This window comes from Oncorhynchus keta, chromosome 23, assembly GCF_023373465.1.
Source record: "Oncorhynchus keta strain PuntledgeMale-10-30-2019 chromosome 23, Oket_V2, whole genome shotgun sequence".
Taxonomy (NCBI): domain Eukaryota; kingdom Metazoa; phylum Chordata; class Actinopteri; order Salmoniformes; family Salmonidae; genus Oncorhynchus; species Oncorhynchus keta.
In genome coordinates, this window is record NC_068443.1 from 26,702,078 (window position 1) to 26,774,166 (window position 72,089).

The following is a 72,089-nucleotide window of genomic DNA, read 5'->3' on the forward strand; positions in this document are numbered from 1 at the left end:
CATAATCGTTATTCACTTGGCAGGGTTATTCAAAGGGCATTTAATTTTGGGCAACATTTCATGGTCATCTGAATGTACTCTGTAATCATTATTTTTTTTGCCACTGCAGACCTTTGACTATTTTACTCTGGGAGAGAAAACTTGGCACTGGCCAGGCAAGCAAAGTAGGCTGCCTCTCTAAGCAGGTTGCCTTTCAAATGGACGCCATGGTAACCTAACCTTCACATAGAGCTGCTTCTCTGTTTAGATTTAGAGAGAGAACAGAATGAAATGTTAAACTTTCAACTGTTTGTGAATGTTCAGTTTCCTGATAGATGGGTATTGAAACATTGTCTTTTTGCTTTTTGATCACAGTGGTAGTAAGGGTGAACTATTAGCGATCTGAAAAAAAATCATCCAAATGTTCCTCATCTTAGTGCTCTATTCACTCTGTATATCTGAAGTGTTACAGATTGCACGATAGAAATATAAAGGTAATTTCCCATTGAGCCAACATATGCAATGTTTACCGTGAATGCAGTCTATGCTAAAGCGGAAACATTGCCTTTAAATTTCAATCATGCTGTAACGCTGAAATTCTGCGATATGGATTGAATAGAGCCTACATACTCCAGTATCCCTGTGATGATAAGTTACAAAACACAGATTCTGTCATTCCAAGCCCAAAATGTTTTTGTTTGTGTGTTTATTCTGCAAAGAAATAGGCTATTAGATGTGAATTCCCCATTCAACCATTGGCAAAATCCCCACACAATGATCTCAAACTGTTTCTAATACAGAATTAAATTAAAAACAGACTACCCCTTGCTAATCAGGAAACTATTTGGTGTTTGGCCCTCCTAGAAAATATTAAAAACTATCGGCCTATTTCGAATCTTCCATTCCTCTCAAAATTTTTAGTAAAGGCTGTTGCGCAGCAACTCACTGCCTTCCTGAAGACAAACAATGTATACGAAATGCTTCAGTCTGGTTTTAGACCCCATCATAGCACTGAGACTGCACTTGTGAAGGTGGTAAATTACCTTTTAATGGCATCAGACCGAGGCTCTGCATCTGTCCTCGTGCTCCTAGACCTTAGTGCTGCTTTTGATACCATCGATCACCACATTCTCTTGGAGAGATTGGACATCCAACTTGGTCTACACGGACAAGTTCTGGCCTGGTTTAGATCTTATTTGTTGGAAAGATATCAGTTAGTCTCTGTGCATGGTTTGTCCTCTGACAAATCAACTGTAAATTCCGGTGTTCCTCAAGGTTCCGTTTTAGGACCACTATTCACTATTCACTATATATTTTACCTCTTGGGGATGTCATTCGAAAACATAATGTTAACTTTCACTGCTATGCGGATGACACACAGCTGTACATTTCAATGAAACATGGTGAAGCCCCAAAATTGCCCTCGCTAGAAGCATGTGTTTCAAACATAAGGAAGTGGATGGCTGCAAACGTTCTACTTTTAAACTCGGACAAAACAGAGATGCTTGTTCTCGGTCCCAAGGAACAAAGAGATCTTCTGTTGAATCTGACAATCAATCTTAATGGTTGTACAGTCGTCTCAAATAAAACTGTGAAGGACCTCGGCGTTACTCTGGACCCTGACTCTGGACATATCAAGACTGTTTCAAGGACAGCTTTTTTTCCATCTACGTAACATTGCAAAAATCAGAAACTTTCTGTCCAAAAATGATGCAGAAAAATTAATCCATGCTTTGGTCACTTCTAGGTTAGACTACTACAATGCTCTACTTTCCGGCTACCTGGATAAAGCACTAAATAAACTTCATTTAGTGCTAAATACGGCTGCTAGAATCCTGACTAGAACCAACTAATTTGATCATATTACTCCAGTGCTAGCCTCCCTACACTGGCTTCCTGTGAAGGCAAGGGCTGATTTCAAGGTTTTACTGCTAACCTACAAAGCATTACATGGGCTTGCTCCTACCTATCTCTCTGATTTGGCCCTGCCGCACATACCTACACGTACGCTACGGTCACAAGACGCAGACCTCCTAATTGTCCCTAGAATTTCTAAGCAAACAGCTGGAGGCAGGGCTTTGTCCTATAGAGCTCCATTTTTATGGAATGGTCTGCCTACCCATGTGAGAGACGCAAACTCGGTCTCAACCTTTAAGTCCTTACTGAAGACTCATCTCTTCAGTGGGTCATATGATTGAGTGTAGTCTGGCCCAGGAGTGTGAAGGTGAACGGAAAGGCGCTGGAGCAACGAACCGCCCTTGCTGTCTTTGCCTGGCCGGTTCCCCTCTTCCCACTGGGATTCTCTGCCTCTAACCCTATTACATGGGCTGAGTCACTGGCTTACTAGGGCTCTTTCATACCGTCCCTAGGAGGGGTGCGTCACTTGAGTGGGTTGAGTCACTGATGTGATCTTCCTGTCTGGGTTGGCGCCCCCCCTTGAGTTGTGCCGTGGCGGAAATCTTTGTGGGCTATACTCGGCCTTGTCTCAGGATGTTAAGTTGGTGGTTGAAGATATCCCTCTAGTGGTGTGGGGGCTGTGCTTTGGCAAAGTGGTGGGGTTATATCCTTCCTGTTTGGCCCTGTCCGGGGGTGTCATCGGATGGGGCCACAGTGGCTCCTGACCCCTCCTGTCTCAGCCTCCAGTATTTATGCTGCAGTAGTTTATGTGTCAGGGGGCTAGGGTCAGTTTGTTATATCTGGAGTACTTATCCTGTCCTATCCGGTGTCCTGTGTGAATTTAAGTATGCTCTCTCTAATTCTCTCTTTCTCTCTTTCTTTCTCGGAGGACCTGAGCCCTAGGACCATGCCTCAGTACTACCTGACATGATGACTCCTTGCTGTCCCCAGTCCACCTGGTCGTGCTGCTGCTCCAGTTTCAACTGCTCTGCCTGTGATTATTATTATTTTACCATGCTGGTCATTTATGAACATTTTAACATCTTGGCCATGTTCTGTTATAATCTCCACCCAGCACAGCCTGAAGAGGACTGGCCACCCCACATAGCCTGGTTCCTCTCACGGTTTCTTCCTAGGTTTTGGCCTTTCTAGGGAGTTTTTCCTAGCCACCGTGCTTCTACACCTGCATTGCTTGCTGTTTGGGGTTTTAGGCTGAGTTTCTGTATAGCACTTTGAGATATCAGCTGATGTACGAAGGGCTATATAAATACATTTGATTTGATTTTTGATTTGATTGGGTATGTTGTGGTCTACATTCATTCCAATTGTTTTACGGGAACCTGGTAAAAATTGTTTTGTAAGCCCCTGAATGGCTCTGAATTCACTGTCAGCATGCAGTCAAAGCTATAACCACTTTTGGAGCTAACTAACGCTCTCAAATCATATCCTGATGTCGACAGCAGATGAGAGTTGTATTCATAACATTGCCAACTCAATTAGCTAAAATACATTTTGATATATGTTATATTTGCTAAGCCGCTAGCTAACTAGCTAGCGTTAGCAGAGTTTTCATATTGATTTGAAATTCCTGTTCTTTTTCAAAGATTTCTCACAAAAACAAGCATATCTCTGTGAAATGTCGACGGAGCACTGAGCGTATTCACTGAAATGTTTATTTTCAAAGCCTTTTCCATTGAATTCCGTTTGTGTCATGAAACAACTTTGAAGACGACGACCACAAAATGTAAACTCCTCAAAAGTTTCTCATAACTCAAGTGCCAACAGAGGTTGGTGCTTATTATCGGATGTATTAGGTTATGAAATCCGACTTTTTGGATATGGACACCCTACACAGGGTGGACACCCTACACAGGGTGGACACCCTACACAGGGTGGACACCCTACACAGTAGCAGGTGCTCTGGGTGCACTGTTCAATTATTTAGCAGATTTAATTAAACATTTATTTTTTTAATAAAAAACATTTTTACCCTCACTGGCGTTCATGCTATTTAAACATAAGCTTTTCCGAGGTGTCAGACTCAACGTTGCTGTCCATTGTAGCGCTGCGATTGGTTGTCCAAAATTCTGGGGTGGGGCTTAGCAAAGGGTCAATTAGCCACTATGCTGAGGACGACCAGCTATATATATTGACAATATATATTGCATGATGCTTCCTTGACATTGCAAATTCTACATTGTTGCTTACCTTTTCAAACAGATTCCCTTTCAAACGGACAAAGGCCGAAGAAAGACGTAGCTCTTTATTAAATCATAAATCATACTTAATCTTCATTTTCAAATTGTTGACTGCACTTCCCTTCTCAACACACAAAAAAATGTAATTCTACAGTTCAAAGGGAAAAAAAATATCCTGTGGGGGATTCAAACCCACGCCACAAGTTGCAGCACTTGTCAGGCACCCAGCACTCTACACTGAGCGATTTGTGCAGTCACTTTACAACTTGTGATTTACTTAATTTGCTTATCAAACCGTGCCAGTGGACTTCTGGTAAGGAAGCTTTTCTGAAAAAGGGTTGGATCACATTCAACTACGCCAACGATTTGAACTGGCTGATATGGAATCTGTTACCGTATAAAAATGTAGTCGTCCTTAGCATAGTATGGCCCCTTTCTGTTTAGGAATTGTCTTCGCCATGTTGTGTTGTTTTTCCTGGTTTTGTGCTGCAATAATGTCTAATCTGAGATGCATGAAATTACCACTCCCATGATAAATGTAGCGTCACGTGCCAGATGTTTCCTGCAGAGAATCGTGGCTGATGCTTGTTTTCCAAACTTACTCAACTTTTCAAACGTTTCTACAGCAGCATATTATCAGAATAATGTCTACTTACACATAAGCAAAAACACAGCCAACAACATGCAATATTGTTATTAATGCCAATGTAAATGTCATCTGGATTCTATCACACTTCTTACGGAACCAGGTTTCCCCTTTCCACAGTCTAGATAACACAATCATCAAAAACTGTAACAATATTAAAACACACACACACACACACACACACACACACACACACACACACACACACACACACACACACACACACACACACACACACACACACACACACACACACACACACACACACACACACAAACAATGTCATTGGCATTCAGTGACTACAAACAACTCTTCACTCCATAATCAAGTGTGAAATTGAACTGTCCCTACACAGTGATTGTGCTGGTTTATCCTTGCCAGGAGAAGCAGCTCACATGAAGCGTGATAAACCTCTAGATACACAATACTCCTAACTGACATGTTATTATACTCCACCAAATGCCAGTCAGGTCTCAGCCCTCCCATATGCTTGACACATGTACAACATTTCCAACCCTTTTCTTTTACAAAATACTGTAAATGTGATCCAAATATGTAGTTAGGTCACAATGGTCTGTGTGGCAGCAGCTTTTAATTACCCAGAGGGTGTCCACTGAAAAGGAGTGAGCACAATAGTGAGTGAGAGAATCTTAAGAGAAGCCAATGTGAGCATTGAGAGGTAGTCTGGGCCTGACCTAGTTAAGAAGAGAGCGAAAGAGGTAGGTAGGTGCTGACATATCTGACAGGGACGGTGGCGTGGTGTCTGGAGCACATTACGCTCTTTGATCCATTGTCCCCCTGTGAAATGCATTTTAAGGTGTCATCTGTTATCTGTTTCTTGTGCCACCGTTCCTATTTCATGGGTGAAGTCACCCAGTTTGTCACTGGCTTGTGAATATACCATTGGGCCAAGATAGAGATGGGGAACATGGATAAATGTCATGGCTGACACAAAACACCATTCAAAACAGGGTCAAATTCATGCGCCGACAAACGCCTTGTTTTGAGAATGTTACACAAATGATCATTATGACGATAGATGATTTAGACAACGTTGATCAGCCTTGCATCATATGTTGTTAACCATGATAAAATAACTTGTGTTCTCAGACAGGTAAATGAATCTCTCTCTTGTCAGTTTTGTCATGGCGGTAGTTAGAGACAACAAGGGGAAAGACACATGATTATATAATCTCCTGCTAAGCCACCAGGGTGAATGGAACCTGTGTCTCACTGTAGCTCCAATTGAATTGTGACATTTAAAAGTCAAAGGCAAATAAGATGCTTGCATTAATGAGCCATGGTAGATCCAACAGTTCCAAGTCGCATCATAACTCTCACTGGAATGCTAGTGACTTGGCTTGCCACGGTGCTCCAGGAATTATTAGAGGGTGGAGAGCGCTGGCTTTTATAACACTTTTATCACTGTTACAGTTTATATCGTTTTTGAATATAGTTTTTGCTGGTCTGATCTGATGTTCTTTCCCTTGATGCATTTTCAATAAAAGGTATATTGACATTACCAATAAGTTCAATGTTTTTAATATTGCGTCCCTTGATCATTATGATGCCCACAGTCCAGAGCTGTGAACTTTTAAAACCATTAATTATGAGATTAATGTAAAACATATCAAATATCAAATTAATCCATCAAGGTTCTCGTCTGACAAACAGTGTTTTAGGACAGATGGGTAAGTAATTACAGTGAATTATTTTTGGAATTTATTTTTGAAGTGGCGTGAAGGTCCACGATTCATTTCATATGTTTTCAGAAATGGGCCAGCTCAGCAGATCTTGATAAATCAGTAAATCTAGCCAAAACATGCCTGCTATTATTCACAGTGTTCTAGTCATTATGACTGACACTTCAGACATGCACTACCTACCTGCTAACTTGCTCTGTCGAAAGACTGAATAAAGAATGAAGAGAAGGGTTTTGTGACAAATGGCACCCTATTCCCTGTATAGTACATTATTTTTGACCAGGGTTCATATGATACACTATGTAGGGAATAGGTTGCCATTTGGGACGCAGAAAAAGGGTGATCATAAAGTCTTGGCTGAGTCAAAGAACACTAAATCAAGATAGCTCATTAGGACCACAAAAATAGAAAATAGGAACCTCTAAGAAACAATGTTGGATTCTGAACCAACTCCAGTGATAATTCACTGACGTATCATGAATAAGTGGCTGAAAACCAAACCTAGGAGCTCTCTCACACTCTTCAGAGCATCATTAAGCATCGATGTTCCTGTTTGAAGAGTGATTGTGCAACCTCAATTATAGCGAGTTGCATATTAACCAGAGTCAATTTGCAGTTAGATGCAGAGCAGTTAGATACAGATCCTTTTATATTTACTCTCTGATTGTGTTGAATAAAACCAACTTTATTACAATGGGTTTTTTTTAAAGGCTGGGCTCTCATTGTTCTGTCATTGAGGTGACAAGATAAGAGGCACAATGCTAATCAGTGGCAGGTCACTAAAAGGTACATGGTCGATCAGTGGACCTCTGCTGATAATGTCACACACTTCAGACTGGGTGTCTTCACCAGGCTTCTCTTTCCTATAACCCCTTCAGTATCTCCTCCTCTGCCCCTGAATGGCAGACCAGGGATAACCTATTTTGACAATGCAGAGCCTAGAGATACTAGTCTGTTTCTGTAATAGTGATGATTAAGAGGAAGGCGAGATGTTCAATGCAGTTCTATTGATTGTGTACTGTATACATATTCTGTTGGATCTTATTCAGTTAATTAATTATTTAAAGTTATTAATTAATTAATTAATTAATTAAAGAAATGATCAAATGATTTGATATGCTCTGTCCCGCAGCACATTGGACTACAATGGATTGAGCCACTGACATGTTCCCGTGGAAATGTTCTGATTTATATTTTGGTTACAGGCAATTGAAGTTGAGATGGTGTCTTTCTTTCAAAGACATTTGATAGTCAAATACTTGACTCTCACAAACACCAGTAGAGGGTGTAATGTCTGCTAATGTCTTTGGTTACTCTTGTAAACATCGCCTTAGAAAGCTGCTGGAACGGAATGGGGTTATGATATAGTAGTACTCAAAGTTGTCAGTAACCCATCTTTGTTTTGGCTGGGAAAGGAAGAGGATTCCGGAAGGATGAATGGCAGGCTTGAGTCAGAAAGGAAGAGAAGAGAGTGACAGAAAGAAGTAATGGCCTAGTGTCAGACCAAGGAGCAGTGAGTTAGCATTGAGTCAGTTGTAGAGTGGAGGATGGTATTGTATAGGTAGGCTACGGATGTTTTGTCTGATATTGCTTCAACACTGGGTGAATGCTATCACTGTAATTACATTCTGTGGAGATATGAATTTATCTTACATTCCAAACGTTCACCTATTTTAACTTTTGGTGTTATAAGCTATTTTTTTTGTCTAGTTTATAGTATTCATGTTATTTTTGCACAGTACCATGCATTCTGTCAAGCTGAGCTCAATCATTATAAAAAAAAGTTTTATTCAAGTTAATAAATCTTGAGCTCGCCACTTGTCAGTACGTTCTAGATACCTCAGAGTATGCCTTCATATGCGCCCTTATACTCATACTTATTTTTATTTAAAATGTAGTTGTTGGCTTTACATCCCCCTAACCTTAGACCATCAATTGAACTCATAACGTTGTATTTAGAGGCTTTCTCCCAGTCCTTGTCTCTCATGGTTGTGAACTTCTGTGGTCCTTTGCCATGCCTCATATTCTAGCCTATTATTGCCTGCTTAGTGAGGGGGCCGTTGGGGTGGTCTGCTAAGGGATTTAATGCCATGGATTAGCTTTTACACCCCACCAACACCTTAAGGGACCTAAAAACACTAGGTCTAAAAGGAGGATGTGCCCCAAAAAAAGACATCCTATTTAATAGGGTTTTCCCTCTTCCTATTTTCATTTGACAAGATGTACTGTCTTATTAGATTTTTTGGATGTGTTGACATGTGTTGATTTTATATCAGGTCATGGTTCTTACTTCCTGTACGTCATCAAATCCCCAAACCACAGCATTGTGAAAGGGGATTTTCTGACGGGGGCGGGTAGTGAAATGTTCTTGTTTTCTCTAAGGAAAATTCATCATCAACTTATTTATGAAATACTTGGCAGCTGTGCAGTAAGGCCTATGTGTTAAGTGACAGAACTGTTTGGTTTTTAATAGACTCGTGGCTTAGGAGGAGAATTACATCTTTCGTTCCTCTTGAAATTGTCACTCAATAATCCCCTTGGCAAAGAGTATTGCAGCTAGATTAATGGCAAAACCCCAGATTTCAGAATTATCATCAGAGGGCAAAGTCAAAGACCCTACTAATGTGGCATACAGTGCTGGATGTGCCACAGGCCCACAGCTACAGTACACCCCCTCTTGATTGTGTGTGGGTTCCATTGTAAGTTCTAGTGTGAGTTCTCACAGACAGAGGCTTGGAGACTTGTTGATGACTAGTACAGAAAGACATTGTGAGGATTTAATAACAGTCGGCTGGCATGGCAAAGTCCATCTGTGGCAGCGGAGGGGGGTCTATTAATCCCTGTCTGTTCAGTATGAGGAGAGAAAAGACTGGAGTTTCATAATACACTAATGGTTTGTCTGATGGCTACAGGAATATGTTTTAGTAACTCCTGGACAGCCTCTGTCTCTAAAAAACATGAACATGTCACAATTTTGGGCAAGTGGAATGAGCATCTACTTTAAATGAAAATAAACTGTCTTGAATTTCTCATCAAATTAATATTACTTTGGTTCAAAACAGACTCACAGCTGGGATGGCTGGACTCAGACTCCGTTTTTGTCCCAAAAAGTCCTGTCACATCCCAAAACAAGGTTTACTTAACCTTGTTCTTCCTTTGTAGAAGGTCCTTCCTTTTACCCTGTTTTACCCCTACAGTGAATGCAACATGACAAAGTGAATTGAGATGCACGTCTAATACATTTCTCCCCCTGCTGTAGTGATGTCGCCCCGGGTCGCTGCTGGCCACTGCTCTCTTGCTGAGAATGGAAATCCGTTTCTATCTGAGGAGCCGGCTGCCGGGTCAGTTCCAGCGATTATCCACGCTCAGCAAGTCCCCCTTGTCACTGAATCCCCCTCGTCACTGAGTCCTCCTCGTCACCGAGTCCCCATTGTCACTGCCTCTTTTTCCTCTATGTCGACTAGCTGGAGGATTCTGGAGGGGATACACACAGTCGTAAAAAACTGGGAAAAGTATTTGGCTATAGCCATGGGAGTTGGTCAAATGGTGAAGTAATCTGATTACTGATATATGAGTATAGGTTTCCATTGATGTACATACAATATAGGATGTAGGAAGCATTTACGATAATAAAATATATAGTTAAACATGTTGTTACACAAATAAAGTGCCTGTCAAGATCTGTGCTACTTATTCAGCCTTTTCACACGATATGCTCCTTGACTTGTCTTGGGTGGTAGAGAGCATAAGCCCTGGCCAATATGCTGTTACTGATTCAAGGCGGATTACGGTTTGCTGTCCTAAGCTTAGGGAGAATCCTCTAAAATATTCACGGAGACAGACCTTTGGTTTGAGAAAAGGAACAACAGCCATTTTGACCACATTATGCAATATCTCTGTGAGCACGCAGTGGTTTGTACATCTTATTAGGTACTACGCCTAATAAGCGCCAGTTCACTCATCATTACCGTGATTTCATTAAAGTTTTTATTTATTTATTAAGATGTAAAACATATTCTTGCATGTTTTAACAAGGAAATTCTCAGTGTCAGTCTGATAAAGACTTGTACAGTTACTGTTGGGTGTAAAACAAAAAAAATTATATATGGATAATGGATCAACAACATTGTAGTTACTCAGCAATACTAACCTAATTGACAGAGAAAGAAGCCTGCACAGAATAAAAAATATTTAAAAAAATGCATCCTGTTTGCAATAAGGCATGAAATTAACTATATATCCTCAATACAAAGCGTTATGCTGGGCCAAATCCAATACAACGATCACTGAGTACCACTCTTCATATTTCCAATCATGGTGGTGGCTGCATCATGTTATGGATAATGTATGTTTGTCATCGGCAAGTACTATGGAGTTTTTGTTACAAAATAAAACGTAATAGAGCTAAACCTGGTTCTGTCTGCTTTCCAACAGACACTGGGAGACAAATTCACCTTTCAGCAGGACAATAACCTAAAACACAAGGCCAAATATACACTGGAGTTGCTTATCAAGACAACATTGAATGTTCCTGAGTGGCCTGGTTACAGTTTATACTTAAATTGGCTTGAAAATCTTTGGAAAAATGTGAAAATGTCATCTAGCAATGATCAACAACCAACTTCACAGAATTTGAAGAATTTTTTAAAGAATAATGTGCAAATATGGTACAATTCAGGTGTGCAAAGCTCTTATAGACTAACCCCAAAACTCTGACAGCTGTAATCGCTGACAAAGGTGATTCTAACATGTATTTCACTTTGTCATTATGGGGTATTGTGTGTAAATGGGTGAGTAAAAACATATATTTAATCCATTTTGAATTCAGGCTGTAACACAATCAAATGTGGAATAAGTCAAGGGTTATGAATACACTGAAAGCACTGTATGTGTACTATCAAACAGTTATCCATTACCACATTTACCATTATCTCCCCATCAGCACAGTAATCTACTTTAAAACCATCAGGCTTTGGTAGTAATAAGTAGGTTGACATGGTGGTCACTTCAAGATACTTAGGCCATTACCTAATAATTATCTGTATAATGTGTATAGCCTTAATTAGTCAGGATAATACTGGCTGGTGGCTTAATCGAGACAGTAATATGCTGTTTTGTGAATTAATTTATATACATTTGGTAGTGTATGATCCATCTATTAAATATCCACTAGGCCAATTGTTATATTGGGAGGGGGGTACATGCAGCTTGTTTTTACCGAACTCACCCACCACAATGACTTCGTAAATTTAAGAAATTCAACGTCGTCAGCAGCAGACGAGTGGAATGTGCATCAGGCATGTCAAATAATACATTTAGGTAATGTCAAGATTAAATAACATACAATAAATCTACTATGTTTAGTTTACTGCCACTGCCATTCCCTGTTCTGGCAATAACTGTTTTGAAGAGCCAGTCAGTGGGCCTAGGGGGAGGATCAGTAGGGGTGTGCTCTGACTTCAGACTGTCCATTCAACATTGTAATATATGAGCCTGGGTCTGCTGGAGCCTGTGGTGGGCATCCTAATTAGAAAGGCATTGGCTGCCTCCCAAATCACACCCCATTATCTATATAGTGCACTATTTTTGATCAGAGCCCATTGCCTCTGGTCATAAGCAGTGAACTATATAGGGAATAGGGTGCCATTTGGTACTCAGACATTCGGTCAGCTATCTGGAAGGGAATTGCTATATCAACTGGGTTATGTGTATACTCAATCTGCTACATGATCATTGGATACATGTCTCTGTTGTTGAACCACCTGCATTAACTGGGCAATGAAACGTACTATTAAAAGTTATCTGGGCATGGTCACTGTGAGGCTGTACCTTCTATCGCTGCCTCCACCTCAGATGTCATACTTTTATCATTTTCTCTCAGGTAACACTACATTACATTCTCATACCTGTGTAGTAACACTCTGAAAAGATAAGTAACATCGTATTACCTAGTTGTTGATTGTTTGGTGTGTGTATAATGATGTATTAATCAAATACTTCAGAGGAAATGTTAATGTAAAAATAGGAATGTGTACCTAGGTCACCAGGGGGAATCCTTCCTCTTGTCAAATATTAACAGAGTTACAGAGCGTGATACCTCTGCTTGAAACAAGTGATACCCCTCTCTGAAACAATGGCTGTCAAAGCCCAGAGCCCCAGAGCTCACACGGCACACTGATGAGACTTCAGGACATCACGCTGTCAAAGTGAGAAGCACATCCCTATGACCCTTTAGCCATTTTAACCGTCAGACAGTGACAGTGCTCAGGTGCCTTCCTCAACCACCCCCCCAGTCTGTCAGAAACACTGACATTTTTCTCTCATTACAAAATGCATCCTGCAGGTTTTCACAACCAACAACCTCTGTGAATGTGGATCAAGACAGCTTGATTTAGGGCAGGTGGAAAATAGTGTCCATTGTGGAATAGGCCTATGTGACATTTCATTGTCCAAACTCAGTGGTAACAGTTGTAGGCCTATGGCTATAGGCTACATAAGGAACATTTGAAGGACACAAAAGTGTCACCTAGACACAAAAGTGTCTAGGTAGCCAAACCAAGGATATAACAAATGTCATTATTGAAATGCTCTCATTGTCAAGGCATTGTCACAAACAAACTATCTTTGTAGCTTTAATTGTTTCAGTTTGTTGAATATGCAATTCTTTTGAGATGCTAATTATCTTTGAAAGGCAGGAGAACAATATTATCTTGTAAGAATGGCTCATGAGAAAAATGATGTGCCCCTGTCGCAAATCGCTTGGAAAAACCCCTCATAAATATTGGTGATAAATTAGTCATTTTCAACTCAGCCTGTCCCTTTAATCGTGAACCAGCGGCTGACACCCAATCAGGAGCAGCTAGAGTCCGACTCAACTTCTAGGCTGAGAGAGCAAGGGATGCTCATCATGAACTAAAGAGAGAGAAAGAGAGGGCAAGAGAAGGCAGGCACCAGTCCGCGTTCAGTGAGTCAGTTGCATGCAACGGATTCACACAGGCGCGCATTGATTGAGCTTTCAGCTACGTCAAACATTGGTAAGTGATGTTTTATTTAGCTGTATATGTTCAAATAGCGCTCATGAAAAAGTCGTTTTACAGTATTTAAAAACACACGCACTTTAAAGGGTTCCTTTTATTTTTATAGCTGAAGGATGATGTTCGATTTTGTGATAAATAGCTTATAACTTCATCAAAGTTGCTTTCATTGGATAATTTAATGTAGGACGATCTCATGAATTCGTCATAGTCGGTCTCCTCAGCCTACAACTTCATTTAAAGGAAATAATCAATGTTATAAAATAATAATACACTTCCCGAATTGCTGGATTTGTCATGTACCGGTAGCCTAGGCTGACTGCAATATGGTTGTGTGTGTAAAAAGCTGCATATTTTCATGTTCCCTGGATAGTATGTCATGATTCAATTAGAAATTATAATTATAACTTAATTTAATTGACCCGGCTTAAAGTTTTACTGTTTGTTATTTTCAGAGTCAAGGGGCAGTCATATCTTTAGCGGTAGTGTTGTTTGGCAATGTGTGGCTTAAGGTGTGTGTCCCCGTTTCAATGCGACATGTCAGAGGCTTGAATCAAGGCTACCTTGTAAACAATCCTTGTTTTTGAGATAAAAAAAATGGATTATGAGGACCATGTTGTTTGTTGAATGGTCATGGAAGGTCTCGCGATATAGTAGCCTACTGTAGGTTGCTGTTGATATTGACATTGTTATTGATAAAGCACTCATAGCCAACAGTGTACACTTTTTGTGTCTTATTAGAAATACTTGATGTGTAGTCCTATTGTTTTATTTATTGTTTAGACACTGGCACTCTATTGCTGTGGAGTGTACATGCACTCTAATGTGGATGTAGGTGCTACCCTAAATGCAAATCTACCCGTTAGTGCAGTGCTGAGGCAAGTCACCTGTATTTTACCATTCCCAGTCTGCTATGCCCATATGTGCAGAGCATGCCCCAGGAGTTTGTGAATGAGTAATTATGTCAAAAAAGCAAATACAGGCAAAGCATTGCCATTTATTTTCCACAGCAACAAGTGTCTTCTATTTAGCCCATGTTTTTCTGGTGGTTGTCACCTTTATAAAAAAAAGATTTCAGTTTGGAAACTGCAGTAAAAGTGCAGCAACTGCAGTCAACTGTGGTATTTTGGACCCAGTAATTGCAGAATAACTGCAGTGTACTGCAGTTTAACTGCAGTTACACTGCAAATTACTGCAGAATAAAACAGTGTTATTTTGGACAATGTATTTGCAGCATACAGTTATACTGCACTCTGACTGCATATTTTTCATGACTTGCGTTTTTAATGACTGAAAATGTAACCTTTTTCATTGTATTAATTCTGTGTTAAAGGAGAATGGAAACACTAGGCTTTAGAACACCATTTAACTGTAACTTTAAATCACCACTTTGCCATTGTTGCATCCCAAAAATGGCTGAATCCCAACATTGTCTGAAAGACCATGAACTCTGCGCGCATTAATGAGCATTTTACAGTAGGTTGGTCAAAACAAGCATTGTGATTGGTTGAGACGCATTCTACGCCAAACTAAAAAACCTGTTTAGCATAGGTAAGCCTATGACGCAAAAATGGGAATCTTGTTTTCTGTTCCATCTGATGATACTGTGTTAGCCATAGTTGGCTAGCTAGCAAGCAAGGGATAAGAGTGTTGCCAGCCAGCATGGCAATAGAACATTTAGAACAAACGACTGGGACTTCCGTTGATATAGAATAAAAAGACTTCACGACTGGGCCACGTTTCTGGCAACCTAACCAATTTTTTTTCAGCCGCTCAAAATCATGAATCAGAATCATTTTTATGTTCCATCTGATGTAACTGTGTTAGAAATATTTGACTAGCTAGCAAGCAAGGAATAAGAGCGTTGCCAGCCAGCATGGCAACGGAACATTTAGAAGGAACGACTGGGTTGTGTCCATAGATATAGAACAAAAAGACTTCACAACTGGGTCGCGTCTCGGGCAAACTAATCAATACAATGAACGGACAGGTAAAACAACATGAAATGCAGCTAGTTTGCTGTCTTACCAGCTTCAGTTTGAAGTGATTGCGTTAGCTGTGTAGGTGGCTAGCTCCTCTGAACAGTGTCCTGACAACAGAGCACATTTTCTATGCCAGGAAAAATCACACATCATGAATGTATCCAAAACAGCTTAAACAAACGCAAATGCAGCTACTTTGCTGTATTGTAGCTGAACTGTTTGACCTGACTGTGTTAGCCGTAGTTGGCTAGCTAGCAAGCAAGGAATAAGAGCGTTGTCAGCCAGCATGGCAACTAAACATTTAGAATGAACGACTGCGTTGCATCCATAGATATAGAACAAAAAGACGTCGTGTCTCGGGCAACCTAACCGACAGAATGAACAGCCAGCCGTATTGGCTAGCAACCAAAGACGTGTCAGGACTAGGCCTATATTTTTGTTGAGGGATGAAATAGTTGCCTATGAATACATTTATCAAAATAACATGTTTTATTTCATTGGTAACCAGTTGTAGAAAAACAATTGTACACTCAAAGTTGTGCGAAATGACTGGCTGTGCATGGCTGTGCTGATCTACAGTACTCGGCTTATGACCACAGCTAAAAAAGTTGTTTAGCACGCCCTCTCGTGTGCAATTGCACAATTATTCATATTTTGAAAGCTGAGAAACAGTCCTTTCGAAGGATGTGACATACAATTGCACCACATCAATCAAATGGTAATCAACTTCTACTGACTTCCTGGTGCACAGGTGACATGTCAATAGTGTCATCCTCCTCAGTCCACCAGTGTCCTACAGACAGAGAGAGAGTCTTTTTTTTTAAACGTAGGCTGAATATACAGTATATAGGCCTAATAGTATATAACAATAACACACCATTGACAGTTACCAGGTAGGCCAGGATGATTTAGGATAGTTACGAAACGGACTACCAGCCTGAGCTTTCAGAAATCATAGCTATAGCTAGTCAAAAGGATTAGGCTTCTGACTTAGGCTACATTCATTCTTGAAATCAACACCCAGCAGGCTTACTAGTTTTTAGGAATCATAGATAAACAGATACCTAATGAGATATCTAGCTATGTAGCTCGTTATCTAGATAGCTAACTAATAATGATATGGGTATCATACATTTTACTGGTGAAATAGCAATCCTGCAGGAGCCCTCTCTTGTGGCTGGCTAGCTAGCTAGCTACTGTAGAATCAGACACCAGCCAGTTAATTTGAGCTCTTAGCTCATACCAATGACAAATACTCTTCAAATTAACAATATGATTTTTTTTTAAACGTATAGTTGTCAAAGGTGACATTAACATAAAAAAGGCAAGACAAGATCGAGATCTAGCTAGCTACTGTACCTTGCCTTTTTTTGGCTGACAGACTCATTTTATCAATTGGGAAAAATAAAAATGAACTCTATACAGTTTCTCACCTTGTGAGAACCGTTTCAGAGCCAGTGGAGGCAAGGCGCCTCCCGGTGGCAACATTCGCTTTCAGTCCCCCAGACAAAACTAACAATTTGCTCAACCCTGTCAATGACGCATTGGCGTCAGCCCTTTCTATGGCAATTCAAGTTGGCACTACCTATACCTCTAAAAAAAAGTTTTTCAATATCAAAATCCCAAAAATGTAGAGGTTTCTATGTTATGTGCACATGTTTAGTATTGGTGGATGGAATACATATCTTTGCTTAACTTTACTTCCTAAAGTGCTTCCATTCCCCTTTAAAGATCAATTAGCCTGTTCAAATTATTCAAATATTTTTGTGGTGTGTGCCCTATTAATGAGCAAGGAAAATTATTGTAAATTGTTGTAAATCACAACTGATTATTTCCACACCTTCTTGGGCACATAATAGTGCATACTGTACCAAGAGTGGCAATGGGTGTAAAACAATTTCTCTGAATGTCAAAAGCCTGCAATACTGTTGGTTGATGGTGATAATATTATCTTAGAAATGTCTGTTGTATGGATGTTGTAAATATCCCCAAAATTCTAAGTGTCTTCAGTATTCCCAGTACTCCCAGTACTCCCAGTTTCCCACTACCCAACCAGGTCACTGTGACCTTTGGAACAAACTGCTTTCCACTGATTAGCCTACTCCAGTAGAAGAGGATTGATTATCCTCTGTCTTAAAACCTGATTAAGAATGATGTGACCCTTCACTATAGGGAATTATGATTCATTTATATATCAACTATATGGGGTGTTCCGATTGATTCTCATTTGGAAAATTCAAACAGCTTCTTTAATTGTGCCCTCATGTGGTCACAATGGGACATGCACACAGGAATGGATGTTCTTAAATGGGTATATTGATTCACATAGTGACGTTTTACACTCTCATGTGTCTCTCAAACATCTTTTCTATACTACATTCATCTAACATGTCTAAAAGTGTTATTGAGAGTGAGTGTGACTAGTACGTACCATCCACTGTATTCTCAGAAGACCTATTCTTTATTCATAACATATCATCCATCAGGAGTTTTATTTTACCATGACGTAATCGTAGTGCACTCACATTTGACAAACAGATCATTATCAAATTGAATTATATGGGGTCTGTATGTAAATGTACCTAGAGTTTGTAAATAGTTTTGAATGTAAATGTGCTTGTGTGCTCTGTCACCCCATTTGACAATGGGCCATTGTCCCGTGTGTTTGTCAAGCTTGCGAGGGGTTGGATTGCATTGACTAGCACAGGTGTGTCATCAGTTACCTATACAGGTGTTTTTATAGATCAAACTCCTGACATTTTGGATCACACCACAAATATTGGTCTTCTGAGAGTACAATGCACTATATCTAAGCCATTGAATAGTATAGGCAGAGTACAATGAATTGCAGAATTGATATCCTCAAATTAACAATTAATTTTGGCAAGCAATCTGTTCCCCTGTCTGGAGCATAGTATTACATTGTCTTTTGAAGACAACTTATGCCCCTTTTCAAAAAATGTCTTGCACTGTTTGACAGCCATGGCAATTATAGATTATAGAGGGAGCCTCATTTGCAGTCAGCAGGTCTATAACAAGGCCTAATGTTGTCATTCAATCTCTCTCGGTTTTTTAACGCTACTATACCTGGAATAACAAGGAAAAATAGCCTAAATAACAATTTACATTCACGTACTGCTATTAGCCCATACAAATGCATTGAATAACAGATAGTCCCCCCCTCCCCAATCTAAATGAAGTTTGTTCTGAAGTGTGTGTCCTATATCAGAGAGATATAAGAAAGATCAGGAAACATTAGTATTTCTTTGTATATATGTATTTAGCCCCTTGTTTTTTGGCATCTAAACAGTCCCCATATATACTTCCATACATTTTTTCAACTGGTACCGGGGGGACCTTCAAACGAGTCTTGTGAGGCAAAACAACCGACATGTACATGTTCGTGAGAGTCTCATTGTTCCAAAGAGAACGTAGTAGTAGTAGTTTTTCAGTAGTTAGTCATAGTAGTTTGTAGGCCAAACCGGTCTGGACGCTACAGACGATTCTGTGAGAAGACCGATTTTCGGGACCAACACAGCTGTAGATTTTTCACCTTTCCCCGCAGAAGCGGAAGTGTTGCAGTATGTGGTGGATTGAGACGCATCCAATGCAAAAAAAAAAACTGATATCTCTAGTTTAAATGAGACCTTAGGTTAATGGGCTGAAAAAAAACTACTGTACAAACTACTGTACATTTAACACCCCAAAATGGAATAGTCTGCAAAGATCAGTAAAGGCAAGGGAATTGAAGTATTACTCTGATGATGTCCTAGCAGCTATGAAAACAGACCCATCGATTTGTTGTTGTTGATTGAGAAAGTTGCAACCTCTAGTACAAGTGTTATTTGTTATTTATCACAGGCTTTATCTTGTATCATTGGAGGATTGGCTGTAAATGCGAGTTTGGGATGTGAAAAAGAGAGAGCTCTCTCCCCCCACCCAGAGGCTAACACACACCCTGGTGTGACACCCACACACATTCTCTTCTTTCCATTAGAAATACTAGCTTTATTGGTTTGTTTAATTTTCAAGCTTTGTCAAGCTTAATTGAATTGATTTGAAAAGAGGGCATTGATGTGCAGTAGGAAAGCTAGTTTAAAACAGAATTGCTAATAGCACCAGTCGCTCTATTAACAAGCGTGGAAAAGAATGAGAATATGTTGGTAGATATGAAAGGCAACTATTAACGTTTTCCTTTGTGCTGTATATGGTTTTACCCTTGTATCATTCAGCTGTATTTTGTAAGCTGACACATTACTAGTAGGCCTATTTGTTTTCAGTATCTAATGATGTCATGCTCAAAGGTTGCTCTCCTATTGACCATTTGATGATATTAGGATCTCCATACCATTAACATCAAGCAGTTTATTGACCAAACCTGTGGCGTAACTCAAGATCACCAGTGCTTCTTCCACATCTTGAACATGATGACACATATTGACCTCTGAGGGTCATCCAGTGCTTGACCCTGCTCTCCTCCCACTGCACTGCTCTCTGCCAAGGGGATTTTGGTGAAAGCTGCTCCCTCTGACGTGTGGGTGTTTAATGTGTGGGAACATGGAACAGGGAGTATTTCACATTTTAGACGTGAAATATGAAATAAGGACAGTAGGAGAGGACAGTAAGAGTCAGTTGAAAATGGACAGTGTATTTGGCCATATAATTATAATTATGTTATACTGAACAAAAATAGAAATGCAACATGTAAAGTGGTTGGTGCCATGTTTCATGGGCTGAAATAAAATATCCCAGAAACTTTCCAAATGCATAAAAAGCTCATTTCTCTATGTGATTGTGCACAAATGTGTTTACATCCCTGTTAGTGAGCATTTCTCCTTTGCCGAGATAATCCATCCACCTGACAGGTGTGGCATATCAAGAAGCTGACTTAACAGCATGATCAGTACACTGGTGCACCTTGTGCTGGGGACAATAAAAGACAACTAAAAAATGTGCAGTTCTGAAACACAACACAATGCCACAAATGTCTCAAGTTTTGAGGGAGCGTGCAATTGGCATGCTGACTGCAGGAATGTCCACCAGAGCTGTTTCCAGAGAATTGCATGTTCATTTGTCTACCGTATGCCGCCTCCAACGTCATTTTAGAGAATTTGGCAGTATGTCCAACCAGCCTAACCACGCCAGCCCAGGACCTCCACATCTGGCTTCTTCACCTGAGGGATCGTCTGAGACCAGTCACCCGGTCAGCTGATGAAACTGTGGGTTTGCACAACCGAAGAATTTATGTACAAACTGGGAAGATAATCAACGTGCCTGTCATCCTCACCAGGGTCTTTGCCTGTCTGCAGTTCGGCATCAACCGACGTCAGTGGGCAAATGCTCACCTTCGTTGGAGAAGTGTGCTGTTCACGGATGTATCAGTGTCATGATTCCTTTATGGTTAATTATCTGAGGTGTAAGAAGACCATAGAACAAGGCCAGGTATAGACTAATGACTAGACAAGCTGGTCAGATCCTGAACTGCATTATGGCTAAAAAGGGAGAGAAATACAATCAATTCTGCCCTACAGCCACTGTCATATGTGGGATGTAGGCTAATGACTAATTGTCCCCCCCCCTCTCTCTCTCTTTCGCTCTCACACATAAAGAGTAGCTCCATCAGACACTGGCACATTTGCATTGTAATAGTGAGGCAGCCACATTCCAGTGCTTGGACACAACGGTGGAGAGAAAGCTCTGACCTGAACACTCCTGCTAGGTCTTTGCACAAGCAGACCATAAAGCTGCCGTTCTCACCCTTTCTCCTCCTCCAAGGAGGAATCCCAATCAACCACCCACAATACAAACACGCTATGAGACACTGGCTTACACAGGCAGCCCCATTGACAAAGACGCCATAAATGAAAGACCCACACAGTTTAATGGGTTGTCATCTTCTTTAGTATCCAACACCTAAAGGAATGAACCAGGCATGGATCGTTGAGGATCCAAAACAGCTTGGGGGTTCTAAATAGCACAAACACACACACACACGTATTAATCTGGAAAACTGTTCGCTGACATCTTTCAAGTTTGCGGAATTTATTTATACTCAAAATGCAATCACGTCAGAAGAGCTTCTGTAGGTATGGAACTGACATGCGTCCAGCCATTTGAAGACAATTCTGGAAACAGGGCAATACAGGACAGATAGGTACTGAATCGGATGTGGCACAACGTAACGTACATTGCCTCCAAATCACATTATGCCCCTCTTCCAGTTACGTAATTAAGAGGTCCCATCTGGTATGAGCGCGCCAGCGACGCTCCCTGACAGTAATTGTGTTGGTGCACATGTCAGTCCCATTCAGGGGACTCAACATCTATTATCTCTTCCTGTTAAGATTAGTGCACAAATGTTGCTGGGGAGATTATAGCTGGAGTGGAGGGGGGGACTGGGACCCTTGTAATTGAAGGGAGAGGAGAGGAGAGGAGAGGAGAGGAGAGGAGAGGAGAGGAGAGGAGAGGAGAGGAGAGGAGAGGAGAGGAGAGGGATTACCATTCATGTTGTGTGACAGTCTTTTCTACTCAAAGAATTGGCACTATAATGGTTGTACAAGCTCAAATCAGACTGGACAATGCAAATGTAGTATGCATGTTTTCAAGTCATTGTTTTGTAAGATCGTACAGATTGAATAAGATATGTCAAATTATCATTCATCAGTTGATTTCACACATTGTTTTGTTTTCAATGGTACAAAACAAAGAAAGAACAGATGTTACTTGAAATGAGATCTTTATCACCTATAGCATACAAGTCAAACAGTGTTGCAAACAGTGTTGCAAACAGAGCCAAGCAAGGTGATAGATACTATGGCATCTTGAAGCCCCTCCCCCCCCCCCTAAACAGACAGATCAATAGGTATCGACGGCCCATTGGTCTCTGGAGAATGACAGTCAACTGTTTGGCTGCCTATCGCTCTGGGTGGTGGCAACCTGATAGCAGCCCCCCTCCTAACATTCACCACTTAAACGCAATTTACCTTCCAGACTTGCCCTTTTTGGGGAGAGAGTTGAAAACTGTAGTATAGATACAGAAAAAACATGCACTGGGGTACTTGTAGTGTTCTTATAAATGCAAAATGCTGAGTTTATTATTTTATATCAGCCTCTGCTGCTTTAATATACCAAACACATACATTTTTGTAATACAGTACATGGAACCATACTAAAACTGTTCCAAAGTTAAAGTCAACAGGTGATAGTTCCACCTCCATGCCTTATTCATTAGAAGTCTGAAGACAGCGTGTATGTGTCTGTGACACAGGCAGGCATTAGGTGCCTTTATGAGGCTGCTCTGCCCTGTTGTTGTAGCAGGTCTTGTACCTGTCGACCGCCTTCTCTCTCTCCCTCCTCACACGGAAGCAGCCCAGGGCTGACATTCTCCTTTCTTCACCTCTAATTGCTCCTATGGGACTCATCAGGCCCGCTGAGGCTGAGGCTGAGGCTGTCTGCAGGGAGGCCCCCACTACTCTTCAACACCCTAAGGACGTCCTTTTGCTTCCCAGCTGAAACAGTTTGGAAGAGTTTGTGCATATATTATGATGACATTTTGTGAAGTTTTTGTTTGTTTTGGACTTCGGTAAGGGTTTTTTCGGTTGTTTGGGCACACAAACATGTTTCTTAAGGTAAGCCGAAGTTGGTATCCCGAAGTCTACCCCGCTTCGTCAGTGATTGGTCAACAGTAGGGATTCTTCAGTAATGTCTTTGTTGTCATTCAACGAGAGACGACTCGTTTTCATGCACATTTAGTCATTTAGAAATACTGCACCAAACACCCTCGACAAAAACGTCAAAGTGAATGACCGATTTATTGAGTTATCATAGATGAATTATTTTGAGGATGTGACTATTTTGAGGATGTGGATACTAACTACGGTGCCACAAAATGGACAAACAGTACTATTGCTGATTTTTCCCCAGTTTTTTTCAGCGAAGGTCTATTAAGGCAGTATGAGAGCACTAATTCGGTTCGGCTAGCCGCTAGCCGCTAGCCGTAGCATGCTGACGCCTTAAAGTACAGCCCTCCCTCTGTCATGAAATGCAAGGCTTTAAAGGCAGCAGAGTGAGAGAATGAGTGTCGTGTCACCTGAAGGTCATGCTAGATGGTCTAGTAAATTGGTTTGTGTTGTAATGTCATGAGATGGCTTGTTGTCCAAAATGGAAGATAGATTTTCTTTTTTTTGCATTATGGATTTAACAAAAATCTTCATGGTAATGTACAGTATATAGGCTGCATTTGGATCGATATTGTATGTGTCAAATTCAAATTCAGAGTACAGAATGATTATCCAGCTTAATGTTTAATTATTTAGCAGCCATTGGATGGTTTCAACATGTTATTTTAATGTACAGAGGTAGGCTCCAGTGAATATTAACCATTGCCTTGTTCGTTCATCTCTAGGGCTGTGGTGGTCACGAAGTTTCGTCAGCAGGTGATTGTCAAGCAAATAACTGTCGGTCTCACGGTAATTTACCATTAATTAAAACAAACACATTTAGCATCTCCTGGCTTCCACTCGTAGCCTACAAGCCACTGATGCAGACCTTTTGGAACATCTACATTTTAAAAAGTCTAATAAATCCATGTAATATAACCTACACCTTCACAATAATTGTTTATTTTAGACAGGTCTAAACAAGCATGATATGAAGAAAATGTTGTGTATTTCAGAACAGAACAGCATACTCCTGAGTTGTCTTTATGTTAGATCCTGGGGTGGCTATGCCAAATGGCTGTGCGCTACACTAGTTCATTTAGCATACAAGATTTGCTTGGAATTCCGTGGCATTATTTTATAATATGAAGAATACAATTGAACAAAGCTCAATAAACTATAAATAAGTGCGCTCTTCTGTGTTGAGCGGTTAACAAAGAAATAGGTACTAACTTTAGTTGTTCTACAAACGTTGGGCTATATGTTTTGATTTTTATACATTTTAAGCCTGCATGATGTGACTCTAATGATGATTTGAAAAAAGGCGCTTGAAAGGCATGAGCTCTGCTTTGTTTGTTTTTTTGCGCAGGCTGTACACACATCATTAATCTCTCATTCACAATTTGACAAGCACTTGATAATGCCTCGAATTTCATCCCCTTTGTGGCTGTAATGAACCCTAAAAAAATCCATGCAGTGCACTCCGAAACACTCAGGTCTTTCTCACAGTCTACAAGTGAAGACAGACACATCGGGGACGCAACTGTGCACGTCCTTATCCAATTCCGTGTGCATATTGAAGATATTGGAAGAACTGTCCACATTTACTTTTCGTCAGCCAACAAGATGAGTAGGCCTAAGGAACAACAAAAGCACTAGCCTATGTCAATCTACTGTCACCTGTGGTATTTTTATTTTTTTTAAATTATGGAACCTTTATTTAACGAGGCAAATCAGTTAAGAACAAATTCTTATTTATTTACAATGACAGCCAACCAGCCAACCTGACAGCCTATAGTACAAAGGTCAACCTATTCTATTCTGTGCGAGAAATAAATATTTCAAATATAGTCTGGGATAGTTGTGGGATGCACTAGATCCCAAATTAATACAACCACAAGCATTAAAAATATATATATGTTTTACACAATGTGGCTGACACAACAGATCAGGATTTAAAAGGTTGATAAACTATTAGGCTTTTTATTCACATTCTAAGCGCAGCAATGCGCACATGGAATAAGCGGGAATGCTCCGTTAGTGGGAAAACACCATTATCAAAAGTGACCGCAAATCTGATTATGCATTTAATGCTTTTTTTGAGGCATTTTTATGGTGAAAATGATCTTCCCCAAACGTGAAACTCACACACTGCGTATGTATGCCAGTTAGGCTCTACACCTTGTACAGCAGATTACTGTGCTTCATTTTAAGATGTTATTTGGCCACTTTAGTTCTGATACACACCTTATCAAAACATATAGGCCTATGGGCTAGGCTACATGAGGTGTGCGACTATGATTAGAAAAAGTCGGGGGAAAAGTCTGTTTCTTATGCTGGGCATCATTTACAAGTGATAATATATAATATATATTCATAATAATATATAAGTGATAGGCTAATATTGTCACCCATCAGACTATTCTTAATTGAATCTTGTCTTTACATATACTAAATCAAATATTTGTGAAATTTGTTTTGATTTAGAATGGACCATTATCATGCACCTGTCTCAAAACAGGGGTATCGGGAAAAATACACCTATGCACTTAAATAGCCAATGGGGGATGCTTTTCCCATGATTCATTGTCATTCCAGCAAGGTAGGCTATACTCCTGTTGTAAAGATAAGCAATGTGCTTAATATTAGGAAAGTTGTGAAATAAATATAGTAGACCTAGCCTACAGAAAGCTGATGGGACCCTCCGCTTTTTAGTAGAGGCCATCACTCTGTTTTGTCACGCAATTGCATAGCCTATAGAAATGTTGTGCAACATGAGCTCATGGGCTCTCATGAAGTGTTTGACTCGATTTTTGATTACGTTTGCATTGATGTCAGAGTAATTAGAGGGACAGTAGAGTGCTGAGTACCCGGCAGTTAGTAAATTTGGTAGGCTACTAATGATCATGAGCAGCATCAGAGTTTGGAGAAGCCTAGTTACTGTAACTAAACGGTCACGTGGAATTTGACTGCCTTCATGACTCGTGACCGCCGGTGTGGCGGTAATACGGTCACCGCAACAGCCCTATTCATCTCACACATGCTGGTATTCAGTCTGCACTACATGAACCCCAGTCTCTCAGCAGGACCTGTGAATAAATTAGCAAACATTTTGTAGTGGGAATGGATGGGAAGCTGTCTGTGTTCTCTGACATAGTATGTAACAAAACCACTCTAGATCCAGGTGACTTCCCCCAGCAAGACTCTGTCAGGGGATTTAACAGGTCACAGAGCTGAGGGAAATGGCTCCCGGCTAGGCTGGGGCCTTGACTAATGTGTTTCACTAGGCTAGCCCCCATTCTGCTCTGCTGCCTTCTAGGGAAGCCTCACTTCCACACTGATATACACAGGGATTAGTCCCCTCAACTGAAAATATAGAAGAGGCAAAGAGCCCCCAGCCCCCTGTGTTCCTTTTAACCTGACTGATTCTGACAGCAAATCAATACGCTTTGGTATCTGTTACCTTATTCAATTAGTCCATTTCATAAAGCAGGCATAATGGCCCTAATGGAGGACATGTTGAGAGGTCAGATGGCAGCAGTAGAAAAACAACGGCGTGATTGCAGGAGTCAATTCGCCCATCGTAATTATGTCTTTTAACTGATTCATGGCCCCTGTATCCGTCCCTCTCACCATCAGTGAAGCCGTATTGACCCTTAGCTTTCTATGCTGATGAGTAGATACACATGCACTTAATGTCAGCACAGATGCTGTAAATCGCAAATTGTAGAGGGGGGAGAGAAATACAGAAAATACATGGGCACTACCCCTCCCCTTTCCACTGCAATCACATTGGCAATTTCCTTGATAAGTAGTAAAGAGGCCGAGGCATGGCTTGTTGTGTGAAGCAGGGAAGCTGGTGATTGCTGGAAATGACATGGTGGCCTGATGCTTCTGTCTGTGTGTGGTTTATACATCATCTGGTCAGGACATGCATGGCATGTGATTAGGTTGTATAACACCAATGTACTGTATATTGTAAGAGACTGAGAGTATTCTAGATGGGGAAAGGGGTATTGCCGTAAGTGAGCAAATTGCTCTGTAAGTTGTGTGCTCTCTAAAATAGAGCAGTTCATGTGGATTTGAACTATTGATCGATTGATTGGTGTTTTAAGTGCAAATCCTTTTTAGCCTTTTTTTAGTTAAAGGCTAATTGAACACCAACATTTTTCTTCTTCTTCCTTTTATCTAAATGAAGATACATTAAGGTTGATAGCATGTCATTATTCAATTGTCTGTCTGTTTTTGTGTATTGTTTGTTTTATCTGTATTCAGATCATGATACACATTACTTTTCAAAAAAGATGGAAATGTGTCCCTCTAATCGTTCCTCCTCTTCCCCCTGACAGGTTCCAACACAGCCATCAAGGAATAGGACAATGAGGGTGAAGCCCAGCTCCCTTATAGGATGTAAATATCAGGGCAGATAGAGGCTTGGCTTTTTTTGCAATCACCACAGTTCCACTATGAGGACTTGCCTGCTGGTCATGCTATGGGCGTCCCTGTCCCTCTACGTGGATAACATGTCTATTACCAGAAGGATTGTGGTGGAGATGGGAGAGATGGAAGGAGAGAAGGAGGAGGACAGAGATGGAGGAAAGGGAGAGAAGCTACTGAAGCGTTTCAAAAGAGGATGGATGTGGAACCAGTTCTTTCTACAGGAGGAGTACACTGGGAGTGACAAGCAGTACATTGGCAAGGTATATCCTTTTTGTCTTATTGCAGCCGTGCACTTCTGAAAGAGCAGTGTGGGGAAAACCCCACTCTGCTATTGTTGAATTCTGGCCTTGACACAATGACCATATAAATATTGAGAAATCTCCCAGAGCATCAAATGTCAATGTCACTGGCTAGTGGGACCACATCATATCCCACCACCAGGATTGGGTTTTTCTGATGTAACACAACAGCATACATTGCATGTTTTAGAGGCTGGAGAGAGGAGAGCTACTGAGGCCCTGTACCCTGTAGTACCCTGTAACTCTCCTGGCTCTCACAGCGAGACCCAGCTTCACAGAGAAGCAGGGAGATAATCAAAGATTGAGAGAAAAAGGGCATAGAGAGAGGGTTGGGAGTGGGGGGGGGGGTAGAGGCAGAGGGAGAGAATGGCGTTCTGGAGCCACCACCATCAGTCTTGCATGAGGTTACTCTGTTGAGCCCTGGGGAGTGGAGCAGCGCTGTGCAGTGGATTATTTCCATATGCCTTGTAGAAAATAATTCACCTTGTCAGGTCCCTCTTTTTTTCTCCACCAAGCCTGCCTCTGTGTTGCCATGCATATAATGAGATGTTATCTGTCACATGTGCTTTTCACTGTTCTGTCCTCTCTGGTGGGACTGAACAGCCTTGTTGTGTGTTATAGATGTTTAGGTGGACATTGTTTACCACCGACAGCACTGTTGAAATGCATATAAGTCTGCTGTCGTGAAGATGGGACACACTGAGCATTGTAGAGGATAAAAACCCAATTCTATGCCCATTGCTCAGAGTTGCATAATGGCTACTTAGAGGCATGGGAATAAGAGATGAGATGAGGCTGGAACATATGTGCTGAAAGGGGAATTGCAGATGATTGAGAAATCTGTGGGAGGATACAATCATTAATTGTTGATCATGTCAAAGCTTTATACCATCTAGGCTTTCTTCTTTTTCAAAGACTGTCTCCTTTCTTTCCCTAGATCATTGTGAACTCCCGTTTCATTCACGTGTGTATGTTCTGAGACTGTCTTGTTCTTTGACATTTAACTAGAAAGGGCTTACTGTGTGTTCTCAATGACAGTGATCAGAGGGCATTGAGAGTTCACTCTGATGTTAATTGATTCATTCAGTGGATCTCTGTTTGTAGCAGTGTATCTATATAGACAAAACTACTTGGAGAGGTAGATATACTGTTTGACAGATTCATTGGTATGTTGTACTAAATACCATAACGTTTACAAACCATGTGGTATGATTTTTTACTCCATTTACAAATCAAGGCGTTGTCAGCAAAGCAAGACCCTATTATGGAAAGACGGAATGAGTCACTTACCACTCAGGGACCATCAGTACCCTTCCCGTCACCTCCCCTACAGTTGAAGTCAGATGTTTACATACACTTTAGCCAAATACATTTAAACTACGTTTTTTTATTTTTTTTATTTTTTTACAATTCCTGACATTTAATCCTAGTAAAAATCCCCTGTCTTAGGTCAGGTAGGATCACCACTGTATCACTTTATCACATTCCCAGTGGGTCAGAAGTTTACATACACTCAATTAGTATTTGGTAGCATTGCCGTTAAATTGTTTAACTTGGGTCAAACGTTTCTGGTAGCCTTCCACAAGCTGGGTGAATTTTGGCCCATTCCTCCTGACAGAGCTGGTGTAACTGAGTCAGGTTTGTAGACCTCCTTGCTGGCACACACTTTTTCAGTTCTACCCACAAATTGTCTATGGGATTGAGGTCAGGGCTTTGTGATAGCCACGCCAATACATTGACTTTGTTGTCCTTAAGTCATTTTGCCACAACTTTGGAAGTATGCTTGCGGTCATTGTCCATTTGGAAGACCCATTTGCGACCAAGCTTTAACTTCCTGACTGATGTCTTGAGATGTTGCTTCAAAATATCCACATTATTTTCCTCCCTCATGATGCCATCTATTTTGTGAAGTGCACCAGTCCCTCCTGCAGCAAATCACTCCCACAACATGATGCTGCCACCCCCGTGCTTCACGGTTGGGATGGTGCACCTCGGCTTACAAGCCTCCCCCTTTTTCCTCCAAACAAAACGATGGTCATTATGGCCAAACAGTTCCATTTTTGTTTCATCAGACCAGAGGACATTTCTCCAAAAAGTATGATCTTCATCCCCGTGTGCAATTACAAACCGTAGTCTGGCTTGTTTATGGTGGTTTTGGAGAAGTCTTCTTCCTTGCTGAGCGGCCTTTCAGGTTTTGTCGATATAGGACTCGTTTTACTGTGGAATATAGATACATTTGTACCTGTTTCCTCCAGCATCTTCACAGGGTCCTTCGCTGTTGTTCTGGGATTGATTTGCACTTTTCGCACCAAACTACGTTCATCTCTAGGAGACAAAACGTGTCTCCTTCCTGAGTGATATGATGGCTGCGTGGTCCCATTGTGTTTATACTTGCGTACTATTGTTTGTACAGATGAACGTGATTTTCCCATGATGTCAAGCAAAGAGGCAGTGAGTTTGAAGGTAGGCCTTAAAATATATCAACAGGTACACCTCCAATTGACTCAAATGTTGTCAATTAGCCTATCAGAAGCTTCCAAGGCCATGACATCATTTTCCAGAATTTTCCAAGCTATTTAAAGGCACAGTCAACTTAGTGTATGTAAACTTCTGACCCACTGGAATTGTGATACAGTGAATTTTAAGTGAAATAATCTGTCTGTAAACAATTGTTGGAAAAATACTTGTGTCATGCACAAAGTACATGTCCTAACCGACTTGCCAAAACTATAGTTTGTTAACAAGCAATTTATAGAATGGTTGAAAAATGAGTTTTAATGACTCCCGACTTCCGACTTCAACTGTACCTGTCACTCACACTCTACCTCACAGCCCATCTAATGCAAACTGTAAATCCGATGTTTTGCTAGCAGGGGTCAATTCCATTTTCATTCCTCTCAGTTAAATTAGATAAGGTCATTTCCATGTAAAAGGACCCATGAGCACCAATATGTGATGTTCATGAGCATGTCAACGTGGAGGTAAAATGTAAGCTAAGAGTATATATTTTTTTTAAATAGGAGCATTTATATATTTTTCAACCATTTACATCTAAAAAATGTGGGATTAGCAAAGGCCCCTACCAACTAATATCAACACTTTTAATTTTGGATACATTTTTCTGCCTTCTGTAAATTGAAGAAGCATTGCCTTGTGCCTTGATATTCTGTTAGCAAACACCCACACTCCCCTCATAAGGAGGAAGCTATTAAAAGTACACAGAAGTAACAAGTAAAGGTAGACCTATCAATTAGTTCCAGTGTTTTTACTCATATAACGGTTGTGTATTAATTATTAAGCATTTAAAAATATAAATGTTGTCTCAAAATTGGTAACGGAATTTCTGCAATTGATTTGGGAAATGGGAAATCATAGTAGTCACATACTACAGTTGGGTTCACAGGTTTGGACAGCACAGTAGAGTACAGTGCAGTAAAGAAAAGTAGAGTATAGTTCAGTACAGTAGAGTAGAGTAGAGTTCAGTACAGTGCACAGTAGAGCACACTAGAGTTGAGTACACTATAATGTACTGTATTATACTGTACTCTACTGTATAGTACTGAACTCTACTCTGCATTACTCTGCTCTACAGTACTCACATGTGCTCTACTGTACTATACTGAAGTGTACTCTACTCCACTCCACTGTACTGTAATGAACTCTCCTCTTCTACTGTTCTGTGTTGTACTCTACTGAGCGCTACTGTGCTGTGCTTTGATGTCCAAATTTCTGAAACATAGAAATTCAAATTTGATCCGTTCCGGACCAACCACATTTGGTCTTGTTTGGGGGCAGAGCTCACTAAAATAATAGCCAGTGTGTAGAATAATACCCAAATATGCAAAGTAGGATGTTGCATATTTATACCTTTGACTACCTATTTAGGATACATCACCATGAAGAGAATTACATTAATATCTATAATTATGCATTTCTGTGTAGTACAGATCAGGGACCCATGATGAAATTCCGTTACCAGGTGTAAATCCACTTCACTTACTGTAGTTCAATAACCAAAAGGCATGTTGTCAAAGTAAATGTGTCATGTCATAGCTGACACCATTCTTTCTGCAGACATCTTGAATCTTAATTCAGAGCAGATATTTAACAGTTTTTGGAAAACGTGGACATAAAACAGGACGGAGAATTTCCTACATTCTGTACCCAAACTTTTGCATCTGCACAGTTCATCCAGTAAATGTGTTTTTGTAAAATTGTTTGTGTAAATTGTTAAAAGTAGACCTTTTGCATATAGTTAGTTGTATGGTTGTTTAAACTTTGAATTCAATGGGTCTCAGTACAATTGCGTAAATTAGGAATTGCCCATAAGGAATTTCCCCATTGGAATACTAGTCCAATCCCTAAATGGACTGTTGAACACAGTTATTGTATCGTAGATACACTACATGACCAAAAGTATATGGACAACTGCTCCTTGAACATCTGATTCCAAAATCATGGGCATTAATATGGAGTTGGTCCCCCCTCTGCTGCTATAACTGCCTCCACTCTTCTTGGAAGGCTTTCCACTAGATGTTGGAACATTGCTGCAGGGACTTGCTTCCATTCAGCCACAAGAGTTTTAGTGAGGTCGGACACTGAAGTTGAGCGATTAGGCCTGGCCTGCATACGGCGTTTCAATGAGAGGTAGACCGATTAATCGATCAATTAAGTTTTTCCAACGTCGATACCGATACCGATTATTGGAGGAGCCAAAAAAAAGCCGATACCGAATAATCGGCCGATTTAAAAAAATGTATTTGTAATAATGACAATTACAACAATACTGAATGAACACTTATTTTAACTTAATATAATACATTAATAAAATCAATTTAGCCTCAAATAAATAATGAAACATGTTCAATTTGGTTTAAATAATGCAAAAACAAAGTGTTGGAGAAGAAAGTAAAAGTGCAATATGTGCCATGTAAAAAAGCTAACGTTTAAGTTCCTTGCTCAGAACATGAGAACATACGAAAGCTGGTGATTCCTTTTAACATGAGTCTTCAATATTCCCAGGTAAGAACTTTTATGTTGTAGTTATTAAAGGAATTATAGGACTATTTCTCTCTATACCATTTGTATTTCATATACCTTTGACTATTGGATGTTCTTATAGGCACTTATTGCCATTGTAACAGTATAGCTTCCGTCCCTCTCCTCGCCCCTACCTGGGCTCGAACCAGGAAAACATAGACAATAGCCTCCCTCGACGCATCGTTACCCATCACTCCACAAAAGCCACGGCCCATGCAGAGCAAGGAGAATAACTACTCCAAGTCTCAGAGTGAGTGATGTTTAAAACACTATTAGTGTGCACCCCGCTAACTAGCTAGCCATTTCACATTGGTTAAACCAGCCTAATCTCGGGAGTTGATACGCTTGAAGTCATAAACAGCTCAGTGCTGTTTGAATGAATGATTAGGAGCCTGCTGCTTCCTACCGTCACTCTGTCAGACTGCTCTATCATATAATAGACTTAATTATAACATTATAACACACAGAAATACGAGCCTTTGGTAATTAATATGGTCGATTTCGGAAACTATCATTTCAAAAACAAAACGTTTATTCTTTCAGTGAAATACGGAACCATTCCATATTTTATCTAACGGGTGGCATCCCTATGTCTAAATATTGCTGTTACATTGTACAACCTTCAATGTTATGTCATAATTACGTAACATTCTGGCAAATTAGTTCGCAACGAGCCAGGCGGCACAAACTGTTGCATATACCCCGACTCTGTGTGCAATGAACACAAGAGAAGTGACACAATTTCACCTTGTTAATATTGCCTGCTAACCTGGATTTATTTTAGCTAAATATGCAGGTTTAAAAATATATACTTCTGTGTATTGATTTTAAGAAAGGCATTGACATTTATGGTTAGGTACAGTCGTGCAACGAAATGCGCTTTTGTTAAATCATCCCCTGTTTGGTGAAGTTGGCTGTCTTTGTTAGGAAGAAATAATCTTCACACATTTCGCAACTAGCCAGGCGGCCCAAACTGCTGCATATACCCTGACTCTGTTGCAAGAGAAGTGACACAATTTACCTAGTTAAAATAAATTCATGTTAGCAGGCAATATTAACTAAATATGCAGGTTTAAAAATATATACTTGTGTATTGATTTTAAGAAAGGCATTGATGTTTATGGTTAGGTTCACGTTGGAGTAACGACAGTCCTTTTTCGCGAATGTGCACCGCATCGATTATATGAAACGCAGGACACGCTAGATAAACTAATAATATCATCAACCATGTGTAGTTAACTAGTGATTATGATTGATTGATTGATTGATTGTTTTTTATAAGATAAGTTTAATGCTAGCTAGCAACTTACCTTGTCTTCTTACTGCATTCGCGTAACAGGCAGGCTCCTCATAGTGCAATGTAAAGCAGGTGGTTAGAGCGTTGGACTAGTTAACCATAAGGTTGCAAGATTGAATCCCCAAGCTGACAAGGTAAAAATCTGGCATTCTGCCCCTGAACAAGGCAGTTAACCCACCGTTCCTAGGCCGTCATTGAAAATAAGAATATGTTCTTAACTGACTTGTCTAGGAAAAGGATTTCCTCAAACTGTTGCCATGAAGTTGGAAACACAGAATCGTCTAGAATGTCATTGTATGCTGTAGCATTACTATTTCCCTTCACTGGGACTAAGGGGCCTAGCCAGAACAAGGAAAAACAGCCCCCAACCAATAGTCCTCCTCCACCAAACGTTATAGTTGGCACTATGCATTCGGGGAGGTAGCGTTCTCCTGGCATCTGCCAAACCCAGATTTGTCCATCCGACTGTGAGATGGTTAAGCGTGATTCATCATTCCAGAGAATGTGTTTCCATTGCTCCAGAGTCCAATGGCTGCGAGCTTTACACCACTCCAGCCGACAGTTGGCATTGCGCATCTTAGGGTGGTGTATGGTTGCTCGGGCATGGAAACCCATTTCATTAATCTCCCAAAAAACAGTTCTCGTGCTGACGTTGCTTCCAGAGGCAGTTTGAAACTTGGTAGTGAGTGTTGTAACCAAGGACAGACAATTTTTATGCGTTACGCGCTTCAGCACTCGGCTGTCCCGTTCTGTGAGCTTGTGTGGCCTACCACTTCGAGGCTGAGCTGTTGTTGCTCCTAGAAGATTCCACTTCACAATAACCACTTACAGTTGACCGGGGCAACTCTAGCAGGGCAGAAAGTTTACAAATTGACTTGTCGAATCCCATGACGGTGCCATGTTGAAGGTCAATGAGATCTTCAGTAAGGCCATTATACTGCCAATGTTTGTCTATGGAGATTGCATTTCTGTGTGCTCGATTTTATACACCTGTTAGCAACTGGTGTGGCTGAAATTCCCGAATCCACTTATTTGAAGGGATGTCTACATATTTTTGTATATATTTTATAGTGCAGTATACATCCAGTATTTGCCTTGCTGTCATCTCTCTGAAGGCCCCATTTCTCACAGGAGACAAATATGTTGACTATTCTTTTGTTTTTTTATGGCAGCTCCAATCCGATATGGACAGGGGGGATGGAACCCTGAAATACATTCTAAGTGGGGACGGGGCTGGAGACATATTTACCATTGATGAAAACAATGGCGACCTCCATGCCAATAAGAGACTGGATAGAGAGGATAAGGCCTTCTATACCCTCCGAGCCACCGTGGTCAACAAGAACACAGGCATAAAACTGGAGCCGGAGACAGAGTTTATTGTTAAACTTCATGACATCAACGACAACGAGCCAATATTCACTAAGGAGCTTTACACTGTCAGTGTACCAGAGAGGTCCAATATGGGTATGTGCTCTTTAACTTTAATTTGACTTTCGACATTTCAACGTCATGACCCTTCAATTTAACTCCCTTTGATGATAAAAGATCAGCACGGTTTCAAGGTCAATGGGAACTTATTAAAGTGTAAAATACCATGTATGGTTTTGATCATGTGGATGTGAGTTCGTATTCATCCTCAGCGATTAACAAAGCCTTTTTTATCTTCCATTCTCAGGTACTTCAGTCACCCAGGTAACAGCCACGGACGCAGATGACAGCATGTACGGGAACAGCGCTAAACTACGATACAGCATCAGCCAGGGGCACCCGTACTTCTCAGTGGAACCCGACACAGGTCCGTCTGTCTGTCTGCCTGCCTTTATGTAGTTCTGCCTGTCTGCCTGTCTGTCTGTCTGAAACAGCTGCAATGCTGTTTAATCCCTCAAAGCAATTATTATTACAATGAAGAGAGAGACTGTAATGCAATGTAATGTTCAGAGTCAGACTTCCAGAGCAATTACTATTCTCTCAGCCCCCTGTGCATTTTCCAAAGTAGACTGAAACATTGAATCATTTCTAATGTGCACTCTGGAACATCTCCCGTAGCTGGTTCTGTGTTTAAACAAAAAGGAAATGGAAACAAAAAAGCCTCCAACCGGCAGATTATTGTGTGTCTTAACAGCGATATGGTTCATCCCTGATGTGACATGGACGATGATGTCCCCGTCACACCAGAGGACATGAAATCCTACAAACATTGGAAAAAATAGATGTTTCTAAGGGTTAATCTGAAAACAGTCATATCATAGATTATAGAACCCATTCAAACAAGCCAAACCAGGCCAGGCCAGGCCAGACATTATTGTATAGGATGGATGTTGGGTCCGTTGCCATTTTCACTGTCTCATAAAAATAATTTGGTTGAAGTCAGAAGTTTACATCCACTTAGGTTGGAGTCATTAAAACTCATTTTTCAACCACTCCACAAATTTATTTTGGCAAGTCAATTAGGACATCTACTTTGTGCATGACACAAGTACATTTTCCAACAATTGTTTACAGACAGATTATTTCACGTATAATTCACTGTATCACAATTCCAGTGGGTGAGAAGATTACATACACTAAGTTGACTGTGCCTTAAACAGCTTGGAAATGTCCAGAAAATTATGTCATAGCTTTAGAAGCTTCTGATAGGCTAATTGACGTACTTTGAGTCAATTGGAGGTGTACCTATGGATGTATTTCAATGCCTACCTTCAAACGGTGTGCCTCTTTCCTTGACATCATGGGAAAATCAAAAGAAATCAGCCAAGAAAAAGAATTGTAGACCTCCACAAGTCTGGTTCATCCTTGGGAGCAATTTCCAAATGCCTGAAGGTACCACGTTCATCTGTACAAACAACAGTATGCAAGTATAAACACCATGGGACAACGCAGCCGTCATATCGCTCAGGAAGGAGACGCGTTCTGTCTCCTAGAGATGAAATTAGTTTGGTGTGAAAAGTGCAAAACAATCCCAGAACAACGCAAAGGACCTTGTGAAGATGCTGGGGGAAACACGTACAAAGTATCCAAATCCACAGTAAAACGTGTCCTTTATCGACATAACCTGCAAGGAAGAAGACATTGCTCCAAAACCGCCATAAAAAACTACTACTGTTTGCAACTGCACATGGGGACAAAGATTGTACTTTTTGGAGAAATGTCCTCTGGTTTGATTAAACAAAAATGGAACTGTTTGGCCATAATGACCATCGTTATGTTTGGAGGAAAAATGGGGAGGCTTGCAAACCGAAGATCCCAACCGTGAAGGACCGGGGTGGCAGCATCATGTTGTGGGGGTGCTTTGCTGCAGGAGGGACTGGTGCACTTCACAAAATAGATGGCATCATGAGGTAGGAAAATTATGTGGATATATTGAAGCAACATCTCAAGACATCAGTCAGGAAGTTAAATGACCCCAAGCATACTTGCAAAGTTGTGGCAAAATGGCTTAAGTACAACAAAGTCAAGGTATTTGAGTGGCCATCACAAAGCCCTGACCTCAGTCCCATAGAAAATGAGTGGGCACAACTGAAAAGGTGTGTACGAGCAAGGAGGCCTACAAACCTGATTCAGTTACACCAGGAGGAATGGGCCAAAAGTCACCCAACTTATTGTGGGAAGCTTGTGGAAGGCTACCTGAAACGTTTGACCCAAGTTAAACAATTTAAAGGCAGTGCTACCAAATACGAATTGAGTGTATGTAAACTTCTGACCCACTGGGAATGTGATGAAATAAATGAAAACTGAAATAAATCATTATCTCCACTATTATTCTGACATTTCACTTTCTTATAATAAAGTGGTGAACCTTATCTGACCTAAAACAAAGTATTTTTACTCTGATTAAATGTCAGGAATTGTGAAAATCTGAGTTTAACTGAGTTTAAATTTGGCTAAGGTGTATGTAAACTTCCAACTTCAACTGTAAATACAGTAGTAAATGTTTATTGTTAAATCCTACCATGAGGTCTTAGCAATGTGAAACTGTTTTTATTTTCTGATGTGGTGACCATTTCTTTGCAGAAGGTGCATCTCTCTTATACCAGTCATAAACACTAGTTAAGTTACTCCCATTGGTAATTATAACTATAATATTTGCTGATACATTAGTTAAATCAAGGACACCTACATATCATCATCACCTACAGGTCATTCTCAAACTATACCATATCATTTAAATCTGTTTGACATGGTGGCTCCATGAGCGATCCCTACAGCCCTACAGGACCAGAGAAGGAGAAACGTGCTTAGCTAGCTAATTAACAATATTATATATTATTAATATTATATATATTAACATCTCATTATATTATATGACACATTAATATTGTGTTCCTCTGGTTTGTCCTCAGGCATAATCCGGACAGCCCTGGGGCCTGGAGAGATGGACCGGGAGAAGCGGGAACACTACCAGGTAGTGATTGAGGCCAAGGACATGGCGGGCCAGAGGGGCGGCTTAACCGGGACCACCACGGTCAATATCACCCTGACAGACGTCAACGACAACCCCCCGCGCTTCTCCCAGAGTGAGTACTGAGTACTGAGTACAGAGTGAGTACTGAGTACAGTGACTGGTATTATACTGGTGCTTGAAGTAGTAATTCGTAATGGCATTCAGAGTTTAATAGCTGTGATAAGAGAAAATTGAGGATGGATCAACAACATTCTAGTTACTTCACAGGACTAACCCAAAGTCACCTTTCAGCAGGACAATAACCTAATGTGCAAGGCAAAATATACACTGGAGTTTCTTACCAAGACGACGTTGAATGTTCTTGAGTGGCGTAGTTACAGTTTTGACTTAAATCGGATTGAAAATCTACAGTGCATTCTGAAAGTATTCAGACTCCTTGACTTTTGCCACATTTAGTTACCTTACAGCCTTATTCTACATTTGATTTTTATTTTCCTCGTCAATCTACACACAATACCCCATAATGACAAAGCAAAAACAGGTTTTTCAAAATGTTTTCAAATGTATTACAAATAAAACTGAAATATCACATTGGTATAAGTATTCAAACCCTTTACTCAGTAACATTTAACATTTAACATTTAAGTCATTTAGCAGACGCTCTTATCCAGAGCGACTTACAAATTGGTGCATTCACCTTATGACATCCAGTGGAACAGCCACTTTACAATAGTGCATCTAAATCTTTTAGGGGGGTGAGAAGGATTACTTATCCTATCCTAGGTATTCCTTAAAGAGGTGGGGTTTCAGGTGTCTCCGGAAGGTGGTGATTGACTCCGCTGTCCTGGCGTCGTGAGGGAGTTTGTTCCACCATTGGGGGGCCAGAGCAGCGAACAGTTTTGACTGGGCTGAGCGGGAACTGTACTTCCTCAGTGGTAGGGAGGCGAGCAGGCCAGAGGTGGATGAACGCAGTGCCCTTGTTTGGGTGTAGGGCCTGATCAGAGCCTGGAGGTACTGAGGTGCCGTTCCCCTCACAGCTCTGTAGGCAAGCACCATGGTCTTGTAGCGGATGCGAGCTTCAACTGGAAGCCAGTGGAGAGAGCGGAGGAGCGGGGTGACGTGAGAGAACTTGGGAAGGTTGAACACCAGACGGGCTGCGGCGTTCTGGATGAGTTGTAGTGGTTTAATGGCACAGGCAGGGAGCCCAGCCAACAGCGAGTTGCAGTAATCCAGACGGGAGATGACAAGTGCCTGGATTAGGACCTGCGCCGCTTCCTGTGTGAGGCAGGGTCGTACTCTGCGGATGTTGTAGAGCATGAACCTACAGGAACGGGCCACCGCCTTGATGTTAGTTGAGAACGACAGGGTGTTGTCCAGGATCACGCCAAGGTTCTTAGCGCTCTGGGAGGAGGACACAATGGAGTTGTCAACCGTGATGGCGAGATCATGGAACGGGCAGTCCTTCCCGGGAGGAAGAGCAGCTCCGTCTTGCCGAGGTTCAGCTTGAGGTGGTGATCCGTCATCCACACTGATATGTCTGCCAGACATGCAGAGATGCGATTCGCCACCTGGTCATCAGAAGGGGGAAAGGAGAAGATTAATTGTGTGTCGTCTGCATAGCAATGATAGGAGAGACCATGTGAGGTTATGACAGAGCCAAGTGACTTGGTGTATAGCGAGAATAGGAGAGGGCCTAGAACAGAGCCCTGGGGACACCAGTGGTGAGAGCGCGTGGTGAGCAGACAGATTCTCGCCACGCCACCTGGTAGGAGCGACCTGTCAGGTAGGACGCAATCAAGCGTGGGCCGCGCCGGAGATGCCCAACTCGGAGAGGGTGGAGAGGAGGATCTGATGGTTCACAGTATCGAAGGCAGCCGATAGGTCTAGAAGGATGAGAGCAGAGGAGAGAGAGTTAGCTTTAGCAGTGCGGAGCGCCTCCGTGATACAGAGAAGAGCAGTCTCAGTTGAATGACTAGTCTTGAAACCTGACTGATTTGGATCAAGAAGGTCATTCTGAGAGAGATAGCGGGAGAGCTGGCCAAGGACGGCACGTTCAAGAGTTTTGGAGAGAAAAGAAAGAAGGGATACTGGTCTGTAGTTGATGACATCGGAGGGATCGAGTGTAGGTTTTTTCAGAAGGGGTGCAACTCTCGCTCTCTTGAAGACGGAAGGGACGTAGCCAGCGGTCAGGGATGAGTTGATGAGCGAGGTGAGGTAAGGGAGAAGGTCTCCGGAAATGCTCTGGAGAAGAGAGGAGGGGATAGGGTCAAGCGGGCAGGTTGTTGGGCGGCCGGCCGTCACAAGACGCGAGATTTCATCTGGAGAGAGAGGGGAGAAAGAGGTCAGAGCACAGGGTAGGGCAGTGTGAGCAGAACCAGCGGTGTCGTTTGACTTAGCAAACGAGGATCGGATGTCGTCGACCTTCTTTTCAAAATGGTTGACGAAGTCATCTGCAGAGAGGGAGGGGGGGGGGAGGAGAAGGATCCAGGAGGGAGGAGAAGGTGGCAAAGAGCTTCCTAGGGTTAGAGGCAGATGCTTGGAATTTAGAGTGGTAGAAAGTGGCTTTAGCAGCAGAGACAGGAGGAAAATGTAGAGAGGAGGGAGTGAAAGGATGCCAGGTCCGCAGGGAGGCGAGTTTTCCTCCATTTCCGCTCTGCTGCCCGGAGCCCTGTTCTGTGAGCTCGCAATGAGTCGTCGAGCCACGGAGCGGTAGGGGAGGACCGAGCCGGCCTGGAGGATAGGGGACATAGAGAGTCAAAGGATGCAGAAAGGGAGGAGAGGAGGGTTGAGGAGGCAGAATCAGGAGATAGGTTGGAGAAGGTTAGAGCAGAGGGAAGAGATGATAGGATGGAAGAGGAGAGAGTAGCGGGGGAGAGAGAGCGAAGGTTGGGACGGCGCGATACCATCCGAGTAGGGGCAGTGTGGGAAGTGTTGGATGAGAGCGAGAGGGAAAAGGATACAAGGTAGTGGTCGGAGACTTGGAGGGGAGTTGCAATGAGGTTAGTGGAAGAACAGCATCTAGTAAAGATGAGGTCGAGCGTATTGCCTGCCTTGTGAGTAGGGGGGAAGGTGAGAGGGTGAGGTCAAAAGAGGAGAGGAGTGGAAAGAAGGAGGCAGAGAGGAATGAGTCAAAGGTAGACGTGGGGAGGTTAAAGTCGCCCAGAACTGTGAGAGGTGAGCCGTCCTCAGGAAAGGAGCTTATCAAGGCATCAAGCTCATTGATGAACTCTCCGAGGAACCTGGAGGGCGATAAATGATAAGGATGTTAAGCTTGAAAGGGCTGGTAACTGTGACAGCATGGAATTCAAAGGAGGCGATAGACAGATGGGTAAGGGGAGAAAGAGAGAATGACCACTTGGGAGAGATGAGGATCCCGGTGCCACCACCCCGCTGACCAGAAGCTCTCGGGGTGTGCGAGAACACGTGGGCGGACGAGGAGAGAGCAGTAGGAGTAGCAGTGTTATCTGTGGTGATCCATGTTTCCGTCAGTGCCAAGAAGTCGAGGGACTGGAGGGAGGCATAGGCTGAGATGAACTCTGCCTTGTTGGCGGCAGATCGGCAGTTCCAGAGGCTCCCGGAGACCTGGAACTCCACGTGGGTCGTGCGCGCTGGGACCACCAGATTAGGTTGGCCGCGGCCACGCGGTGTGGAGCGTTTGTATGGTCTGTGCAGAGAGGAGAGAACAGGGATAGACAGACACATAGTTGACAGGCTACAGAAGAGGCTACGCTAATGCAAGGAGATTGGAATGACAAGTGGACTACACGTCTCGAATGTTCAGAAAGTTAAGCTTACGTAGCAAGAATCTTATTGACTAAAATGATTAAAATGATACAGTACTGCTGAAGTAGGCTAGCTGGCAGTGGCTGCGTTGTTGACACTACACTAATCAAGTCGTTCTGTTGAGTGTAATAGTTTCTACAGTGCAGCTGTTCGGGGGCTAGCTGGCTAGCTAGCAGTGTTGATTACGTTACGTTGCGTTAAAAGAACGACAATAGCTGGCTAGCTAACCTAGAAAATCGCTCTAGACTACACAATTATCTTTGATACAAAGACGGCTATGTAGCTAGCTATGTAGCTAGCTACGATCAAACAAATCAAACCGTTGTGCTGTAATGAAATGAAATGAAAATGTTATACTACCTGTGGAGCGAAGCGGAATGCGACCGGGTTGTTGAGTGGGAAGTTATATTCGGTAGACGTTGGCTAGCTGTTGGCTAGCTAGCAGTGTCTCCTACGTTAAGGACGACAAATAGCTGGCTAGCTAACCTCGGTAAATTAAGATAATCACTCTAAGACTACACACTCTAAACTACACAATTATCTTGGATACGAAGACAGCAAAGACAACTATGTAGCTAGCTAACACTACACTAATCAAGTCGTTCAGTTGAGTGTAATAGTTTCTACAGTGCTGCTATTCGGTAGACGGTGGACGTTAGCTAGCTGGCTAGCTGCTGGGCAGTAGACTACGTTAGGACAACGAAATACGATAATTACACAATTATCTTTGATACAAAGACGGCTATGTAGCTAGCTAAGAAGAAATTGCTACTTTGTTGAAGCCCCGTTGGTAGCGATTACAGCCTTGAGTCCTCTTGTGTATGACACTACAAGCTTGGCACACCTGTAATTGGGGAGTTTCTCCCATTCTTCTCTGCAGATCTTCTCAGGCTCTGTCTGGTTGGATGGTGAGTGTCCCAGCACAGCTATTTTCAGGTCTCTCCAGAGATGTTCGATCAAGTTAAAGTCTGGGCTCTGGCTGATCCACTCAAGGACATTCAACAACTTGACTGTGTGCTTAGGGTTGTTGTCCTGTTGGAAGGGGAACCTTCACCCCAGTCTGAGGTCCTGAGTGCTCTGGAGCAGGCATCTCATCAAGGATCTTTGTGTACTCTTCTCCTTTCACCTTTCTCTCAATCCTGACTAGACTCCCAGTCCCTGCTGCTGAAAAACATCTCCATAGCATGATGCTTCACAGTAGGGATGGTGCCAGGTTTCCTCCAGGCATGACGCTTGGCATTCAGGCCAAAGAGTTCAATCTTGGTTTCATCAGACCAGAAAATCTTGTTTCTCCTGGTCAGAGTCCTTTAGGTCCTATTTTGGAAAACTCCAAGCGGGCTGTCATGTGCCTTTTACTGAGGAGTGGCTTCCTTCTGGCCACTCTAACATAAAAGCCTGATTGGTGGAGTGCTGCAGAGATGGTTGTCCTTCTGGAAGATTCTCCCATCTCTACAGAGGAACTCTAGTGCTCTGTCAGAGTGACCATTGGGTTCTTGGTCACTTCCCTGACCATGGCCCTTCTCCCCCGATTGCTCAGTTTGGCTGGACAGCAAACTCTAAGAAGACAGGTGTGTGCCTTTTCAAATAATGTCCTATCAATTGAAATTACTGGAGGTGGACTCCAATAAAGTTGTAGAATGGAATGGAATGGAAACAGGATGCACCTGAGCTCAATTTTGAGTCTCATGGCAAAGGGTCTGAATACTTATTTAAATAAGGTATTTCTGTTTCTAAATGTTAAAACCTGCTTTGTTCGTTATGTGGTATTGTGTATAGATTGATGAGGGGAATTTAAAAAAAAATTGAATTTAGAATAAGGCTATAACGTAACAAAATGTGGAAAAAAATTAAGAATTCTGAATATTTTCCGAATGCACTATACGGCAAGACTTGAAAATGGCTGTCTAGCAATAATCAACAACCAACTTGACAGAGCTTGAAGAATTTAAAAAAGAATAATGGGCAAATATTATACAATGCATGTTTGCAACACTCTTAGAGACTTACCCAGAAAAATACCCAATTGTAAACGCTGCCAAAGGTGATTGTAACATGTATTGACCCAGTGGGTTAAATACTTTTCTAATCCATTTTTAAAAATATTTTCCATTCATATTTGACTTCCAATCATTTTTTACTTTGATTTTACAGAGTATTTTGTGTAGATCGTTGACAAACTAATGACAATTAAATCAATTTCAATCCCACTTTGTAACTCAACAAAATGTGGGAAAAAATCAAGGGGTGTGAATAGTTTCTTAAGGCAAATGTGTTAGTGTCAGAAACATAGATGTGTGAATGAGGACCTGGCACAGTAAACCACCATGCCAGAGGAAGACCAACAATCTCTTCTGTTTCTGACAAGCTTATGCAATTCTGTCTCATGGTTCTAGGCCATTCTGGTTCTGTTTCGTTAACACACTTTTCTTCTTCTCGCCAACATAATTACGGAGGCAATTGGTTTTGAGTGGTGTGAAATCGCGGTGAATGTTGCCGATATTCCAATATGAAGTTCTGTTGATCTCAGGTTCATACAGAACATTCTTGATTTACATGTGTGTCTGTTTATGTTCATGTTCCAGGCATATATCAGTTCAGCGTTGCAGAATCCATGAAAGCTGGAACTCCTGTTGGCAGAATCAAAGCAGTGGATAAAGACCGTGGGAAGAATGCAGAGATGTTCTACAACGTTGTCGGCGGGGACGGCTTGGACATGTTCGATGTCATCACAGACAAAGACTCACAGGAAGGCATCATTACTGTTGGAAAGGTAACAGCCGTTACTCCTGTAAATTACATCTACTGTATAGTCACCCATAACTAGTGCATGCTTTGTTAGACCTGAGGTCATCAGACCATCCGAAACTCTATTACTGTATCTGTTATTGTATGATAAGTACATACTTCAAAACATAACCGTACTGCATCAGTGCAGAATATGACTCCCCTACCATGTTCTATTGTCACTGTATCCCTGTCCTTGCAGCCGTTGGACTATGAAAAGACCCGATCCTACACACTGGAGATCCAGGTACAGAACACTCAGACCTTGGACACTCGTTTCCTAGGGTACCTACCCACCAAGGACATGGCAACAGTCAGGATTGGTATAGAGGATGTGGATGAACCTCCTCTGTTTGAGAGAGCCAGCTACGTGATGGAGGTGAAGGAGGATGCAGCCGTGGGTACTGCAGTAGGGTCTGTCAGGGCCATGGACCCGGATGGATACAACAGCCCAGTCAGGTTAGTTAGAGCACTGCTTTGCTTTCCCTCTAGCCCGCCCACTCATTTCTACCTACCACCCACAGGTAATGGAGAGATTGGTTATAGTCATTTGTATCATGGGTAATTTGATGGATGTTAAAGGTTATGTTACAGTAGTTTTGAAACTGTAGAATTTTTAGAGTTGGATAGGTCATCTCATTCATTTGGGAGTCTAGAAGAAGTCGTGTTCATATTAAGCAAAGCACAAGGTGTGTATTCTGCACCATCTCCACACATACCTTTTTTAGTGAGTTCTTCTCAATGTCCAAAGTCCCTTAATTACCACTCCTCATGGAAATACACTGAAAGGGCATCTAGTATGAACAAATAACAGGATCATTGCATAATCTGCTGGATGATGAAACTGTTAGGGCTGGTCTGGTCGGTGCCACTGCTCAGAGCTGTTCCCTCTCCAGTACAGGTATTAAAATAGAGTGATATAAGTCCCACTGTCTGTTTAGGGCAGATCCTCCGGGCGTGCAGTATTCAGAATCAACTGCTGTTATCATACAGAGAGGGCAGAGAATGAGTGGACTGAGAAAGTTTTCAACTTATTGAGTGAAAAGGGGGTGTCAAATACAGTAGGAGATGTTGGTGAGTGGTAGAAAATAGAAGTGTATTGTTTTAAAAGCCTGTAGTAAACCCTCTGAAATGTTTCACAAACCTCCATGCTTTCAATCATTGTCTTACATTTTGTGTATCTATCGTATAGGTACTCCATTGATCGTCGCACAGATCTGGACCGGCTTTTTAACGTGCATTCTGGGAATGGGACCGTATTCATCACAAGACCTCTCGACCGAGAAGAAGCTGCCTGGCACAACATTTCTGTTATCGCAACAGAGTTCAGTAAGTCTTTCACAGCTTTATCAGGCACATGAATTCACAATACAAAATATTCTAAAAAGGCTATGGAGTTCAATTATTATATTCTGCCCTGTTTTGAAACATTAAAAAAAACAATTATCATATAATTATTTATTACAGTTATTATTCATTATTCATTCATATTATTCATAATGTGTATGTTTGCTTTACAGACAAACCTCTGCAGACCAGTCGGGGGCCTGTTTATATCCGTCTTCTAGATGTCAACGACAACGCACCAACATTTGCCTCTTTCTACGAGACGTTTGTTTGTGAAAAGACCAAGGCTGGACAGGTACGGAACGCAGATCCTCCACTTAGGTCCCATGATAGATAGTGTTTGACATGAATGAATTATTCGCATTGCTATAATTACTCTATATCATTGTGACATCTAGAGGTTCTACAATAGGCTATATGCCCAAGAATACCACAAATGACGATAAAGCATTGTGATGAGTGCTGCATTCCTCTGGGGAAGTGATTGGTCTCCAGGGTCTACTTTCTGTGGCAGCTGATGAGATGATCTGTCATGGCAGGTGACAGTAGCTGTCACACATCAAGGACATGTTTCAATAGGTGCCCACCACATGTCTATTCCTCTACTCCTTCCCCTTTTATCCCTCCTTCATCCCTCTGTCATTATTCATAATTAATTCAGAGGCCCATCCTTGGTTCTTCTGTGTTTGTGTTTGCTGCCCTCCTGTTTACCATGCAATGTCCCATGAGAGAAGTCAATACAATCATCTACAATGGATCTTCCAAAATGGTTATTTATTTTTGTCATTAATTAAATAAACATACCAATCTGTTATGTCTATATGCATGGTCTCTAGCCTACAATTTTCATCAATATCGCCAGCCTGGAAAACCAAATAATTATTATTATTATTATTATTATTATATTATTTTAAAAATATGAATCCGTTTTTGTTTATCCTGTAAACAGAAGATCCAGACGGTGAGTGCGGTGGATGCAGATGACCCTGCAGGTGGGCACAAGTTCTTCTTCAGTCTGGCTACGGAGGGAGCTTACAGAGGCAACTTCACAGTCAGAGACAATGGAGGTGAGTACTGTACTGTATGATCTCTTTGGGTGTCTATCATACACAGTCAACACATGATATTATGTTTGGGTGTCTATCATACACAGTCAACACATGATATTATGTTTGGGTGTCTATCATACACAGTCAACACATGATATTATGTTTGGGTGTCTATCACACACAGTCAACACCTGATATTATGTTTGGGTGTCTATCACACACAGTCAACACCTGATATTATGTTTGGGTGTCTATCTTACACAGTCAACACCTGATATTATGTTTGGGTGTCTATCACACACAGTCAACACCTGATATTATGTTTGGGTGTCTATCTTACACAGTCAACACCTGATATTATGTTTGGGTGTCTATCACACACAGTCAACACCTGATATTATGTTTGGGTGTCTATCATACACAGTCAACACCTGATATTATGTTTGGGTGTCTACCTTACACAGTCAACACCTGATATTATGTTTGGGTGTCTATCTTACACAGTCAACACCTGATATTATGTTTGGGTGTCTATCACACACAGTCAACACCTGATATTATGTTTGGGTGTCTATCACACACAGTCAACACCTGATATTATGTTTGGGTGTCTATCATACACAGTCAACACCTGATATTATGTTTGGGTCTCTATCATACACAGTCAACACCTGATATTATGTTTGGGTGTCTATCACACACAGTCAACACCTGATATTATGTTTGGGTGTCTATCACACACAGTCAACACCTGATATTATGTTTGGGTGTCTATCATACACAGTCAACACCTGATATTATGTTTGGGTCTCTATCATACACAGTCAACACATGATATTATGTTTGGGTGTCTATCATACACAGTCAACACCTGATATTATGTTTGGGTCTCTATCATACACAGTCAACACCTGATATTATGTTTGGGTGTCTATCATACACAGTCAACACCTGATATTATGTTTGGGTGTCTATCTTACACAGTCAACACCTGATATTATGTTTGGGTGTCTATCTTACACAGTCAACACCTGATATTATGTTTGGGTGTCTATCTTACACAGTCAACACCTGATATTATGTTTGGGTGTCTATCACACACAGTCAACACCTGATATTATGTTTGGGTGTCTATCACACACAGTCAACACCTGATATTATGTTTGGGTGTCTATCATACACAGTCAACACCTGATATTATGTTTGGGTCTCTATCATACACAGTCAACACCTGATATTATGTTTGGGTCTCTATCATACACAGTCAACACCTGATATTATGTTTGGGTGTCTATCACACACAGTCAACACCTGATATTATGTTTGGGTGTCTATCTTACACAGTCAACACCTGATATTATGTTTGGGTGTCTATCTTACACAGTCAACACCTGATATTATGTTTGGGTGTCTATCACACACAGTCAACACCTGATATTATGTTTGGGTGTCTATCACACACAGTCAACACCTGATATTATGTTTGGGTGTCTATCATAGACAGTCAACACCTGATATTATGTTTGGGTGTCTATCATACACAGTCAACACCTGATATTATGTTTGGGTCTCTATCATACACAGTCAACACCTGATATTATGTTTGGGTCTCTATCATACACAGTCAACACCTGATATTATGTTTGGGTGTCTATCACACACAGTCAACACCTGATATTATGTTTGGGTGTCTATCACACACAGTCAACACCTGATATTATGTTTGGGTGTCTATCATACACAGTCAACACCTGATATTATGTTTGGGTGTCTATCATACACAGTCAACACCTGATATTATGTTTGGGTGTCTATCATAGACAGTCAACACCTGATATTATGTTTGGGTCTCTATCATACACAGTCAACACCTGATATTATGTTTGGGTGTCTATCACACACAGTCAACACCTGATATTATGTTTGGGTGTCTATCTTACACAGTCAACACCTGATATTATGTTTGGGTGTCTATCATACACAGTCAACACCTGATATTATGTTTGGGTGTCTATCTTACACAGTCAACACCTGATATTATGTTTGGGTGTCTATCTTACACAGTCAACACCTGATATTATGTTTGGGTGTCTATCACACACAGTCAACACCTGATATTATGTTTGGGTGTCTATCTTACACAGTCAACACCTGATATTATGTTTGGGTGTCTATCACACACAGTCAACACCTGATATTATGTTTGGGTGTCTATCACACACAGTCAACACCTGATATTATGTTTGGGTCTCTATCATACACAGTCAACACCTGAAATTATTTTTGGGTGTCTATCTTACACAGTCAACACCTGATATTATGTTTGGGTGTCTATCACACACAGTCAACACCTGATATTATGTTTGGGTGTCTATCATACACAGTCAACACCTGATTCTTTATATTTTTTATACTATTTATATTTTCTATTAAATGTTTTATCTTATGCTTCACTCCGCATTGTTGGAAATGGACCTGTAAGTAAGCATTTCACTGTTAGTCTACACCTGTGGCCATACGAAGCATGTGACAAATACAATTTGATTTGACATTATAGTAAATATGTTATAATGCCTAATTGCATACATGATTATGGCACCTTATGGTTATTCCAATGAATCCAATGAACCAGGCTGGAAGGCAATTCTGTAGTCTATGTGCAATCCGTCACCCTTCATAGCCATATAACACACTATAATGTGGCTGTTACATCAGTCTTAACATGTGTGTTAAATGTATGTTGTTTCCCTCTAGATAACACAGCTGGCGTCCTAACCCGGCGCTCCAGCTACAGCCGACTGCACAAGAGCGTCTACCTGGTTCCTGTGGTGATCACAGACGGGGACTTCCCCATGCAGAGCAGCACGGGGACGCTGACGGTGCGCGTGTGCACCTGCGACCGCGAGGGCAACATGGAGCTGTGCAACGCCGAGGCCCAGACCAGCTCAGCTGGACTCAGCACCGGGGCCCTGGTGGCTATCCTGCTTTGTGTTATTATCCTCCTCAGTGAGTATAGCTGTCTGTTTGTCTATCTGGCTGGCTGTGTGAGTACAGTATATTGATTGAGTCCTCATTGACTATAGCTGTCTGTTTGTCTGTCTGGCTCTGACCATCTCCATCTCCAGTTTAGTCATTCACATTAATGTACAGTATGTAAAATATCTCTCTTTTAATAAGAAATTCCACAGGTTCTAGTGTAGTTGCTATATTTTAGATGTTCAATTTGACCCTCCTGTATATCACCTGAATGTGTAGACATACGAGTACGCACACACTCACAGGCACCTCTAAGAATGCCCTAAATTCCCGTCTATTTCATTCTTGGCTGTGTACGGCAAACGTGTTATTTATGGAGGATCACAACAAGTCCAATGGGATTCAGATTGTAGACAGGATAGTAGACAGGCAGTAAAAATAACCCCTGATACACCAGGAGTTACTTTAATGAAAAATAATATTATGCGATTACCCCAATATATTACTTCAGCACCATTAACTACATATAATGGAAAGGTATTTATTAAACGTGGCACCATTTCCTGGTTATCTATAAGTTTCTAGTTGCAATCTCATTGGGATGTTAAAATTCAAAAATGTTTCAGCATCTCAACTGCAGTTGTTTCTAAATTGTTACTGCGCTGTTGTACTGGGCTGCAGGAACCAGCCCGTGTTCTAATGCAGTGTTCACTGCAGCATGAGCAGCGAGATAAGATGAAATCAACCAGCCCTGAACAGCAAACCTCTTGCTAACGCTGCCTCGCTCTCTCTCTCCATCTCTCTGTGTCTCTCTCTCTGTGTCTATCTCTGTCACTCTCTCCCTATCTGTCTCTATCTCCGGCGCTCTCTACCTTCCTCCCTCTCTCTCTGTCGCTCTCTCCCTCTCTGTTTCTCAGTGATCATAGTTCTGTTTGCGGCACTGAAGAAGCAGAAGAAAAAGGAGCCTCTGATCATCTCTAAAGAGGACGTGCGAGACAACGTCGTCAGCTACAACGACGAGGGGGGCGGAGAGGAGGACACCCAAGCCTTCGACATCGGGGCTCTGCGTAACCCCGAAGCCATCGAGGAGAGCAAGCAGAGGCGGGACATCATCCCCTCGGACACGCTGTACCCCCCTCTCAGACAGACAGTCATTCCATCGCGGGACAACGCCGATGTCCGGGACTTCATAAACCAAAGGGTGCAGGATAACGACAATAACCCCACCGCCCCCCCTTATGACTCTCTGGCCACATATGCCTACGAGGGAACCGGTTCAGTGGCTGAGTCTCTCAGCTCCCTGGGGTCAGCTTCCTCTGAAGGGGACCAGGACTACAACTACCTCAGTGACTGGGGGCCCCGCTTCAGGAAACTGGCTGACATGTACGGGGCTGAGGACAGCGACTGTGACTCCTAACACACTACCTGACCTGTTTCTGGGGCCGGAGCTAGGATGATGAACTATGAACAATAACTGACTGTAATCTCTCTTCTCAAAAAATGAGGACAAATGTTGCAGCCCGAGTTTTTTACAAAGTGCCCTTTTATTTCTTCCAACGCAACTATAGGCCATAGCTCTTTCTGATGGCCAGACCAGATAGAGACTGTGCAACTGTGTGGAATCTTTTTTTTTACTATTTTAGTGCAAGGCCAACTTTTCCAGAGAAGGTGAACTTCAGTTAATGATCCTGAGTTCAATGTCAAAATAAACTATAAATATATACATTTATTTTTATTTTCTGGTTACATCTGTATCTATATGCTGCATTGGAAGGGATTACACATTTCTCTGAATAATTCTGTGTATTCTTGAGAGATCTCATATAGTTTCTCTGTACTGTTACTGAAGTGCAGTATGTTGTACTTTGTATATTTGAGTGTTTTAGTGAATTTGAACTTTGCTTTTCCAGGAACAAGGAACCGGAATTGAACATCTCTTTAGGTAATTCTTCGTACTTTATTTTAAAATGGCCAAATACTTTTCATGGCAGGAAAGCCCAGGACCAAAATAAAACATTTCTTCATGAAAGTTTATGGAACTTGGGCAGCCACTCTGTACTTACTCCATTCCCCTATCAAGCCTTCTGATGCACAGAAAGTTCACTATTCCAATTAGACGTTGTTTGTTTATTTCGCCAATCATTTATTATGTGATCCGTCCATTTGTTGGAACTGTATCCAAGAGTAACTCTCTGAAGACATGCTTTGATACAAGGACTGTATGTGTGTATCTTTGCACATGATGATGAATGAAGAAATGGACGGAGATGAGGTTTGATGCTCTACGATTTACAGCGAATTTCAGCAACATCTGACAACATCGACATAATCCATCACAAATCAATAATGGTCATATTAGACATGTTTATGGGCGCAGCGATATATACACATACTGTATGTCTTACTTACATAAATTCTGCACAAAAAGCCTACAAGGTGAATGAGCATACCACCAGAGAAGGAGATTGGCTGAGAAAAACAGACATTTTAACTCTTCATGTTAATAGTACAGCTTATACTTTACAGAGAGAAAGCATTTACATGAAGAATTACCTAACATCCTTGAAAAGAACCAAAACTATAGAAAGCATCTGAAGTAAATATTTCATTCAGCGATGTGTTTTGCTAATTGTTCTGTTCTCTCTCTGACAACATTGGATGATAATGCTTTTCACACTCTGAACTCATATCACACTTAGTTGCTAAGCGAACATAAGCAATCACTCCAAAACAACTTCATCATTAAAGAAGTTGAGACGGGATCCAAAGGATCAATTTACAACTGATCTGCGCTTCGACTTTGAAAGTGTTTGTGGATAATGATGTGTTTTGGGTATTTGGGTACCTCATTCTGATTTGACATCAAACTTTTCTCTGTAAAATTGTTTGACTAAATAATGGTATATACTGTGGTTGAAACTGTGCTTTGTGGCAGTGATTTGAGAGCATAGCTGATGTTCATGATGTACTACTTTACTTTTTATGTTGTGATTTTCTTTGTACCAAATATATATAGGACACATGCTGAATTAATATTGTTGAAACACAAGCATCCAACCAATATCGCTGTTTTTGATGTCTTTTGGAGTTGTACAACTAAATGTGGACACTACAGGCTACAGTACATGTCATACTATGATGTATTAACAATTGTCAAATTTTACCATAATAAACTTTTCCAGTAAACCACAAAATAAATGCTCATCGAATTACATTAAAAGTGAAATCCAGCAACTCTTGGAGGACAGTGGAAGTTCATTAAAAAACTGCTTCTGGTCCTCCAAGACCTGCTGAATATCTTCAATGTAGTTTGCTCCTCAACTCATGCAACTTGGTTGGACAGCGAGGTAGTCGCAGTGTTCCTTTCCCATTGCATCTAATTTAATCAACTCAGCTACAATACTACTGTACCATCACACAAACTGGTCACTGACATCTTTCTCAGGCTGGCTACATTTCAGTACCAATAGCCCACTTTACTGTACGCATGTCACATGACTCACTCTGGTTCTCCCCCAGCATTACCTAATTAGTATAATCTGTGATTGAGATCTGGAGATCTCTCAGGACTGGAAACCTGATTAAGAGAGAGGGTATTCATTTCTAAGTTGATATTGGTTTAGCAGATCAGATGTTAGGCAGATGGTGACATTTAAGACCATGCCTTTGCTAATTGACTCGTACCAGGCCTCTCTCTCCCCATCTGTAAGCATGTGTGCTAGCATCTCATCTGATGGTGGTGGCTAAGTTTGCCTCATACAATCGTAGATGAGCAGCCAATGCTGAAAATGGTACCTGTGGAAGTTAGCCACCTAGTTTCATTGTTGAAAACATCCCAAGGGATTAAAGGATACTTGTATTCAACCTAGAACCTTATATTAACATTTAGCCTAGCTGCTCATGTTTTAATCATTGTTGTTTGTGGTCATTCATTTGGTTTTTCACAAAAATGACAGAACAGTTGGAGATGGCATCAGCAATTCTACGAAGAAGCCAACCATTGTCATCATACATGTTGTGTGATGTTTTAATGGACATGTTTTAAACCCCCTTCCCTACAAGTTCATAGAAGCTCCAGGCAATTGCAACACCTGCCAGGAACTAAAAGGAGAGAGAGACTCACATGAGTTTCCACCAGCTAAATACCATGCAACACAATGAGCTGTCCAAAAGCACATCAACTCTTGCCAACATATCCCATCAGCAGCAGCATGAGTGCTAAGAGACGTAACTCTCCAGGCCAGACCAGCTTCCATTAGGCCTAGACATTTCTTCTCTGTTAATATTTAATGAGACTGTCATGTGAGGCTGAACAGCCCTCCCTCTCTCTCATGCCTGATTTGTGACCAGAATGCATTTAATCTTACTGGCATTATAGCTCTATACCTATTTTTTTTATGGAGAGAATCACCTTGGCTACGTTGTTTTTATTTCAACGACTAGATATCTATAGATGCAATTAATGCCATATTCTTATTTGGGGACAAAATATTTGTCTGTTATTAAGGAAGTCTCAAGGTATTGCTCGGCTGTCGTAGAGTACCTCATGACAAGCTGTAGACCACACTATATACCAAGAGAGTGTTCATCTATTTTTTTTTTTATATTTCTCCTAGTGGCCGGGAACTTAAATGCAGGCAAACCTAAATCTGTTTTACCTCATTTCTACCAGCATGTTGCACACGTGACATGCTGGTAGAAATGAGAGAGGAAAAGGAAAAAAACTCTAGACCACCTTCATTCCACACACAGAGATACATACAAAGCTCTCCCTCGCCCTCCATTTGGCAAATCTGACCATAATTCTATCCTCTTGATTCCTGCTTACAGACAAAAACGAAAGTTATTTCTTACATTAGTACCCCAGGTCATCTTAGGTTTCATTACATACAGTCGAGAAGAACTACTGAATATAAGAGCAGCGTCAACTCACCATCAGTACGACCAAGAATGTGACTTTCGCGAAGCGGATCCTACGTTCTGCCTTTCACCCAGGACAACGGAATGGATCCCAGCCGGCGACCCAAAAAAACGACTTCGTAAAAGAGGGAAACGAAGCGGTCTTCTGGTCAGACTCCGGAGACGGGCACATCGTGCACCACTCCCCAGTATACTTCTCACCAATGTCCAGTCTCTTGACAACAAGGTTGATGAAATCCGAGCAAGGGTAGCATTCCAGAGGGACATCAGAGACTGTAACGTTCTTTGCTTCACGGAAACATTCACTGGAGAGACGCTATCGGAGTCGGTGCAGCCAGCTGGTTTCTCCACGCATCGCGCCGACGGAAACAAACATCTTTCTGGTAAGAAGAGGGGCGGGGGCGTATGCCTTATGGCTAACGAGACGTGGTGTGGCCACAACAATATACAGGAACTCAAGTCCTTCTGTTCACCTGATTTAGAATTCCTCACAATCAAATAAGTCCTTCTGTTCACCTGATTTAGAATTCTTCACAATCAAATAAGTCCTTCTGTTCACCTGATTTAGAATTCCTCACAATCAAATGTCGACCGCATTATCTACCAAGGGAATTCCCTTCGATTATAATCACAGCCGTATATATTCCCCCCCAAGCAGACACATCGATGGCTCTGAACAAACTTTATTTAACTCTTTGCAAACTGGAATCCACACATCCTGAGGCTGCATTCATTGTAGCTGGGGATTTTAACAAGGCTAATCTGAAAACAAGACTCCCTAAATTGTATCAGCATATCGATTGCGCAACCAGGGCTGGCAAAACCTTGGATCATTGCTATTCTAACTTCCGCGACGCATATAAGGCCCTGCCCCGCCCTCCTTTCGGAAAAGCTGACCACGACTCCATTTTGTTGATCCCTGCCTACAGACAGAAACTAAAACAAGAAGCTCCCACGCTGAGGTCTGTCCAACGCTGGTCCGACCAATCTGATTCCACCCTCCAAGACTGCTTCCATCACGTGGACTGGGATATGTTTCGTATTGCGTCAGACAACAACATTGACGAATACGCTGATTCGGTGTGCGAGTTCAGTAGAACGTGCGTTGAAGATGTCGTTCCCATAGCAACGATTAAAACATTCCCAAACCAGAAACCGTGGATTGATGGCAGCATTCGCGTGAAACTGAAAGCGCGAACCACTGCTTTTAATCATGGCGAGGTGACCGGAAACATGACCGAATACAAACAGTGTAGCTATTCCCTCCGCAAGGCAATCAAACAAGCTAAGCGTCAGTATAGAGACAAAGTAGAATCTCAATTCAACGGCTCAGACACAAGAGGTATGTGGCAGGGTTTACAGTCAATCACGGATTACAAAAAGAAAACCAGCCCCGTCACGGACCAGGATGTCTTGCTCCCAGGCAGACTAAATAACTTTTATGCCCGCTTTGAGGACAATACAGTGCCACTGACACGGCCTTCAACCAAAACATGCGGCCTCTTCTTCACTGCAGCCGAGGTGAGGAAAACATTTAAACGTGTTAACCCTCGCAAGGCTGCAGGCCCAGACGGCATCCCCAGCCGCGCCCTCAGAGCATGCGCAGACCAGCTGGCTGGTGTGTTTAAGGACATATTCAATCAATCCCTATCCCAGTCTGCTGTTCCCACATGCTTCAAGAGGGCCACCATTGTTCCTGTTCCCAAGAAAGCTAAGGTAACTGAGCTAAACGACTACCGCCCCGTAGCACTCACTTCCAACATCAGGAAGTGCGTTGAGAGACTAGTCAAGGACCATATCACCTCCACCCTACCTGACACCCTAGACCCACTCCAATTTGCTTACCGCCCAAATAGGTCCACAGACGATGCAATCTCAACCACACTGCACACTGCCCTAACCCATCTGGACAAGAGGAATACCTATGTGAGAATGTTGTTCATCGACTACAGCTCGGCATTTAACACCATAGTACCCTCCAAGCTTGTCATCAAGCTCGAGACCCTGGGTCTCGACCCCGCCCTGTGCAACTGGGTACTGGACTTCCTGACGGGCCGCCCCCAGGTGGTGAGGGTAGGCAACAACATCTCCACCCCGCTGATCCTCAACACTGGGGCCCCACAAGGGTGCGTTCTGAGCCCTCTCCTGTACTCCCTGTTCACCCACGACTGCGTGGCCACGCACGCCTCCAACTCAATCATCAAGTTTGCGGACGACACAACCGTGGTAGGCTTGATTACCAACAACGACGAGACGGCCTACAGGGAGGAGGTGAGGGCCCTCGGAGTGTGGTGTCAGGAAAATAACCTCACACTCAACGTCAACAAAACTAAGGAGATGATTGTGGACTTCAGGAAACAGCAGAGGGAACACCCCCCTATCCACATCGATGTAACAGTAGTGGAGAGGGTAGCAAGTTTTAAGTTCCTCGGCATACAAATCACAGACAAACTGAATTGGTCCACCCACACAGACAGCATTGTGAAGAAGGCGCAGCAGCGCCTCTTCAACCTCAGGAGGCTGAAGAAATTCGGCTTGTCACCAAAAGCACTCACAAACTTCTACAGATGCACAATCGAGAGCATCCTGGCGGGCTGTATCACCGCCTGGTACGGCAACTGCTCCTCCCACAACTGTAAGGCTCTCCAGAGGGTAGTGAGGTCTGCACAACGCATCACCGTAGGCAAACTACCAGGACACCTACACCACCCGATGTCACAGGAAGGCCATAAAGATCATCAAGGACAACAACCACCCGAGCCACTGCCTGTTCACCCCGCTATCATCCAGAAGGCGAGGTCAGTACAGGTGCATCAAAGCTGGGACCGAGAGACTGAAAAACAGCTTCTATCTCAAGGCCATCAGACTGTTAAACAGCCACCACTAACATTGAGTGGCTGCTGCCAACACACTGACTCAACTCCAGCCACTTTAATAATGGGAATTGATGGGAAATGATGTAAAATATATCACTAGCCACTTTAAACAATGCTACCTAATATACTGTAATGTTTACATACCCTACATTATTCATCTCATATGTATACGTATATACTGTACTCTATATCATCTACTGCGTCTTTATGTAATAGATGTATCACTAGCCTATATATATATATACCCTGTTCAATGAGCATTGTGTCTCCTTTGGCGTGGTGGCCGGAGATTTTAATTGTACCCTTAACCCAACCCTAGACAAATCATCTCAAGTCCCCACCACAAATCCTAGATCTGCAAAGATGTTGAACTCTCTTACTAAAGAGATGGGACTGATAGATATCTGAAGAGAGAATAATGGCTCATCTATGGACTATACATACTACTCTAATGTCCATAACACCTACTCCCGTATAGATTACATTTTTATCCCAAAGAGTTTCATAAATTAAGCCACTTGTACAATCGGACCCATAGCACTTTCAGATCACGCCTTTGTCCACCTCCGCTTTGACCTCTGCAAAAACATCCCGAGGTCAAAGAGCTGGAAATTCAACACCTCCATGCTATCAAATGACGAGTTCCATACATTGGTAACTACATGGATAGACAACTACACACAAGACAATAAAGATTCTCCTGTTTCTCCGGCCACAATGTGGGACGCTGCTAAAGCCACACTAAGAGGTCATCTAATTGCCTATGCTTCCTCTAAGAAAAAAGCAATGGAAGCACACAGGCTAGATCTGGAGAGGGAGCTGGAATGCTGTGAAAAAATACATAAACAATCCCTAGACAGCACCTCCTGGAGTCATCTTAAAGCAGCCAAAGCCAAACTAAATTTGGACTACACTCGGGAGATAAAAAAAAAAGTTTTCTTTACTAAACAGAAATACCATGAGTATAGCAATAGGCCCAGTAGATTGCTTGCTTACCAATTAAAAAAGGAGCAGTCAGAGCGTACAATCATGGCTATCCGAACAGCAGAGGACGAGGTCACATATGACCCAAAAAGATCAATTTAACTTTTCATGATTTTTACTGCGAACTATATACCTCTGAGAGAAAACACACAGAGGCAGAACTCCACTCTTTCCTAGAGGGAATCTCGCTACCTAAACTATCAGAGACCGACCAGGAAGATCTCAACTCCCCCTTCACTCCTGAGGAGATCCTGGAGGCAATTACCTCCATGCCACCTAAATAAGTCCCCAGGCCCAGATGGATTCCCCAGAGAGTTCTACAAAGCTTTTTGGCCCCAGCTCAGCCCTATCTTCATGCCAATGCTGGAGGATTTTTGCAAAAACGGAGTTCTCCCAGACTCAATGCACACAGCTCGCATTACAGTGTTGCTAAAAAAGGACAAGGACCCCCTATCCTGCTCGTCCTTCCGGCCCAAAAGCTTGTTGGATTTCGACTATAAAATAATTACCAAATTTCTCGCCAAAAGACTAAACACTCCCAAAATAATAAAAGCGGACCAAACTGGATTTATTAGAGACAGATACTCTTCTGATAACATTTGCCGTCTTTTTGATATTATTGATCAAGTAAACGCACAAAAGACCCCTGTCCTGCTGGCTTCACTGGATGCTGAGAAGGCATTTGACAGGATGGAGTGGAGCTTTCTGTTTTCAGTCTTAGAAAAGTTCAATATGGGCCCAAATTTTATTAAATGGATCAAATCACTATGCTCTCATCCAAATGCCATGGTGACTACTAATGGACTGAACTCCGACAGATTCCCTCTGGAACGGGGCACAAGACAAGGGTGATCGCTGTCCCCGCTGCTCTACTTGTTTGGGGCGGAGCAATCCAAGTATTATGGGTGTTTCTGCAGGTGGCCTGCAGCACAAGATTTCGCTTTACGCAGATGATGTCTTGCTCTACATATCCAACCCTGAGAAATCCCTCCCTCTCATTTTAGACACAATTGCTCAGTATGGCAAGTTGTCAGGTTATAAGATCAATTTTAACAAATCCACTGTCTGCCCTCTCAATATTACACTCACCAGCTCTATGAAGACACTTTGTCCTTTCCAATGGAAAACACAGGGGTTTCAATACCTCGGGATCTTCATAACACCAGATCTGAATAGACTTTTCAAGGAAAATTATCTTCCACTCCTGGATCGAATCAAGAACGATCTCCAAACCTGGATCTCCCTCCCAATTAGCTTAGTAGGAAGAATTAATGTAATCCATATGAACGTCCTCCCTAGACTGAACTACTTATTTCAGATGCTCCCATGCTATCTCCCAGTTTCCTTCTTCAAAACAACTAACCAAAGCATCACCAAATTTATATGGGGCAATAAAAAACCTAGGATCAAGTTTTCCACTTTATCAAAACCTGAATCTAAAGGTGGTCTTGCCCTTCCCTCCCTTCAATTGTACTACTGGTCTGCCCAAATCTGCAACATGCTAACATGGATCACAAACAGACAAGAGTCAACGAGGATTCAGACAGAAGCCCAATCCTGTGGTTCATTGCCCTTAAGCTCAATTATATTCATTAATAACTTTAGTGAAGTGGGCAACATAGCCAAAACCTTTGCGATTTACAGCACCCTACTAGCCTGGAGGGACTGTAAGAAATACCTGGGCATTTCCTCCCAAATATGTTCTCACTCGCCTATAGTAGGCAACCCAGACTTGCCAAAAGCCCTGAGGGATGCCAACTTTAATCTTTGGCATACTCTAGGAATCAGGACCTTTTCAGACCTATTTCATCAGAAAACCACTACACTGAAATCCTTTCAAGAGCTCTGCAGTGAATTCGATGTGCCAAGATCCCATTTTTTAAAATATCTTCAAATTAGACATGTAATTTCCTCATTTACCTCCAAGAGGAGGTTTAGAACTCAGTTGAATGAAGTTGAAACCCTTCTTGTCACAGCACAATCCATTAAAGGCAAAATATCTTACATCTATAGACTCCTTTCTGAGAAAGGAAGCCCCTCCTTTACTCCTTTGAAAATAATCTGGGAAAAGGACCTTGGTCTGACTATCAGTGATGAGTTATGGGCGGAGGTTTGCGACAGGGTATACTGCTCCTCTACCAATGAAAGAAAATAATTACACATTTTTGTACAAATTTTATTATACTCCTTTGAGACTCCATAGAATGAAAACAGATATGTCTCCTAACTGTAAAAGATGTACCTCTGAATGTGGAACCTATATGCATGTATTTTGGAGCTGTAGGGAGATTGCCAGATTCTGGCAATCTGTACACACTGCTGCACAGAAAATACTAGAGGTACAGTTTGATATGACCCCGTGTATCTATCTTCTTAATGCCCAGCAGGACTTTGTTCTTGATCCTGACAGAGAAAATTTGCTTATGACTATTACATACTTTGCTAAGAAATGTATTCTTCTATTGTGGGCCTCTAATACCCCCCCCTACATTTAAAATGTGGATTGACCAGATTGTTGACTTTCTTCCTCTTGAAAAGCTCACTTATGACCTCCACAAGAGACAGCCCAAGTTTGATAGACTCTGGTCTCCACTATTCAACTATATTTCAAACTGGACAGAGTGAACGGGGTGACTAGGGAAATGCGCATGTTGTGTAAGGTACTGTAAAACCTAAAAACGAATTATTGGCCCGTCGTCTCAGCGAATGCTTGAAATAGCTGATAAGAACCTTGATAGTGCTGCAAGTGTTATGTTTTTTTTTTTTTTTTTTGTTTTTTTGTGTTTTTATTTTAATTTAGTTTTTGAGTATGTGTGCGTATGTGTGTGTGTATGTATATGTGCGTATGTATGTATGTATGTATGTATGTATGTATGTATGTATGTATGTATGTATGTATGTATGTATATATATGTACCAAGGAAAATATATAGATTAAGAAAAATAAATGCTTTTATTTGACTTTATCATTCATTTTAATTGTATTTTTATTTTTTTCAAATGTATTATTATTTTTTTACTTTTTTTTTTTTAAAGCCTGTCACATCTGTGAATGTGGAATGTGTTTTGTTGGTTGATTGAAAAACAAGAAAACTTAATAAAACTTTAAATTGAAAAAAAAATTGTTTCACTTTGGTGAAACATTTCGGGTAGCATTCCACAAGTTTACCACAATAAGTTGGGTGCATTTTGGCCCATTCCTCCTGACAGAGCTGGTGTAACTGAGTCAGGTTTGTAGGCCTCCTTGATTTGCAATTTATGCACCAAATTATGTTAATCTCTAGGCGACAGTATGTGTCGCCTTCCTGAGCGGTATGATGGCTGCGGTGTCCCATTGCGTACTATTGTTTGTACAGATGAACATGGTACCTTCAGGCGTTTGGAAATTGCTCCCAAGGATGAACCAGACTTGTGGAGGTCCACAATTTTTTTCTGAGGTCTTGGCTGATTTCTTTTGATTTTCCCATGATGTCAAGCAAAGAGGCACTGCGTTTGAAGGTAGGCCTTGAAATACATCCATAGGTACACCTCCAATTGACTCAAATGATGTCAAGTAGCCTATCAGAAGCTTCTAAAGCCATGACATAATTTTCTGGACTTTTCCAAGCTGTTTAAAGGCACAGCTTCTGACCCACTGGAATTGTGATACAGTGAATTATAAGTGAAATAATCTGTCTGTAAACAAGTGTAATGCACAAAGTAGAAGTCCTAACCGACTTGCCAAAACTATAGTTTGGTAACAAGAAATTTGTGGAGTGGTTGAAAAACAAGTTTTAATGACTCCAACCTAAGTGTATGTAAACTTCCGACTTCAACTGTATCCTACATTTCTGACTTGGTGTACAGGGAGAATGCTATAAGAACAGCCCATGTTCTGAATTCTGTCGCTGTACATTTCAAAAGTGCTGAAGAAATAGTTATATCGACTACTCGCTCATTAATGTCTTAAATTACGGCTTGCCTCTTGTCCGCTCATCGTTCCCTTACGTGATAGTTTGTACATCTCAATTGCTATATTGCTAACATACAGTCAGTCGGTCTATCTTACTCGTGTCTTATTCGTCATGGTAGGTAATGTTGGAATGATTTCCTTATTTTGCTTACTTTGTGTATTATAATTTACTCGTGCTTTTGTTCACGAGGAGGGGATACTATGTGACGTTGTTGGGTTTGGAACCATGTTTGCCAGTGACAGTCTCATCCCATTCAAATAGTTTTTTTCAGCAAAAAGTTCAGTAATAGACCCATGTAATTCCAGCTAATATTGCGAAGGGTGTCCGGTATATTGTCTATAAAAGTGAGTCCTCGTGATTGTATTTACTTTCCTTTTTAGACCACATAGGCCTAATGAAATAATAAATTATAATAATAATAATAATATAAATTGTTGTGTAGTGGCTTTGCTGGCATGCATCTATACAAATTGGCTGAGTTTTCCCCACCAAGATTTACAGGCTAAAATCACCACTGGTGGCTAGTAATAAGCTAGTCCTAAATACACTGAAGAAAAATATAAACAAAACATGTAAAGTCTAGGTCCCATGTTTCATGAAATAAAAGATCCCAGAAATGTTCCATATGCACAAAAAGCTTATTTCTCTCAAATGTTGTGCACAAATGTGTTTACATTCCTGTTAGTGAGCATTTCTCCTTCGCCAAGGTGAACCATCCACCTGACAAGTGTGGCATATCCAGGGGTGAAAGTAAAGCGGTATGGTCCAGTAACATGTGAGCCTATCACAACGAATACATGCCCCAAAACAATAGGTTATTACACTATTATTTAACATTACTGCTTGTCAACCACCAGAAAAATGTTCGAATTGACTGGAAACCTGGTGGTATATGCTCCAAATTGACTGGAAACCTGGTGGTATATGCTCCAAATTGACTGGAAACCGGGTGGTATATGCTCCAAATTGACTGGAAACCGGGTGGTATATGCTCCAAATTGACTGGAAACCTGGTGGTATATGCTCCAAATTGACTGGAAACCGGGTGGTATATGCTCCAAATTGACTGGAAACCTGGTGGTATATGCTCCAAATTGCCTTGTGGTTTGATGAGAACACTTACATTTTGTTAAGGCAGAGATAAGTGGCCGAGATGCTCATGGACAGTTTACTCCTGTTTATACAGAAATGAATAAACATCATTCAAAAGCATGATTTGGCCACAGAGGATCATTAGCTTCTTTAAAAAAAAGCTGGATTGTTTTAAATCGCATAGCCTACAGTCAGAACGTCCCGCAATTTGTGGAGTGAGCTGAAAAGACCAAATATATGATTGATTTGTTGCGACTGTCACTGAAATCAAAGCGACCCATCCAGGCATATTGTAATATTAAAAGTACAATCATAGAAAAGGTGTTTGGAAAGCAAATGGCTATTACTGTAAAGAAAAGTGTAACATCTGTTCCTGCCACGCCGTCTAATGCTAATCCTGTGTCTCCTTGACCTGCTGCCACTCCCCCAGTGTTCTCTCCCTCTCTTTCTCTCTGTGTGTGTGATTGTGTGGGCAGAGACAGGTATACTGGAGTCAGAGCAGATTCCCACCAGCTGCAACCTGTTCCACAATCAAGGCCTTTACAAATACTCAGTCCTGCCATTTCCACACTGCCAGATCGTAATCTCTGCTCAGTCAGTCCATGTTTCTAGCTATTTGTTCCTGTTGTCCTGTTGTGCCTGTTTTCCCTTGCCTGACACTGTTTTCCTCTCTGCTACAGTTCTGCCCGTTCTGACTCTGGTCCCTGTCTCCAGTCCGACTTCTCGGCAGTCCTGCTACTCTATCCTGGATTCCCCACTCTACGCTCCCTCGGATTCCCCTCCGAACCTGCTTACCCTGTCCCAACACCTCTCACTCCAGCCTCAGACCCGCACATGGTTCCCCGCAACACGCTCGGGCTTCCCCTGTCCTGCACTCAATCTTCCCCTCGTGTTTCAATAAATACCTTGGTTACCTCATCCAAGTCTCCTCGTCTGAGTCTGCTCTTGGGTTCACCCGTTACGGCTCCCCCTGACAGGAAAGACTCCAATCTGTCTTTTTGTTATTAAAACTTAATTGAGCGAACAGTGGCCTATTGGCACCAGCAGAGCACAGCGGTGAGTGTGCATATTAACTTTGTTTATAATCGTGTCAGTGCCACTTTTGTTTGTTTTGTTTTCCTCCTCCAGGTTAGATACTACTTGTGTCTCTCCTTTTCGTAGGCCAATTATATGGATCAGACAACATGATTTATTGATCTGTTTGTCAGTGTCAGCAGAATAGGCTACCCTGTAATTTTTGTAGTATAAAACCAATTGTGTTTGTGTGCGCACTTGTGTGTCCCTTACCGGTAAGAAATGAAATCTCTTTTCACCCCTGAATAAACAGTATGATCATTATAGAGGTAAAAAAAAGGAGTTTTGTCACACAACACAATGCCACATGTTTCAAGTTTTAAGGGCGCATGCAATTGGCATGCTGACTGCAGGAATGTCAACCAAAGTTGTTGCCAGAGGTTTGAATGTTAATTTCTCTACCATAACCCGCCTCTAACATCGTTTTAGAGAATGTCACGGTACATCCAACCAGCCTCACAACCGTGTATGGCATTGTGTGGGCATGCGGTTTGCTGATGTCAATGTTGTGAACAGAGTGGTGGGGTTGTAGGTTATGCCTGCCCATACTATGTCGAACACAATTGCATTTTATCAAAGACAATTTGAATGCACAGAGATACCGTGACGAGTTCCTGAGCCCCGTTGTTGTGCCATTCATCGGCCGTCATTACCTCTTACCTGTGGCAATTGAGCAAGTTGAGGAGACTAAACTGCTTGTTGTAACTCTAGATTAACATGGTCAAAACATATTGATGCAATGTTTGCTAAAATGGGGGGAGGTCTGTTCATGACATCACGATCAACCAAACAAGTCCTACAGGCCCTAGAGCAGCACTGCTGGCCCGGAAATGTACACGGAGGGCTTATATCAAAAACATGCATGTCAATCTCTCCTGGCTAAAAGTATAGGAGAGATTGAATTTAAAGCACCAAACTGTCTGCTCAAACAGATTAAAAACATCAAATAACTCGTCACGGCACAACACAGACTGTGAAGAGACATACTGTACACACACACACACACATAATCTCTAACACACGCATACACTCTAACACACACACACTTTACACACACCCACACATTGTAATATTGCAATTGTTGTGATATCGTACATTTTATATTGTCCATTTTTGTCGTGCACAATGTCTTGTGTGAATTGTTCTATTTATGATTATTATTCTGTTGTGATGTATTGTTTTGTTACTGTTCGGACCACAGGAAGAGTAGCGGCTGCTTTGGCAGCAGCTAATGGGGATCCTAATTAAATACTAAATGCCATGTTAATATTTTGGCTTTGTTAGGGAGACAGCCATTTAAAAAAGCAGAGTTCTGTTTTGCTTTCATAACACGTCTAGTTTACATTCAATTGACAGGCTGAGCGGGCCAAAGAAAGCTGCAGATGTTTTGGTGTTCAGTCTCATCCAATTGAGGCCTCGGACTAAGCCACACGTGACTAGTTGAGCTTTTAAACAACTCACAATGAAAATCATTATGCATTGTATTGTCTCAGCTGCAAAGGAATGATGTGACTTTGCGAAGATAAATAGAAATAGGACTCAGGGAGAGGAGAGTCAATCATTTAAATTCTATGACAAACACAGTTATCACTCACCAGGAACTTATGGATGGAAGCTCATAAAAAGAGAGGGATGGTTAGGCACTATCATGTTTGCTACATTTGATGGATTATTTTAATTAATATTGCTTATGCCTTTCTTTCTCTAAAACACCACTGTCTCGACACTCTTTCTCCTCAATTTCACAGAGCTTTTTTTATTTCACTCAGCTTTGAAATTAGATTCAATCAAATTGGTCCATGCATTCTGATGAAATGAAGCCAGTAAGGTTTGGTAATTACACCAAATTGAAGAAAGGGATGACATGTCACGTTTGATAAAGGATTGGGTCTCCAAAGGTGTTACTGAATTTCTCGAAACATTTAAAGTAGTTATGTAAGATATTTTGTCATCAGCCACCATTAAAAACCAAACAGTAGGCTACTTTATTTAGAGATGTATGACCTTAATTGTATCACGCCATTGTTGATTAGAAGTTTACTGCACAGCAGGAAATGCTAACTTGTAGTGTATTCGAGGATTAAAAACTATTCTAAAGTTTGTAATTTCCACTTTAAAATGTTAGACTTAATTTGCCAAAATGAAACATTTTCATTAATTACAATCCACATAAAAATGCAATTTTCCTGTTGCTGCAGGACTATTTTCCAACTGTAGCAAACTGGCTCAAATTAAGATCTGTATACAAAACAGCTTTGGATGAATGTCCCTTGTGTTGTTGGCAAACATAACATACTGATTTAGTTCCAAATAGACTAGGCTAGAGCCATGGTAAAATCTTATCTCCTTGACATTTAGTCTGTCAAACATTGACATAAAGTCAATCATAGGGAAGGTGGATTAGGGTTTCTGGGACCCAAGTCTATGTGGAATAAGATAGTCAACTCCCAAATATGAGCCAGGGTTGGATGTATGTCTTCAGGCGATCAACATCATGTGTGACAAGGGTTGTGGCATGACATCATTGGTTGATTGAGCCTCTGCTGTCTGATCTAAAAATGAATAGAGTCATGTTTTGTAGAAAATACTGTGGCATTTATTTTGCCGATTGCGTGATCACGCTAGCAGCGAGTAGATATGGTTGTCCTTGTTCAGTAGAGCCATTGGACTTGTCTCAACAATGTTCCTATCTGCCAGGACATTGCAGGATATCTTGGTTGACTTGTTTTCCCTGGCTTTGTAAAGACTACTGTAAGGATCGACGCAGGAGATGAGAAGCAGGTACGGGATGTGAAGGTTTAATAACTGACGGACATGAAACGGAACAGGAACCGCGTCTGGACAGGAACACATAACAACAATTTATACGGACACAGGGAACACCATTGAGGAACAGACAGATAGATATACAGGGGGTAATCAACTACGTGAGGGAGTCCAGGTGTGTCCAATAAGCGCTGCTGCGCGTAATGATGGTGACAGGTGCGTGTAAAGAAGGGTAGCCTGGCGCCAGAGATGGGAGCAGGCGTAATAACTTCAGCCTGACGGGAGCCATAGTCCCATGTTTCCACCCTCGAAGGCAAGCCTTCCAATACCTGGGGCAGTACCAGATTACAGGTTGACGGGAGCTATGTTACCGTGCACTATCAGAGATTGCTAAATTATTAGCTACAATGGCTTCTTCCACTTTCCAAGAATGTTACCTTTATTTAACTAGACATGTCAGTTAAGAACAAATTCTTATTTACAATGACAGCCTACCAGGAAACAGTGGGTTAACTGCCTTTTTCAGGGGAAGAACGACAGCTTTTTACCTTGTCAGCTCAGGGATTCGATCCAGCAACCTTTTGTTTACTGCCCCAATGCTCTAATCACTAGGCTACCTGCCGCTAAATGAAGAGCTGGATGATGATTACCTGCTGAACATGGTGTGTTTGTAGTAGATGCTCTTTTACATAGGAACATACAGCCCTATTTATTTGAGCCGGAATACACTGAATAGGAGTTGAGACAGCGAGAAAAATAATTGTGGCAGCGGCGACAGCCTAGACCAGCTGGACCAGGACTCAAAAGAGTAAATTACAAATGAGTCAGTTGTTTTGCTGTTGGTAGATAGATAGCAATATAAGCTATCTTTTTACACAAGGCAATGTTGTTCAGTACAGTACAATTCGGTGATAGATCTGGCAGTAATGGGCCTGCTAGTACCACTACAAGCCAAGCTAGCCAAGTTTAGCTAGTTAGCTCTGTTTGCTATACCTAAAATGTACTCTAGTCTAATGTTATAGCTATCTAACCAGCCTAGCTAGCCTCAGTGCTTCTCATTAGGAGCAAACTGGAGAAATGTTTTGATGATGCTGGCGGAGAGTAAGAGAATGACTTTGGCTTGATGACAAATATTAGTCTTGGAGGAACTATACCTGTGTGTTGTATAGTGCATTCGGAAAGTATTCAGACCCCTTGACTTTTTCCACGTTTTATTATGTTACAGACTTATTCTAAAATAGTTTAAACTTTTTTCCCTCAATTTACACCCAATACCCCATAATGAAGTACCAAAAACAGTTTTTTTTAAAATTGCAAAACAAAAAGCCTGAAATATCAAATTTGCACAAGTATTCAGACCCTTTACTCAGTACTATGTTGAAGCAATTTTGGCAGCGATCACAGCCTTGAGTCTTCTTGGGTATGACCCTACAAGCTTGGCACACCTGTATTTGGGGAGTTTCTCCCATTCTTCTATGCATATCCTCTCATGCTCTGTAAGGTTGGATGGGGAGCGTCGCTGCACAGCTATTTTCACATCTCTCCAGAGATGTTAGATCAGGTTCAAGTCTGGGCTCTGGCTGGGCCATTTAACCAACAATTCAGTTTTAAGAAAATAGAGTTCAGAAAATATTTACTAAATAAACTAAAGTAAAAAATAAAAGTAACACAATAAAATAACAATAATAAGTCTATATACAGGGTGTACCGGTACCGAGGGGGTACAGCATTTAAGTATTACATTTACATTTAAGTCATTTAGCAGACGCTCTTATCCAGAGCGACTTACAGAGCGACTTACAAAGTACAGGTTAGTTGAGGTAATTTGTACATGTAGGTAGGGGTAACGTGACTATGCGTAGCTAATAAACAACAATATACACTTGTATCAATGACCCCAAACACCTCATAGCACCACCCAAACACACCATATGCAAGTATTCCCTTCTGTAGTATTTATTATAAGTGCAGCCATGGGTGGGCCTGGGAGGGCATAGGGGCCAGGCCAGTCAGTCAGAATGTTTCATCAGCTGTCCAGGTGGCTGGTCTCAGACGATCCTGCAGGTGTAGAAGCTGGATGTGGAGGTCCTGGGCTGGCGTGGCGACACATGGTCTACGGTTATGAGGCCGGTTGGACGTACTGCCAAATTCTCTAAAACAACTTTGGAAGCGGCTTATGGCAGAGAAATTAACATGACATTTTCTGTCAACAGCTCTGGTGGACATTCCTGCAGTCAGCATGACAATTGCACGCTCCCTCAAAACTTGAGACATCTGTGGCATTATGTTGTGTGACAAAACTGCACATTGTAGAGTGGCCTTTTATTGTCCCCAGCACAAGGTGCACCTGTGTAATGATCATGCTGTTTAATCAGCTTCTTGATATGCCACACCTGTCAGGTGGATGGATTATCTTGGCAAAGGAGAAATGCTCACTAACAGGGATGTAAACAAATTTGTGCACAAAATGTGGGAGAAAAGCACTTTTTGTTCGTGTGTAAAACGTCTATGAGCTTTTATTTCAGCTCATGAAACATGGGACCAACACTTTACGTGTTGCGTTATCACAATTCAGTTGTGAGCATACTATGATATGTTGATAACATATTAATTGACATTTATAGTGAAATGGAGCAGCGATAAACATTCCCTTTAAGAAGTAGCAAATACTCTCCATCATTTTCAAGTTAATCTGTGTGTTTGAGCAGGCTGATGTTCGTGTCTTGTGTTGTGATTGTGTACTGGAGTACACGGTAAATGGGTAAAATGGGAACAAATCAATATGAACATGGTTTGTTGTGTGTGGACTGACCACATCAGTGCCATTTGAGGTGCTTCTTCAACTTTTGAACTTGTTCAAGATCACTGAGCAAATACAATTTTGTGGCTGAACAGATCAGGGCTCTCCATCAAACAGAACACACTGAATGTGCTAACATCTTTCTCCAATCGGTTGGAAGATGGACTTTACACATAGACCAATCCTAAAACAAATAATTGACATGTTCACCATGGACCATCTTTTAGGATGTTTTTGCAAAGATAACCTTGTATGCCTCAGTACAAAGTCTGAGATTTTTACTATTTAGTCTGAAATATGCATTCATTTGATGATACAAGAGAAAAGTTTCCTCAGAATCAGTTTTTCTCTTCATTTACATTTAGTTTATAGAGAACATTCTGTCTGTCACGCCCTGACCGTAGATTGCTTTGTACAGTATGTTTCTATTTTTAGTTTGTTCAGGGTGTGATGTGGGTGGGTATTCTATGTTGTAGGTCTAGGTTTTCTATTTCTATGTGTTTGGCCTGGTATGGTTCTCAATCAGAGGCAGCTGTCTATCGTTGTCTCTGATTGAGAGCCATATTTAGGTAGCCTGTTTTGGTGATTATTTTCCGTTTCAGTGTTTTCACCATACGGGACTGTTTCGGTTTTCCTTTATTCCTTTATTCTTTTGTTCGTTTGTATTCAGTGTTCAGTTTATTAAAGGCATCATGAACACGTACCACGCTGCACTTTGGTCTTCTCCTTCTTCCACCAACGAAAATCGTTACACTGTCTTCTGATAATACAGAGATATTGTCTAACAAAACCAGAAACTGGTACTGTGAAATGTATTTTCATTCTTAACAGTCCAGTCAAAATAGCACTAATGCTATTGATATTTTATGTCAGTACAACAATGGCACAGATAACGCACATATACAGTATATGTATAAATCAGTGAAGATGAGCACAGATCGCAGGGTACGTAGAGGAGATATGGAAGGGGCCACAGTATCAAAGGCATCCACACGAATAGCAAGCAGCTCTCTGCATTCCACAGGGATATCTAAAAATTCCCATTAGTTATTCCTCAAGTTGGAAGCTGCTCTTTCCTTTTCATACTTATGGTTTTGAAATGTGTTTT

General features: G+C 41.6%; 1 protein-coding gene and 1 long non-coding RNA gene across 4 annotated transcripts; one reads left to right on the top strand and one right to left on the bottom strand.

Moving 5' to 3' along the window:
* Nucleotides 1-13,303: 13,303 nt before the first annotated feature.
* On the top strand, nucleotides 13,304-53,708 carry LOC118402086 (cadherin-6-like). 3 transcript variants are annotated; one of them, XM_035799972.2, is made up of 13 exons: nucleotides 13,304-13,456; nucleotides 23,843-23,906; nucleotides 27,446-27,796; nucleotides 35,345-35,639; nucleotides 35,851-35,970; nucleotides 38,516-38,689; nucleotides 44,943-45,130; nucleotides 45,347-45,603; nucleotides 46,337-46,473; nucleotides 46,665-46,786; nucleotides 47,441-47,558; nucleotides 50,295-50,546; nucleotides 51,434-53,708. In XM_035799972.2, exons 3-13 carry the CDS (start codon nucleotides 27,563-27,565, stop codon nucleotides 51,931-51,933), a joined length of 2,397 nt encoding a protein of 798 aa, XP_035655865.1. In that variant the 5' UTR covers nucleotides 13,304-13,456; nucleotides 23,843-23,906; nucleotides 27,446-27,562; the 3' UTR covers nucleotides 51,934-53,708. The 3 variants fall into 3 exon arrangements, with proteins under 3 accessions (XP_035655865.1, XP_035655867.1, XP_035655866.1); XM_035799974.2 differs by having other exon boundaries at nucleotides 23,843-23,873; XM_035799973.2 differs by lacking the exon at nucleotides 23,843-23,906 and having other exon boundaries at nucleotides 13,308-13,456.
* Nucleotides 48,499-50,041, bottom strand: LOC127911032 (uncharacterized). The gene is made up of 3 exons (XR_008077418.1): nucleotides 49,652-50,041; nucleotides 48,852-49,491; nucleotides 48,499-48,611 (listed from the first exon to the last, which is right to left on the bottom strand). It is a non-coding gene; the product is annotated as an uncharacterized LOC127911032 (long non-coding RNA).
* Nucleotides 53,709-72,089: the final 18,381 nt, after the last annotated feature.

What these genes read in the sequence shown, in the direction of transcription:
- LOC118402086 (XM_035799972.2), top strand. Translation starts at nt 27,563, where the DNA reads ATGAGGACTTGCCTGCTGGTCATGCTATGGGCGTCCCTGTCCCTCTAC. An exon ending in ACAAGCAGTACATTGGCAAG is followed by an intron (nt 27,797 to 35,344) that starts GTATATCCTTTT and finishes TTTTTATGGCAG; the next exon opens with CTCCAATCCGATATGGACAG. An exon ending in ACCAGAGAGGTCCAATATGG is followed by an intron (nt 35,640 to 35,850) that starts GTATGTGCTCTT and finishes TTCCATTCTCAG; the next exon opens with GTACTTCAGTCACCCAGGTA.